The sequence below is a fragment of the Lepidochelys kempii genome, chromosome 10 (genome assembly GCF_965140265.1).
Source record: "Lepidochelys kempii isolate rLepKem1 chromosome 10, rLepKem1.hap2, whole genome shotgun sequence".
Lineage (NCBI taxonomy): Eukaryota > Metazoa > Chordata > Testudines > Cheloniidae > Lepidochelys > Lepidochelys kempii.
The window spans coordinates 23370266-23442354 of record NC_133265.1 but is presented as its reverse complement, the minus strand read 5'-3'; the positions used below and the strand labels follow the sequence as shown (position 1 = coordinate 23442354).

The following is a 72089-nucleotide window of genomic DNA, read 5'->3' as shown; positions in this document are numbered from 1 at the left end:
AAAGCCACCCCCTTTGTTGATTTTAATTCCCTGTAAGCCAACCCTGTAAGCCATGTCGTCAGTCACCCCTCCCTCCGTCAGAGTAATGGCAGACAATCATTCCGCGCCTTTTTTCTGTGCGGACGCCATACCAAGGCAAGCATGGAGGCCGCTCAGCTCACTTTGACAATTAGGAGCACATTAAACACCACACGCATTATCCAGCAGTATATGCAGCACCAGAACCTGGCAGAGCGATACCGGGCGAGGAGGCAATGTCAGCGCGGTCATGTGAGTGATCAGGGCATGGACACAGATTTCTCTCAAAGCATGGGCCCTGCCAGTGCATGCATCATGGTGCTAATGGGGCAGGTTCATGCTGTGGAATGCCAATTCTGGGCTTGGGAAACAAGCACAGACTGGTGGGACCACATAGTGTTGCAGGTCTGGGACGATTCCCAGTGGCTGCGAAACTTTCGCACGCGTAAGGGCACTTTCATGGAACTTTGTGACTTGATTTCCCCTGCCCTGAAGCGCATGAATACCAAGATGAGAGCAGCCCTCACAGTTGAGAAGCGAGTGGCGATAGCCCTGTGGAAGCTTGCAACGCCAGACAGCTACCGGTCAGTTGGGAATCAATTTGGAGTGGGCAAATCTACTGTGGGGGCTGCTGTGATGCAAGTAGCCCACGCAATCAAAGATCTGCTGATATCAAGGGTAGTTACTCTGGGAAATGTGCAGATCATAGTGGATGGCTTTGCTGCAATGGGATTCCCTAACTGTGGTGGGGCCATAGACGGAACCCATATCCCTATCTTGGCACCGGAGCACCAAGCCGCCGAGTACATAAACCACAAGGGGTACTTTCAATAGTGCTGCAAACTCTGGTGGATCACAAGGGACGTTTCACCATCATCAATGTGGGATGGCCGGGAAAGGTACATGACGCTCGTATCTTCAGGAACTCTGGTCTGTTTCAAAAGCTGCAGGAAGGGACTTTATTCCCAGACCAGAAAATAACTGTTGGGGATGTTGAAATGCCTATATGTATCCTTGGGGACCCAGCCTACCCCTTAATGCCATGGCTCATGAAGCCGTACAGAGGCAGCCTGGACAGTAGTCAGGAGCTGTTCAACTACAGGCTGAGCAAGTGCAGAATGGTGGTAGAATGTGCATTTGGACGTTTAAAGGCGCGCTGGCGCAGTTTACTGACTCCCTTAGACCTCAGCGAAACCAATATTCCCACTGTTATTACTGCTTGCTGTGTGCTCCACAATATCTGTGAGAGTAAGGGGGGAGACGTTTATGGTGGGGTGGGAGGTTGAGGCAAATCGCCTGGCTGCTAGTTACGCACAGCCAGACACCAGGGCGGTTAGAAGAGCACAGGAGGGTGCGGTACGCATCAGAGAAGCTTTGAAAACCAGTTTCATGACTGGCCAGGCTACGGTGTGAAAGTTCTGTTTGTTTCTCCTTGATGAAACCCCCCGCCCCTTGGTTCACTCTACTTCCCTGTAAGCTAACCACCCTCCCCTCCTCCCTTTGATCACTGCTTGCAGAGGCAATAAAGTCATTGTTGCTTCACATTCATGCATTCGTTATTCATTCATCACACAAATAGGGGGATGACTACCTGTGATCATTGAAACACATGCAGCTGGTGGAGAAAAAAAAAGGGACAGCGGTATTTAAAAAGACACATTTTATAAAACAGTGGCTACACTCTTTCAGGGTAAACCTTGCTGTTAACATTACATACATAGCACATGTGCTTTCATTACAAGGTCGCATTTTGACTCCCCCCACCGCGTGGCTACCCCCTCAATCTTCCCCCCTCCCCGTGGCTAACAGCAGGGAACATTTCTGTTCAGCCACAGGCAAACAGCCCAGCAGGAACGGACACCTCTGAGTGTCCCGTAAAGAAAAGCACCCTATTTCAACCAGGTGACCATGAATGATATCTCACTCTCCTGATGATAACACAGAGAGATAAAGAACGGATGTTGTTTGAACGCCAGCAAACATACACTGCAATGCTTTGTTGTACAATGATTCCTGAGTACTTGCTACTGGCCTGGAGTGGTAAAGTGTCCTACCATGGAGGACGCAATAAGGCTGCCCTCCCCAGAAACCTTTTGCAAAGGCTTTGGGAGTACATCCAGGAGAGCCGCGAATGCCAGGGCAAATTAATCCTTTCACATGCTTGCTTTTAAACCATGTATATTATTTTAAAAGGTACACTCTCCGGAGGTCCCTTCTCCGCCTGCTGGGTCCAGGAGGAAGCCTTGGGTGGGTTCGGGGGGTACTGGCTCCAGGTCCAGGGTGAGAAATAGTTCCTGGCTGTCGGGAAAACCAGTTTCTCCGCTTGCTTGCTGTGAGCTATCTACAACCTCATCATCATCATCATCTTCTTCGTCCCCAAAACCTACTTCCGTATTGCCTCCATCTCCATTGAAGGAGTCAAACAACACAGCTGGGGTAGTGGTGGCTGAACCCCCTAAAACAGCATGCAGCTCATCATAGAAGCGGCATGTTTGGGGCTCTGACCCGGAGCGGCCGTTCGCTTCTCTGGTTTTCTGATAGGCTTGCTTCAGCTCCTTAAGTTTCATGTGGCACTGCTTCGGGTCCCTGTTATGGCCTCTGTCCTCCATGCCCTGGGAGATTTTGACAAAGGTTTTGGTATTTTGAAAACTGGAAGGGAGTTCTGATAGCACGGATTCCTCTCCCCATACAGCGATCAGATCCCGTACCTCTCGTTCAGTCCATGCTGGAGCTCTTTTGCGATTCTGGGACTCCATCCTGGTCACCTCTGCTGATGAGCTCTGCATGGTCACCTGCAGCTTGCCACGCTGGCCAAACAGGAAATGTGATTCAAAAGTTCGCGGTTCTTTTCCTGTCTACCTGGCCAGTGCATCTGAGTTGAGAGTGCTGTCCAGAGCGGTCACAATGGAGCACTCTGGGTTAGCTCCCGGAGGCCAATACTGTCGAATTGTGTCCACAGTACCCCAAATTCGACCCGGCAAGGCCGATTTAAGAGCTAATCTACTTGTCAGGGGTGGAGTAAGGAAATCGATTTTAAGAGCCCTTTAAGTCGAAATAAAGGGCTTCATCGTGTGGACAGGTGCAGGTTTACATCGATTTAACGCTGCTAAATTCGACCTAAAGTCCTAGCGTAGACCAGGTTTTAGAGACTAATAAATTTATTTGAGCATAAGCTTTCGTGAGCTACAGCTCACTTCATTGGATGCATGCAGTGGGAAATACAGTGGGGAGATTTTACATACACAGAGAACATGAAACAACAGGTGTTACCATACACACTGTAATGAGAGTGATCAGGTAAGGTGAGCTATTACCAGCAGGAGATAAAAAAAAACCTTTTGTAGTGATAATCAAGGTGGGCCATTTCCAGCAGTTGACAAGAACGTGTGAGGAACAGTGTGTGTGTGGGGGGGAATAAACATGGGGAAATAGTTTTACTTTGTGTAATGACTTATTCAAGCCTAAGTTAATAGTGTCCAGTTTGCAAATTAAGTCCAATTCAGCAGTCTCTTGTTGGAGTCTGTTTTTGAAGTTTTTTTTGTTGAAGAATTGCCACTTTTAGGTCTGTAATCGAGTGACCAGAGAGATTGAAGTGTTCTCCAACTGGTTTTTGAATGTTATAATTCCTGATGTCTGATTTGTGTCCATTTATTCTTTTACGTAGAGACTGTCCAGTTTGGCCAATGTACATGGCAGAGGGGCACTGCTGGCACATGATGGCATATATCACATTGGTAGATGTGCAGGTGAACGAGCCTCTGATAGTGTGGCTGATGTGATCAGGCCCTATGATGGTGTCTCCTGAACAGATATGTGGACAGATTTGGTAAAGGGCTTTGTTGCAAGGATAGGTTCCTGGGTTAGTGTTTTTGTTCTGTGGTGTGTGGTTGCTGGTGAGTATTTGCTTCAGGTGGGGGGCTGTCTGTAAGCAAGGACTGGCCTGTCTCCCAAGATCTGTGAGAGTGATGGGTCGTCCTTCAGTATAGGTTGTAGATCCTTGATGATGCGTTGGAGAGGTTTTAGTTGGGGGGCTGAAGATGATGGCTAGTGGCGTTCTGTTATTTTCTCTGTTGGGCCTGTCCTGTAGTAGGTAACTTCTGGGTACTCTTCTGGCTCTGTCAATCTGTTTCTTCACTTCAGCAGGTGGGTACTGTAGTTGTAAGAATGCTTGATAGAGATCTTGTAGGTATTTGTCTCTGTCTGAGGGGTTGGAGCAAATGCGGTTGTATCGTAGAGATTGACTGTAGACAGTGTATCGTGTGGTGTGGTCTGGATGAAAGCTGGAGGCATGTTGGTAAGTACAGCGGTGAAAGTTATTACTTTTTAAGGCCTATCAGGTGGTGTTAGTCTTAAGCTGCACCTACTATGTAGCCACCATGCCAGAATTTATTTTACCTGTCATGGTAATCAGTACTTACACAAATACAGCTGTTCTTCTTGACAACTTTTATTTAACTGCCTAATTAGCTGCTTTGGCATTCTGAGAGACCAGTTTGTGGATTGGGCAGATTTGGCATGATGCAACATACCTTGAATAGTCAATATCTGAAAAGGCCACAAAGTTTTGATTATTAATGGATTCTCTTACTGGAGATCTTACCAGTGATCTCAAGCATGTATGGCAAATCACTGGAGGGGCTATAGTGTTTGATGGACTAAGAGCAATACTTGCCACTTACCATATTAAAGGCACACTATAAATAATAAGTAATTAGTGCTTTCAGCATCCCTGGGAGGTACAGTAGTGGTTAGCCCCATCTTATAAATAGAGAAACAGAGGCAGAGTATTTGTGATGGTCAAGACTGTAGGAGTCAGTAGCTGGACTAGAACTCAGAAGCCTTTGGCTATCACTCAGAGCACAGGAAAAGGTTTAACTCATGTTAGACTAATTTAAAGGAAGATTATTCAATGGGAGGGCTTGGATTAGACTCTTCAGAATATTCATCTAGCTCCTTTGTAAATGCTCCAAGTGAAAAACAGAACTGGGTCTTCAAATACAATATTAGATCAACATTCATAACTCATCCTCACTTCAGTGATTTCAAAAATTATTATTTGGGTGTTGCTTCCTCCTCCTCCCGACTTTAACATTTTCTGCAGCATCATATTTGAATAGGAAATGTCAAATAATTTAGCAATGTTAACATGAAGCAGTGTAGGTAAACTACAGTTGGTTCCAGTGAAATTGTTGTGTAATTATCTCATTGTCACAACATGTGTTATTATGAATGCTCTATGGAAGGGATCACTTTACTATTTAGATTTCTGAACTCTTCCTCATATATCATTCAAGTGAAATGTGCCATTCCACATGATTCATAGCAGACAGCAATACCACGGGCAGTTGTTTTCCAGATAAGATCATATTTATGCCAAGTTTAAAAGGAAAGTTAATTATTTTGTTAGTGCAGGCAGCAAAAGATTTACATTGTGCAACTCTTCCTAGGAACTGAACTGAAGAGCAGGAAATCCAGGGAAGCTAGATGGATTTCAGCTGAAAGGAGGGGTTTTGTTTTTCTTCTCCTGTTTTGATGCCTGTCTTCATTGAGAATGGGTGAAGTGTTGTATTATTCTGAGCTTGTATTAGGCAGTTCAGTATGAGAGAGCTGTGCAAAAAGCCAAGCTGATCAAAACCTAATCCAGCTCAAACCCCAAATGGAATACGCTTGTCAATGAGCAAGTGAAACTTGCAGAGTCAGTCCTGAGGAGTGTCATCTCAGGACCCGCTTTACAAGTATAATTGGGTGGAGCACTGCACAAATAGCATTTTCTGCTCAGGAAAGGCCCAGCACTGCACTAGTAAGAAGTACAGAAGTGCTTGTCTACGCTGACATTTTATAGCCCCCTAACTTGCTGGCTCAGGGGTGTGAAAAATCACCCCCCTGAGTGCAGCAAGTCTGAGCACTTTAAAGTGCTCGTGTGGACAGGCTCCGAGCGCTGGGAGCCGTGCTCCCAGCACTTGGAGCTAATCCCCTCATGGAGTGTGGATTACCACACACGCACTTCAAAGCGCTGCCGTGGGAGCGCTCCCGTGGCAGCGCTTTGACATTTCCAGTGTAGCCGTGCCCTGGGAATTCAAGGAAGGAGTAAGCAGTTACATGTCAGGAAAAACATACTAACACTAAAATGTGGTAATTTTCCCACAGATCAGTCAGAGGAATGTGAAGGAATCAGCTGAGTTTATCCTGCAAAGGTTTCAGATACTCTGGGCCAGATTTTGCTGTTATACACCACTGTAAACCTCTGGTCAGCACCTCAATCTGGATTAACTCAATGACATTTATGAAGATTTACACCAGCAGAACCAAGAGCAGAATCTGGGGGCATGGCTACACTTGCAGATGTAGAGCGCTTTGACTTAAACCAGCCTTTGTAGAGCGCAGTAGGGAAAGCGCTTCGATTTGTCCTCACTGACCACTACAAACGCACTGGCGTGGCCACATTAGCAGCTCTCACAATGGCCACACAGAGCAGTGCATTGTGGTAGCTATCCCAGCATGCAAGTGGCTGCAACTTGCTTTTCAAATGGTGGGGGGTGGAGTGTGACAGGGAGTGTGTTGTGTGTATGTGGGGTGAGAGAGAGAGTGGGTTTCGGGGGGAGGGGCTAAGAGCATGTCAGCATGCTGTCTTGTAAATTCAGACAGCAGCAGACCCCTCCTCCCTCCACCTCTCTCTCTCTCACACACACACCATTCTACAGTAATGGTTCTTTGTCTCGGGGCAGATAGGCAGACGGCTGTCAGAAACGGAGCTTTCAAAGGGCATTTTCGCATTCCTGCAGCGAGTTCAAAACAATGACAAGAGGGGCCACTTGACTTAAGGGGATTATGGGACATTTCCAGAGGCTGATCACAGGGCAGTAATGCAACAGCTTGTTCACACTGATGCCCGGGCGTTTCAGCCACGGCGCAACAAGCGTTAATCTTCTCGCCGAGGTGGAGTACCAGGAGCGCTCTAGCCATGGAGTCAGAGCGCTCTATGTGCCTTGCCAGTGTGGATGGGGAGTGAGCTAGGGCACCCGGGGCTGCTTTAATGTGCTCTAACTCGGAAGTGTAGCCAAGCCCTGGCTCTGTAATTCAGGAGTGGGAGAAGGCAAATGTGATAATGAATTATACTGGCACATCCACACTGTGCTGCTAGCTAAGAGCTAGAGGTCTGCACCCAATTTTCTCAACATTAAGTAGCTTGCAGGTGCCTTGATTTTTAATTCAACTTCCTCTTTCCTGAGGAAAAGACCATAGTCTTCACCCGGTCATACCTCCATATTGCAGATGCAGTTGGCCATATGCCACCGTGGAGGACTCCCTGAATTGCACTTTGGCCACAGATTCCTAACATAAAGGTACAAATTAACATCTAACTCAATAGAAAATGTTTAAACTCTCATCCACCATTATAAATTATAGCTGGAGAGGCCAAGCATCCTTTGTAGTTAGCTAGTGCATAAAGGCTTTATGACTTGGTCAGGGAAGGTACATAAATACTTTAATCTTGACTATTTAAAAACCCACTACCTTAGGAGTGTTCTTAATAGAGGTCTCTTTTTTCCTCCATATTCAGCACATTAGCCTAATTGCCAAACTGTGCACTTAATATGGATTAACTTTAAAACCAGACAATGCATTCATTTCAGTGCTAGTATTTATGGCAGTTAAATTAGACCTGTAATAAGTTCAAAGAGGAAAAATTAGACCACCGCTAACATAATCTATGTGGCAATTAACTAACTAACTGGCCTTTCTAGCATTCACTAAGGTAAGGACGCAGTCCTGCATTGTAGTAAATGGTAGCTAAGAACCTTGCTGGCTCATGTTGTAAACTGGCTGAATCTAGGATTAGACATTTTCGGCCCAGTCCTGCAACTGCTCTGCAGCTGGGACCTCCTCCAAAAATACAAGAGACTATTGTTAGTCAGATGGTTTGCACAAGCCTACCTGATGCCCACTAGCTATCTGGGGGTTCTTCAAAGCCCTGCCAGCATTTTTTCTAGCCTTCTTGATTGTATTACCCCTTTCCAGTCCCCTCTGGCATGTCACATCCTTTCCAAAGCTCACACCACGTTTTCCTTTCTAGAGCACATTTGCTTTCCATGATATTTCTGAGCACAGCTCTGTTTCCACTGACTTCACTGGGTACTGACTCGGGCCTTAAGGGAAGCACTGTACATATTTTACCATAAGCCAGTCTCGGCATTTCTTTGAAGCTATTCATATGGTGATTTTATTGTATCTGTTGGGCTGCATTCAGACCAATGAATTCACATCTGCAATCACAAATCAACATAATGGAATAGTATCCACTTACACCAGCTTTGAATATGACCATGTATCAGATTTAACATTGGAATGCAGTAATCCACATGGTGTATTAATGACTAACTGAAGTAGGTCTTTGTGCTGAAGAGTCAACATCTTATTTTGCTTACATCAGGAGTTCAAGTTTTGCTGGTAAACTGTGGTGTTATAGCGGCTTATATGTGCTTAAGAAGTTATTTCCCTTCTTAAAGTATCTCTTCTTTAACCTGTTTGAGGTTCCACTACATTACATCTCTTGACCTTCACTAGAGGGTATGTGGATTTGTAACCCACTGGAGGGTTGTGGTTTGTAATGTACAATGAGATTAATTTACACTTAGCTTGGATTCAAATCTTCATGCTAATTGTAACTCGAGTGAAATAAAAACCATGAAGAAAATTATAATCTGAATGAATTTAGTGGCTGAGACGGATAGTCCTGGACAATGGAGTCCTCTGCTTATCCTCACTACAGATACAAGCTTCCCCACACTGTGTGTTTCAACAGTGTTCACCAGTGTGCTTCAACACAGACCTGAAAATACCAAACCATCAAGTATCTACTTACAATTTAAGATATGGCTGTTTGTCTACAGTATAAATTATAGCCAGGGGTGGTAGCACCACCTATTATTAAGGTTACCCAATATTTTCCTTTGTAAGATCGTATTTTCAGTTACTTGTAACTTTGCCAAACTTTAACCATTTGGGGCTGAAATTTTCCATGTTGAGTGTCTGCCTGAGGCTGAATGTGCCTGGAAAATTTCATTCAAAATAGTCCAGCCATTCCAAAGAACAAGGCTACTGGAAAATATGTTGTTTCAAACTTTAAGAAAATTCCTTTTCTTTGGAAAGCTTTAGCACACCCAGGCTTGGGAGCAGGTATCTGAAATTTGGCAGAAAGGGGCCTTTATGTCAGGGATGTGCCTTTGGTCATACCTCTAAAAATCCCCCTAAATTTGGCCAAATCTTTGTTGGGTGGGGGGAAGGAACCACAACACAATTTGCACATGCTTAGTAGAGACTTGCTTGCATTTAACAGGTAAACATCTCCAAATAGTCCATCCTCTCTGAGTGCGTTCAAGTCTCTCACAGCTGTTAGTGCTGATCAGACTGCACCTGTTCCAATGCCACAGGGCTACTGAGCATGCTCCTGCCCAGGGCTGCAGGAGAAAAGCCAGACTTTCCTTATTATGCGGCTCAGAGCTTGAAACTAGGCTATTGTGGGGGAGGGCTGGGGGAGTAGATTGGGACAAGGAGCCTGGGAAGCAAAGATTGGGAGCTGAAGGGCAGAGACTAGATCTGGACCCAGTGGGGCAGAAGTAATTACATGGGGAGGGGGAAGAGACCTCTGACAAGGATCTAGGGTGAGAACTGGTCAAAGAGACTGGAACAAGGAGGCAGGGGCATTGACTGGATGAGAAGCTTGGGGAGGGAGATGGGGACTGAAAGCCACTGAGGATGGGGAACCTGGAGTAGAGAATGATTTGAGACTGGGGAAGATAAAAAGAGATTGGGGAGGCTGGTTAAAGAAACTGGGAACAAGGAGCAGGGGGTTGGGGGGAGTGGGAGTGGGATGAGAAGCCGGTGGGGACTGAGATAGGTTGGACGGAATATGGTGTAAGCTTGGTGAGGGTAATAGGCTTGTTCTCACTTGAACACTCCCTTCCAGAGCTTGGAATGGAACCCAACATCCCTGAGTCTCACCATTCCTGTGCAACCTTAATTTAGCCCCCTTGTTCATATGCATGATGCGGTCCTAAATTACACTCTCTCTCTCTGTCTCAGTTCCATGTGGATCATAGGATCCACTTCACCACTGCCTTCCATCTTTACATCTCTCCTGCTGCAGTCTTAGCTTTCAATTCTGCTTCCATTGTGTGTTTTCATGTTGTCCTCTGTTTGCCTCATCACTTCTTGTCCTGGAGGTTAGAGTCCAACCCCTGCCTTGTTATGTTGTTTGGGTCTTTCCTCTATGGAGATGGTTAGAATGTAAGCTTTTATTCTGTAATTTTCTGTCCTACTGGTTTCTCTTTTGTCTTCCTCCAGAATTCTTTGTTTGTTTTTTTTTCCTGGCCATCTGATATTGAGAATTTCTCTAAGGCAGCTGTTAATGAAAATGTGGAGTTTAGATGATAAGGTCTTAATTAGGCTCCAAGTGTCAGTGCCATATAATAAGACCAACTCTACAATGGTGTTAAATATTCAAAATTTAGTTTAGAGGGCAAGATTTTTCTTTCTCCAGATCAGCTTTAGAGTTACAAAGCTTTCTCTAGTCTGGCTTTACTATTTTTGTCTGTTCCACCTGTTGTACTTAGAATTCTCTCAAGATATGGGAAATATCAAACCTCTTCTATTTCAGTCCCAGAAAGTGTTGCTGGTGTTTCTTGTTGCGTGTTGACTCTTATGGTTTTAGTTTTCTCGGTGTTGATTTTCAATCCTAGTAATTGTGCATAGACCTGGAGATCATTCGTTTTGGCTTGCATGTCTGTATGGGTGTGAAATAGCAAGCAGACGTCATCTGCAAAGTCAAGGCCCTCTAACTTTCTGTGTGAAAGTCCATTGGCTGTTCCTATGGTCTCATTATTGGTAGTGGATTGGGTAAGAGGATAATAGGTGACATAGACATCCTTTTGTCCCACACCCATAATAACCTCAAATGGCTTCGTCAGTTTGCCATTAAGTGTTACTTGGCATGACATATTTTCATAGAAGCTTGGAATGATGCACACAAATTTCTGATAGATTACATAGTGGCATAGCTATTTAAATTACACTCCCACAGATGGTGCTCACTTAATGAGAAGATACTTTACATTTTGTTTTCTCCTCAATGTTCAATGTGTGGGCCCACGCCTTATTTACTATAAACTATTCAAATCCTGCTCTGAAGACAGAGCCATTAATTTCCTCAGACTTTTCTATGGTGCTCATTACCACAGCATCTGGCTGCTTCACAAAGATTAATTCATTTATTTTCACAACACCCATTTGAGATTGCGAAATGTTGCCATCCTCATTTTATAGATGGCAAATGGAGGGCCAGAGAGATTAAGATCAAAAGTATCCACTAATTTGGGGGGCCCAATTTGAGATACGTAAGACTTGATTTTTCAGAGTACTTAGCATACATAGCACTTTATATATTCAAGCACAGCTCCCATTATGTTCAGCTGTGAGTCCTCAACACTTCTGCAAATCAGACCCCAGAATCTCAAGTTGGGCACACAAAAAATAAGGAACACACAATTAGTAACTAGCTGGGAAAAGTTTTGTTTAAATGACTTGCCCAGAAATACATAGGAACACTGTCAGAGGCAGGAACAGAATCCCATTCTCCAGGGAAGTATTTAACAGCCTTAAACATGAGATGAGCCTCTCTCTTGCTGTAGCCTTCTGCATCATTCACTACACACCTCCCAACTTCTACAACAAAAGAGGCAGTGGTCCTACAGATAGCAGCCTCCTTCAATATACAGCCCTGATTCATCCCCAGAGCAGAATGGAAAAAATAGTATATGATCATGGTATATATGATAGTATATGATCATACACGATATGAACAAGGGGTCAAATTAAGTTTGCACGGGCAACATTCATTCTGGCATTTCCTAACTCTTGAGTGCTTGCTTTGCAACCTTAATAATGTTCTTTTAACACTTTTTGCATGTTATATTACACATTGGCAAAGAACTCACATGATTTTGGCCAACAGTGAAAGTCAGCGTATAGTACACAGCATTATTTTTCTTCGACTCCTGTCCATCAGCTCAGTGACAATGGGACTGAATGAAGTCTGTCTACCACTTTCTATCTTGTATCAGGGCTTCATTCATCTTAAAACCTTTTTGTTCTACATCATTTGTCACCATGTCTATCTAGTGCATCATCAGTCTTCCTCTATTTGGAGTTCCTTGCTCTCTCTGCTATGTATCACCATCTGTGATATCCTTTCTGGGTCCATGCTTGACATGTGTCCCATCAGTCGTCTCTCTTGAATCTTCTGTGATAGCATTATTTCTTGCCCTAGCCATTTTCTTATCACTTCATCTTTTATTTTCTGCAGCCTTGAAACTCTCAGTATTCTCCTCTGCCAGTTCATTTCTGAGCCAAATATTTTCATTCTTTCCTCACACTCTGGCCTTCTGACACACACAGCAGTACTGGTACAACAGTCGTTTCATATATGCTGTCAAGGTTCCTCCCCCACTCTGAACTCTAGGGTACAGGTGTGGGGACCTGCATGGAAAACCCCCTAAGCTTATTCTTACCAGCTTAGGTTAAAAACTTCCTCAAGGTACAAACTTTGCCTTGTCCTTGAACCCGATGCTGCCACCACCCAGCGTGTTAAACAAAGAATAGGGAAAGAGCCCACTTGGAGACGTCTTCCCCCAAAATATCCCCCCAAGCCCTACACCCCCTTTCCTGGGGAAGGCTAAAAATCCTCACCAATTTGCACAGGTGAACACAGACCCAAACCCTTGGATCTTAAGAACAATGAAAAAACAATCAGGTTCTTAAAAGAAGAATTTTAATTAAAGAAAAAGTAAAAGAATCACCTCTGTAAAATCAGGATGGTAAATACCTTACAGGGTATCAGATTCAAAACATAAGGTTTTGCCTAGAGGGATTCTCTAAGTTACAAAAAGACACAAAAACAGGAATATTCATTCCATTCAGCACAGCTATTTTACCAGCCATTAAACAAAAGGAAATCTAATGCATTTCTAGCTAGATTACATACTAACTTAAGGAGTTATGAAGAGCATTCCTGATCTGTTCCCAGCAAAAGCATCACACAGACAGACAGATCCTTTGTTTCCCCCCGCCCCTCCTCCAGCTTTGAAAGTATCTTGTCTCTTCATTGGTCATTTTGGTCAGGTGACAGTGAGGTTATCTTAGCTTCTTAATCCTTTACAGGTGAAAGGGTTTTGCCTCTGGCCAGGAGGGATTTTAGAGTTCTGTGTACAGTTGGCGGCTCCTTCACGGAGTTGTGAGCACGGGCATGTTTTTGACGCGGTTCACCCCCATCCCAGATACTTGCCTTTTTTGCAACGTGAGGGAAACCCTGGCACACATGTATCTGCAGTGTGCCAGGCTGTAGCCCCTTTTCCGGCTCCTCACAATTATTCTATTACACTTTTGGCTGCACTTTTCCCCTCACCTTTTTATTTACACACTCCCCACAAAGTCGTGGGATCTCCTGGTTAACCTCCTCCTAGCCCTAGCTAAAACAGCCATCTATAAAACCAGAGAGAGGAAGTTGGCCAATGAAGCGTCCTGCGACTGTAGGGCCGTTTTTCGATCCTCAGTACTTTCACATATCCGGGCGGAGTTCCTCTGGGCGGCGTCCACCGACTCACTTGACACCTTTGAGGAGCGGTGGGCACTGTTTGAGGTTCTCTGCTTGGTGACCCTGTCTGGTTCCCTCTGTCTGACCCTTTGATTGAGGGGAAGAGCGAGAGACCCCAGCCCCAGCCATTGACACTGTGGATACCATCATCACTGTCACCTAGGAGGGGTCCTATCACACGTGGGTGTACGTCCCCCCAACCCCGTGCCCATCTTGTCGGGCTCTCTCAGGAGAGGAATAATCGGTGACACTGGGTGTGGCACTAGGTAACTCGAGGGGGTGGAAGACCACGAGTGTTGAGGAAGCCCCCCTGCTCTAGGCCACCAGGTAACTCAGGAGGGTGGAAGACCATGAGTGTCAAGGAAGCCCCCCCCGCTCTGGGCCCAGGCTAGCCTGAACACTTCTCCCTCCTGAAGGCTGCTGTGTTATACCTTGTGTTTGCTTTTGTTTTGTTGCATAGTTTTGTTTTTTCCTTTTTGGTGATTTTTTGTAAGTGTTATGCAAATAAAATTCTATTCAGCTTCAAAAAAAAAAAAAAGATCTTGCAGAGTTCTTCAAATGCAGACGCAGCTAGTTAAATTCTTCTTTTTATGCCACGTCCACAATTCCCATTCCTTGATACTAGGCCTCCAGGATACACAGATTTTCCCACTTATTCTAATTCTTTGTCTCCAAGTTTGATCTTTTCTGGTCTTCTCTTTGCTGATCTTCAATCTGAATTTTCTGCTTTCCCGGCCTACCTTCTCAATTATTCTCTGTAAATCCTCCTTGGTCCGTGCTGGAAGGTCAATATGATCTTCCAATCTAAGGTTATGCCCTGTGCTACCACATAACAAAACCCCTCCATTTCATCTCTCTGTGCTACAGCCACCACTGCTCCCAGTACCGAGCTGAACAAATCTGGTGTGCATTATGCAAAGTGAACTGTACTCACTTATCAGGAAGAAAGATTAAACCCGTTTTTATTAGTTCCAAAGTATAATAAAGAGCCACACCACTTATCAGCTGCTATGAAGTCACAGAATTGACATGAATAGCCTTCACCTGATTCAACTCCATTCATAGGGAAAGTCCTGCTTCATCCAATCCTCTGAGATAAAAGCACAGTCAGAAAGTATGTTCCAGTACTTCACTCTCTGCACTTCTGTAGTACCTTTCTCTCAAGGATCTCCAGGTGTTTTCTGAACAATTTTGGATTAAAGTAGTGTTTCCTGAACTGTGGAGCACCACTTCCAGTGCCAGGTTGGGGGGTGCAAAAGGGTACTGGAGGGGCTGCGAGACGTGCGTGCCCTGCCGCTGCTGCCTTGTTGTGCCATGTGTGCAGTGAGAGATAGTTGCATGCCCTGTCCCTGCCAGCCACTGCCCCCCTCGCTGTAGTTTGTGCTGCACAGTGAGAAGTGCAGCAAAGTGGCAGCAGGGACTCACAGCTGCCACGCTGACCCCATGGGCAGGAGGAGGGGAGTTGGCCTGACCCAAACCTGAGGAGGTTGGGTTGTTTTCTGACCCCCAAGTCCCACAGGGTTGAACCCAAAGGGGATCACAGCATGACAAAGTCTGGGAACTTCTGTGCTAAAGCACCACTAGGAACTGAGTAAAGCAGGATACCCCATTAAACCCATGGAGGAAATGAAAGCACAGGGTTTGGAAGTTCAAAACTTTACAAGCTGATTTCAGTAAGTCAGAGGCTATCCCAACACTCCAGGTTTCTCTGAGTGCATTTTGGGCAGTTCCTGTGGCTTCAGCAATGAGGCCATTGGGCAAGTAGAAAGGGGGGGAATCAGTGTCACCACAACAAAAAACCCTCACAACTGAACATGTTTATCACTGCTTGCATTCTCATCAAAAGAAATGTCATCTGCCTGCATGTGTACAATATTATTTGTGTTACAGTACTGCCAAGAGCAGCAGTTCTCAAACTGTGAGTCAGGACCCCAAAGTGAATCACGACCTCATTTTAATGGGGTCACTGGGGCTTAGACTTACTGGGGCTCAGGGCCGAAGCCTGAGCCCCACCACCAGGCAGCAAAGCCAAAGTCTGAGGGCTTCTGCCCTGGGCAGCAGGGCTGAAGTTATAGGCCCCCCTGCCTGAGCCAGTGGGACTCAGGCTTTGGCTTTGACCCCCCGCACCTGGGGCAGCAGAGCTTGGGTGGGCTCAGTCTTCAGTCCCACCTCCTGTGGTCGTGTAGTAACTTTTGTTGTCAGAAGGGAGTCACAGAGCAATGACGTTTGAGACCCCCTGGCCTAGAGCACTCCAAGATTGTGCCAGGTCCTATATAAACATGCAGCCTAAATAGGCTAGACAGGCAAAGGGTAGGAAGAGAAGTGACTTGTTTCACACACCAGTTCTGGGGCAGAGTCAGAACAGAACTGAGGTCTCTCCCAGGCCACTGCCCTATGAACAGAACTACACAGCCTCTCTCTGCCATGCTGTTTGAGTGGTTATTTTGGATATACATGTAATACACAACACATGCTGGCAGCCTACTTAGCCTCAACATGCAAAACATCATTAGTAGCATCACAAGTGACTTCAACATTTTGTGCAGTTCATCGCTGTAATCCCCTGTGGAAGCCCAGCCTGCGAGAAAGATCTTGAGATCCTTAAAGTTCTATCCTTCGCTGGGGAATGCATGTGAGTCACAGGGTAACCGTCATTAAAGCCCACAGAACACTCACTTGTGGGAGTGGAGGCTGGGGAAAGTGTATTGAATGAAGACAGAAATAATCCCATGCCATCATCATCCATACTAGAATCTAGTGAGATACATCCAGAGTATTTAAAAGATTTGAAAGGAGTCTTCAGCTTAACAACTAGTAGGGTGGAATACATGCAGTGCTCACTATGTTTGTGGCTATGAACATCCTGAGAACTCAGGTATGAGGCCTACGGTGTTTCAGTCAACCATGCCCATAGCTATATTAACAAGTCCAATTTAAGGCATAAACTTTCTTGTCTTGTCACCTGTAGACTTTTTATAATGGGATAGAAATTCAGAGCTAGAAGTCATTTAGCATAATTCCAAGAAGCACAAGGACAATATTGATTGGCATTTACAATGTTCAGCCCTTCTGAAATTAATTACCATATCAAAACTGTACCGTGCAGGGCAAATTGATTGTATGCATTTGCATTACTCAGTCACTCCCTTTCTGTGTCATAACATTGGTGACATAGTAAAATATAAGATAAAGAGAATCTCTCACAAGGAGACGTGAAATGAATTCAGCTATACCAAAAGTTTTTATACTGAAGATACTAAAAATGAAGATCTTGTCGTGTACTCTGTATGCAATTATAAAAATATTATACACACCACCAAATAGAGGCAATATCCACATAATAAATTGCAGAGCCAAGTAGTAAATGAATGTAGCAGGTACTATTGACCACCTCACCTACACTCTGCCCATTAATTCAGCTCTTCTGAGATTTATTATAATGTGTCTCAGAATCTCTCAAACTCATCCAGATCAGAACTTTAAACCACATCATCACATGTATATTCTCCAGAGAGATAGCAATATACTGTGTGCAGTATATATACACATGATATCCTGTACATTTACGTGCACACCCACACACACGCATACACACAGCTAGATAGATGAGCTTTAGACATATCTGGGTCATTTGCTTATTTTTTTTAGGTTAACTTTGTTTTCAAACTGGGAAAGAGCACTGGGAAAATAATTCTTTCCAATCAGGAAGAAGCTTACCTGAAAGCTCAGTCTGACTCAATTTCCAGTAACAATCATATTCTCCTAGAGGGAAGTTGACTTTAGGGCAGTTTGGTCAAGGTGAAAGTGTATTATAGTGAAGATCAGTTTCAATCTGAAGGGCAGAATAAATGACTTGGGAACACTTGCCCATATCCATGCTAATCATAGTAGGGTGTACAATATCTAAATTAAACAGCATAATTTGGTAAGGAAATGGTTGTTATGTCATTCTCAAGCTGTGAGTTAGCAAGGCATCAGTTAAGGTAATAAACCCTCGTTACAACTACAGTCCATAGATTTAACTCCAAAATGCTAGTTGTAAAATCCTGGCCCCATTCAAATCTATGGGAGGCTTGCACTCACCTCAATGGAGTCAGGATATCACCCCAAACATATGTTCTGGAATAATACAGGAAGGTCTAGGGAGCAATAAGCTTGCTGTTGAGTGTGATTAATATTTTAGTTATACATAAAATGTTGGAAAAGACTATCCTTGGACAGTGCTACCTCAAGTGCACCTGCCACACCAAGAAAAGGGAATAGTTCTAGTTTGCAGTAAAAACACTACAGAAGGTGGAACAGTTTTTATAGATTCCTGTGAGAGCTTTGAACTATTAAAAGCTGCACGCAAATTCAGCTGGTGCTTCTACGGCAAAGACTCGCATCTACCTATCCACGGCTCACCTTTCATTCTGTTCTGAATCCACATGGATAAATTGCACTCAAATTAAAGGTCTGGCTTCACTTCTTGTACCAACTCTTGACTTTTATGAGAGCTGATCCCACATCTGTCAGGCATGAATTTGGCTTACTGTATCTAAAACTGAAATCTTGATCTTTTCTTTTAAAGTACCTCTTCCTCCCCTGCACTCTGGTCCCCCTGACTGCACCACCATCACTCAAGCTGATCACATTAGTGCCATCTCTGATTCCCCCCTTTCTCTTCTCAGATCCAGGCCCTTGCAAAATCCTGCTGCTGTTTTCTCCGCATCCTCAGCGAAGTTCATTCATTCCTCTCTATTCCTACTACCAATATGCTAGCGAATGCACTTAGCTATGTGTCCTCACTGCTGCATTCTTCTCCCTGACTTGCTGTGGAGGATCAAAATAACTCTGCTCATTGAACTAGTGGTGAGATAAAGGAAGACAGAAAGAGTCAGTTTTTCTTAAAACCAAAATGTTTAATTACACCATGAGACAAAAAATAAACTAACACAGAGATCCCTTTCCCAAAATGATAGAAATTCCAAGACATCCTACAGTAGCAGAAAAAAACAACTAACACAGCTACCTCTCTGAAACCTGTTACTGTATCAGACTAATTAAAGGCCAAAAGCTATCCAGAGGTGAGTGCCTCTGAGCTTCCTACTTATGTTCCCTACAGGTTTTGCTACCAGTAGACACTACCCTCTCACTTGATGCCATCTTAATTACAGCCATCTGAGAGTGAAAGGAGATTAATTTATAAAGGCTCCAGACCCCTCCCCTCTCTCATCATGCTTTGCTAAAGAGAGAACAATAGTCATGCCATGCCATGCCATGCCATGCCTTGCCTTGCCTTGCCTTGCCCATCTGTTACCAGAGTGACTCAGTCAGTCTTAAATGGCTTACTGCTCTAGCTTTACGCAGACCACGCCTGCTGTGCACCACACTCTGAATCCATCCTTTAGGTAAGGAGATAAAACTTACCACCATCTGCTTTCTGCTCTTATCCGCTCTTTGACCCACCCTTGCCTCCGATCTCCAGCCCACAGGTGTGGAGAACGAGTAAAATAGCACTAACGCTTTCCCCAGTTCCTGCGCATGGTCTCACCTGGGTATTCCTGCTCCAGCTCTGCCACATGTCTCCATCAACATCATATTTCTTTCCTAAATACTCTGACCACATGTACCACCTCTTTGAATTTCTGCACTGTTGCTTCCCCTTTTATTCAGCTAAGTTCAAACTTTTTCTATGCACTCTCAAAAACAAATGTTAATGCTTTCCCCCAGCTGTATCCCTTCCCTTAGCTCTCTGTTGCCAGAGCTATTGTGTCTATACCACAACCCTCCTGCTCCCTATGCTCCAGTCACCGTTTGTTTCATCCACCCTTTCCCAGCTTTATGCTTTCTTCCATAGCAGCATATGCATGTGAAATAGACTCCCTGTTACTATACAATCACCTTCTTCAAAAACCCAGCTTATTCCATTAAGCACTCCACTTATAATCACATAAACTGTGCTATGTTCTTTCTTACCTTTCTGACTGTAATTCCTGTTAGAAAAGGGCCTGTGGGCTGGCACGCATCACAGTTTGGAAATAAGACGTAACATTCAAACAGCGGGGTGTACTAATCATTGGGGAAGCTTTCCACGGGAACTGGCAAATTCTTCACTGCTTGGAGCCTTCATATCAAGATGTCTTCTAAAAGGTATGTTGTAATTCAACCCCAAAGTATTGGGCTTGATAGTGTTCACTAATTTAGCAGGGAAGTATAATTTCTTCCACAGCAGAAATTACTGGGTGAAGTTCTATGGGCTGTTTTATATAGAAATTCAGACTAAATGGTCCCTCCTGGCTTTGAAAATCTATGGACAGTGCCTTAAAGTGAAAATAAAGGGCCTTAGTGGAACAGCGAATCAGACCTGAAGGATCTATGGATCCCACTAAGAACTATACAGAACTATATAAATATTATTAGTACTAATGCACAGATATTCTGGGTCTGCCCTTGCTCTCGGTTACGCTGGTGTCCATCGCAGGTAACTCCACTGAAGGCAGTGGACTCAGAATTTACACTAATGGAAGTTGCAAGCACAGTCTGGCCCTTTGTGTTCAACACAGGCAACTATAACAGGCTGTATAAATTGGAATCATCTGTAACCAAAGATACTAAGATGTTTACCAAATGACCCTTTCTCCTAACAAATTCTAAAACAGGCTTAAAAAGAATGAGTGTTGTGCTGGAGCATAAAGGCATGAAGTTGACGTAAGCAGAATCAGGATGAGCTCCACCCTGACATCTGGTGGTGAGGTGTGGCAAGTTGTGGAAAAGAACTTCAGGGGCTGATCTCATTTGCATAGGCATACCCACCCCGCCTAGAATGAGGCCATAACTGCCCAAATGGTCACTTTGGCTGTTGTGGGATCCCCAGTGTCTCTGTTATTGGGGCAGAAAGAATAAATTGTTATTACCCTGATTATGGGAACTGTGCTTGGAACTGTACTGGGCCTTTTGTTATGATGGAGGGACTCACCATCAACTAAGTAGCACTCTCTAGGCAAGGGACATGGGTTCCAAAACTCTGGGAATTGAGAGAGGCTTGAGACAGGTATTTGTACCTGGTAGTGTGGGCCCCTTTGTAAGGGCCTGAAACACCCATTGCACCTCTGTCTCTCTCTACTGTGGAGTGTCAGAGCTAATTTTGGGTCTCTTAAGAGTCTTGCTACAGGTACTGTGCTGAATTCACTTTGGCCTTATGGTGTACCAGCACTAAGGCTCCCACTACTATGAGCTGGAATCACTGAGCACTGTGTCAAGTAGTGGGGAGCCGGAAGAACTAGAGTGCAGTGGTGCTGTTTGTAGATAGGCTCGCGGAGTGTTTGTGAGACAGTGAGGCGAGCTGCGCAGAGTGGAGCCCGTTCATGAGACACTGAGCGGAGCCGGTCATGGTGGAGTGGAGCCCTGTGGGGCAGTCAGCTTCAGGACATGTAAGGTGCCCCTTACCTCTTCCCCCCCCCCCCCCCACAGGCACATTTTAGCCAAACTGGGGAGCAACATTCTGCAGATGAACTTTTGAACTCTGGGGCTGGACTTTTTGAACTTTGGGTGATTTGTGGATTGCTGGACTCAAGAGACGTTTGGGTTCTGGGACTCAAGAACCAGAGGGAAAGGATGTGACCCAATTTGCTGGGGTGGGTCTTTGCTCATGGTTTGGTTAACGAACACTAGTTGTGGTGTTTCCCCAATTTAATGCTGATGTCGTTTACCTCATGTTATTAAAGATTCTCTGCTACAGGGAGACTCTGTGCTTGGGAGAGGGGAAGTATTGCCTCTTTGAGGCGCCCAGGGGGTGTGTAAGATTTTCCCAGTTCACTGGGTGGGGGCTCGAGCCAGTTTTGTATTTGCTTTGATGAGAGGGAACCCCTGTGTACTGAACCTGGCCCTTGCTGCTATCAGCCTGGCCTGGCAGAAGGGTTACATTAATATTCCTGTAAAAGGAAACTATAAAGGCTTGGCAATAGGTGAGGGTATAAGGCGCCTCTGCTTGGAAGCGCACAGAATAATGCTATTAACAACAATAATGACGTGAAGAACGTTCCTTTGTTTTTGAAACTACTCATTCAGAACTTTACATCCACAAACGTATCTGGGGGGAATCTGGACATCTCCTAGAATAGCTCATTAGCCAGGGGATTTTATTCAGCACAAAATTAGCACATTTTAGTAATCACATCAATTCAGTTAGTAGCAGGGAACAAAAGAAATTCATTTGTATGCTTTTTAATGCAAGCCTTTCCCATCAGGAGAAATAAATGTGGAGAAGGCAATAGCGATTCCCTGATATTCAGAGAGAATCACAGAATATCAGGGTTGGAAGGGACCTGAGGAGGTCATCTGGTCCAACCCCCTGCTAAAAGCAGGACCAATCCCCAACTTTTGCCCCAGATCCCTAAATGGCCCCCTCAAGGATTGAGCTCACAACCCTGGGTTTAGCAGGCTAATGCTCAAACCACTGAGCTATCCCTCCCCCCCAGAGTATTCTTTCTGCTTTTTTGTGATAGACTGATGATGACTGGAGCCACCTATGTGACAGTGCAGTTATGGGATCTATGAAAAACATGCCTATAACTGATATTAAAATCATAGTAGAACGTTGATGGTGCTTAGTCCTGCTTACATTACTAACACAGGTGTAATCAAGGTCTACTGAGTAAACTGAGTAACATATGGCCTCTGCTATTTTTGATCTGTTCTATTCAGGTGCTTAAACCAGATCTATATCATATCTGAGCTCTAGAGATTGCAGGCTGCTTCCTTTACTATGCTCTGGGACAATTGAGCATATCATTCTTATCATTTGTAACATCAGTAGCTACAGATGGCACATTTTACCATCAGTGTCAGGGAAGAAGGGCAAACAGTTTGGGCATGTGAGTAACTCATTTACTTTGCAAATTAAGGTTCTACATTACAGTTGTTCCAGATTTCCTGCTTTGGCTTATTAACACCTATGCAACTGGTGCTTTGCTTTGCACATCCTATGGAGTCCCTAACCAGTGCTCTCTTTTGGTTTGTGTTTGGCCTATTTCCATTATCCCATGATGACAAGAAGAGTAAATGGAAGGAAGTGATATGGCTGCTGTGGTACATGCTGGTGTGCAGAAAGTCACACCTGTGAATATTTCTGGTGTGTGTTTGAGGAGTGTAACAGTCACAGGAAAGCCATGCTTTGGCCACTGTAGTGAAAAAGGTCTGAGGTCAGTGAGAGGAAACATCCTAGAAATGTTCAGCAGATGCCATATGCAGTAACTGGTTTGCATTTTAGCTGCATTTAAAGAAATTAAGATAAATCAGAACTAAACTGCTCTTAGGCAAACTTTACCTTAAAGATAACTGTACAGTGAATAAATAAATGAGTAGCTTGAAAAGGCTGATATCATAAAAGAGAGGACAGAAAACGATTTAGGGACTGAATGGATGCATGGCACTGATAAACATGGTACTGAGTCTAAAAGAGAATGTTCAGGAGGTGGATATATTGTTGACTGGAGGATTTAGTACAGGCTGGGTGAATAGTATTGATGACTACATATGGTCAGTAGATTGCCCTGGGGGACACTTTTTGCCTGGCTGTTGAATATAGCTTCACTGCTCATTGCAGCTGAGGCCTCACTTCTTGTAAATGACTTCAAACATAACAGGATTAGTGAGACCACAGCTTCATAGTCAGGTGAGGCTATGTTTGTCACTCAAGATTCTTCTATTGAGCCTCTGCAAACCCATCTAGCTGAGTTAACTAGGTTCTCTGGGCAGCTGTATGGTTAATGAATACAGATGATTAATGCAATATTTTTGCTGCAGCAGCAAGCTCTGGAAATTAGCTTATTGTGAAAGAAAACAGGGCTGCTTTTGTTGTGAAAAAGATGCAGAAACACTAGAATGAGGCTCTCTATTATATATAATCGGCTCAAATATTCAACTAGTATCATATGACTGAGCAGCATTAGACAATTCCAGGTACTTGGCTATCAACAATAGTAAAATGAACAATCCACCTCAAAGTCTTTGTTTCCTCTCTACTCTTAGGGTCACAGGGACCACAGACATCCCCATAAGCAGTATGCTGTTTTAAAATCACTTATTCCCTACTCATGATAAATATTACAACCCTCCCCAGATAATGCAGAACTGGGAGTGCTGTTCAAATTCTTTGCTAGCATTTTACAGATTAACTGTTGTCTTCATCCTACCTCCACAGCTGCAGTGTATAATCAGAGTGGGGAGAACAGAGCTAACCGACGCATGGAGGTAACTGTGCTTGTAATGTACTGAGTTGTATTTTGGTGTTTGTAAGATACTATTTGAAATGTTTCAGTATATACCTGTGGTGTTTCCATTGCTGGCTGTGGAAAATATTGGTATTAATTAAAAATATTACTTCTAAAACCCCATCAAAGTCATAACAGAAAACAAGGGATTTCACAGTTCAAGGGGCAACAAAAAACTTTGGGCTCGAAGCTCTTTCCACGGCTCCTGCATGCAGCTGACATGTAAACAGCCCTGTAGGCCCACTTATAACTGCCTGCTCAGAGAACATTCTGGGAGTTGGAGGTGCATCCTCATAGCACATAATCTCAGCTGCTGTGGAGTGACCCAAAGGAGCTCTAAGAGACGGGGTCCCCTGCTGTTCTACTTTATGCTGAGGGATACCGCAATCCCTGATGAAACCCAGAACTGTGAGGTGCCAAGTTACCTTTGCCCCCTCCCCTTGGATTGCATGCTCCGGACTGCACCTCTTAGAGGCACAGCACCATGTCTTTTAAACACAGCTTTGACTCTTTGCCTTGAGCCTTCAAACAGCCCCTTTCCATTTATGGACTAAATTCCTGCTAAATTAATTTTAAAATGAAGAAAACAGAGCTTTTTTTAGAAAGAGGCCAAAGAGAAAGATAAAGCCTAAATCCATATCATCCTCACTACAGGGCAGGTGATTTTAGACCCCCATTTATCTTCATCCCAGACCAGTCTATTATCATGCTCTCTTTTTACTTTCGCAAATTGACATCAGAGGAGCTTAATCAGGATAAAGAACCTCCCCCTAATGCCCCACCTACATAATTTCATGCTTCTTTGTTTTATGGGCCTTTGTCACATATTATTAGGCAAGCATCACACATTGAGGTCCTAAAGGGTTAAGAGACACTACAATATCTGTGGAGAAAATAATCCCAGCGGGCTGCCAACCTGTTTGGCAGCATTTGTCTTCCAAAGAATTTTTTTCAGCAAAGCCCTTAACCTCTGAAAGTACACTGTGTTCATGAGTTGCTTACCACCTCTGCTACATCACAAGCTAATCAGTACTTCTCCAATTTACATGTTCCTCACAGCTGCTGTGGGAAAATTCTGCTTTTGGTGACAACTTTAGAATTAAATAGAATTTGGGTGTGATAACCCAAGCTATGGGAACACTGCTGCAGGAGGGGAGACTAGATGCAGTGTAGGAGTACAAATTGAAAGAACAGCTTTAGCAAAGTAGCTGTGACAGTGTTAAGGGAATCTTGCTATACTGTTAAATATTTGTGTATTTGACATTTTTCTAAGCTTACACCTTTTCAGTACTTTCAGATCCTTAATTGCTTTTGGGTATTCTTAACCTTTAAGCTAAAATACTATTTGGTATTAAATATAAAGAACCCTATATTACAGTCCAAGTCCCCAAGCTGGCATTAACTTCTAAAAAGAAGGTGAATTACAGCACTGTAAGAGGTTTCTTAACCTCCAAACCCTAAAGTTACTTCATTAACAGTGTAAAGCCATAATGATATATCCCAGTGCTGTGGATAGCAATATGCTACCTTTTGAATTATCTGATTCACTCTGTTCTTTAAAACAGTTTCATAATTCTAATTTTCAAGGAAGTGTGTGAACATTTGGGGAAAGCACAAGATTAGGGGAAATCTCATGTGGATGACTTCTTAAAAGAGGGACCACTGCCCCACACCCCTCATAGTGACAAAGTGCTCATGTCCTTCTGAAGTACCTGTCATTTCTGCACTGTTTGATTTTCTTCACTGACATTCATGTGATTTGGTTGTGTAAGACAGCAGCTTCTTGTCTACAGCCTTGGAATTGCGTATGCAGCTTTTAAAAGAAATGAGACAAGCCCAGGTCTGATGATTACCCCAGACAAGGGGATGTCATAGAATCACTCCTTCACAAAACGTGCACAAAAATAGTACAGAGGCAGTTTCAACAAGGTTTTGGTTTTGGGGGTGGGGTTTGCAAAAAGTGTATATTTATTCAGCTCCCTTGCACTTTCCTTCTCAATATTAAATTTTCCCCTGGAAAACACCTAAACTTTGAACATAGAGGACTAGAAATGATTGGTCCTTAACTACTACATGGGGAAGGGTGACTACAGATATTCAAATCCTTCCATAAACCTCACTTTTTATTAAATAAGGCATCTCAGCACATACACTCCAGTACCCTGCTCCTATTGATTTATAGGGGAGCTGTAGAAGGATCCAACACAGACCCATCCTTAGTGTATTCAGTCTCATTTCTGTTTCTTTATATAGTACCTGGGACAGAGAGCATGTCTGTCTTTGTCTGCTGGCAGCACCAATGTTACTGGACCAGCTCCTCAGTTGAGGTAAAATCAGTGAAACTTCAACTTTGTGGATTACTATGATTTACCCTAGCTAAGGACCTGGCCCATTGTCACTCCTAACTGATACACAGCAATCAGAAAGTAGAACCCAGAAATCTAAAGACACCAGAGATGCTATTTTTTAAAAACTTTCACAATAAAGTTTATTACATTATTTTCATTAGAAATATTATAAAATAGAATATTCTGCCCAGCAGAAAAATAATGCCAGGGTTTAAAAACCCTGGGTTTGTGCAAACAGTTTGTGTAAACATAAGAAGTCAAGTGTTCAGGTTCCATCACAAAATACAGTAAATTGCTACAAAAATAAATTTGGTCACTCCCAAATAGATTAAAAAACCCAGATGTCTTCACACATCTCTCTCTCTCTCACACACACATGCACACAGTTAATGCTGCATTTATATCTGAAATGGGAAGGATTTCAGGTAGTCCTTTAAAACTGGATTGAGAGGGATGTGGTTTAAATTCTCTCTCCCGAATGTTGCCACAATGCTTTTCCGGCAGAGCTCCTGCAATGGCCGTAAACGGACTTTGCGTAGTGGGGTGACCAGCACCTTCCTTGGGGAGCTTATATAATGTTCCAGTAGCTTAAAGAGACAGTCGAAACTCTCCTTGCTGCCATCCAGGCTGAAACGCCCAGCCTGGAAGTTTATTCGGATGCTGGTGGGCCCAGTAACAGTCTTAACACTGATGGCAAAGAAGCAATTTTTTTGTCTGCTGTCCCTGATGAGGAAAGTGCCCTCAGGCTCAGATTTCAGCTTCTCGTGGGCCGCGCTGACAGTCAGTGGACCCCAGTAGAAGCCACATGCATCCAGCAGGGCGCTCGCTCGGGTGATGCTACTGAAATCTGCCTGCGAGCGGAAAGTTCGGAAGTGTGTGTCGCTCTGCGCCTGCCCATTGTTGGACCGAGCCGGGCCATGGTAACCTCTAGGCCGAGAATGATCCCTTGCTGGAGGCTCAAGTCGACATCTCGGGTCTGCTGCAACTGCATTATCTGCTGCCACCTTACTGTGCGCTACCATCCTATAGACTAGACCAGCGGATGCGGTCTTCCATAGCGTCAGTGGCCAGGGCAGTGCAGCTCTCCAGCGGCTATTCTGAAATTAAAAAAAAAAATAAAAAAAAATTAGATCCGCAGGGAAGGAAGAGGGAGAGAGGGGCCCTCAATCTGTGTAAATTAATGACAATCTTCCATTCACACCTCTCTGCTCCCTTATAAAATAAAGCCTTTACTCTGCAAATTTACACCCAGCAACAACTGATTAACAGCATCACTTTCTGGCTAGGTTAGCAATCCATTGCTCTTGAAACATCTGAAGGTCAGAAGTATTCAGCCAGGGAAACAGTTACAAATGATGTGGTTTTCCTATTATTAGTCATAGAAATGCATCAGATTCTGGATAGAGTTGACTGATGGGAATCTCTTTTTTCAAACATTACTTTCTGTGTATCCTTCTCCATCAATTCCTTAATCTTGCATAAAACCACTTAGAATAAAACTACTGATTTGCTCACTTCCCTCTCCCATTTCCCAGATGTAGATGTCTGGGCTCAGACTGTATTGTTCGTTGCATTATGTGGAAAAAAAAAATGGCTAAAGGAAAGGTAAACTCTGCAGCTGGGTACAAATCCCCAGAAACTGGATGGAACTGGCTGAAATGAATAGGTGGCATTGTGATATTCAAACATGATTGGCAGTGCAGTTTAACACTGCCAATTTACTCATAATTCTAAATCTACTCTCCATTCTTCAATAAACTGGAGAAGCAGCCATAGAAGTCCATTTCCCACCCCTTGCTCCCTCCCGGGGGATAGCAATGTTACCACCTCACTATGTCTACACAAAGCAACCTCTATGAACCCTTAAAGCATTATTCCTCTCTCTCTTTTTTGTATTGCATGCACTTTAAGTGGCCCTATCTAAATTGCTTCCTATTGATATATCTTTCAGCACCAAGGGCCAAATTCATCCCTCAAGTAAGTCTTTAGAAATAAGCATTGTTGTACCAGCAATTTGTGTGGCCTCAAATGTCTAACCCGACAGCATGGTTCAATACATCTCTGCTGGCTGCCTTGACCTTACTGGAAAGCATAGATTTTAGAATTTATCCCTCTAGTCAGTTATAGATCAGCACTGGCAGATTGCCTCAAGCTCTCTCAACATTCTCAGAAATGAATCCCCCCAGCTGTCTCACAAGTACACAGCAACATGCCAACGTAGATGAAGAGACAGCACTTAGCTGGATTCCTGTCTCTGTGAATGCAACAGTTGGACATTTTAGTTTAGTTTAGATCATTTTACTGACTGAAATAGCAATAATAAATTCCTGACATTAGCAGATCACTTAAAACAAGCGAAGTATGGGCAGGTTTTCCTTGTATGGCACATGAAAGAAACTGATGTCAGCTTTTCTAATCATTGGGTGAGGATCGTTATTTAGTATTCAAAGTTTAAAAAAAAAAAGCAAGGCACTCTGAAGCTTTTCGTTTAAAACAATAAGGTTCTCTAGAGTAAACCATTCACCTCCAGGAGAAAGAAAACATTCTCTCTTTTTGGGGGAAAGGGGGATGTACATAAAGAGTTCTATGCACTTCACTGCCAGTAAGCTTGAAAACACAGCGGCTTTCCTGTGCCTCACTGCAAGGTCCCAAGGCAGTTTTTCCTACGAGCAGAAGTTTCGCCCTTGTCTCCTTGGCCAAAGTTTTCCCCATCCCGGCCCAGCTAATGCTGGTCTGTCAGTTCGCCGCTGCGCTCCACCCCAGAGGTAACTACTTTTCAAGGATGCCGCAGGATAGACACTTCGCAAACGGCTCGGGAGTCCTTTTGGCAAGCAAGGCGTTAGCTAGAGACTCAACGATGGGCAGTATTATTATGATTCTGCTACCTTATATTCCACCGATCTTTAGCTCTTTAAAAACCCCAGCGTTGTGCAGGCTCGTGAGTTCTTGCGTAAGGACCAAAGATCATTCGCCGCGCTTGGAAACTCCTTGAACGCTTCTAAGGCTGGAAGCGGACTAGGGCTCGCTGCGCTCCAGGCTAAGGGACACCAAAGGCTGCGCGTGGAAGCCCGCTCGGGACGGCCCTGGTAATGGCTTACAAAGACAGCGCCCCTTACCTTCTCTGCCCTGAGCCGCGGGGATCAGCTCTGCTCCTTGCACGGGCTTAGGGCACCATAAACCCGAGCTGCGAGCACGGCCGCCTTGCAAGCCCGTAGCCCCCGCGCGGCAGTGGTGCACTCGTAGGCCTGGCCCTAGGAATAGCACAACCATAATCTGCCCGCGAGTCCTGCCTAGCGCCTGTAGCAATCCCAGCCTGCCAGAGGCTGCGCGGCGCGCTGGAGCCGGACTGCTCTGCCTGCGCTCATCGCCCCGCAGTTTTATGGCTCGGGCTCCGCTCCCCGGCCCCGGCGGCTCCACCCTCTCCGGCTAGATTCGCAGAAAACACGTGGCCTGGCCACGAGCCGCTCACTTTCACTTTCCATCTGCGTCAGGCGGCTGCGGCGCAGGAGCGCCGAGGCTCCGGCGGGCGGCCGGGCGCGGGAGGGGCGGGCGAGGGAGGGGCGGGCGGCCGGGCGCGGGAGGGGCGGGCGGCCGGGCGCGGGAGGGGCGGGCGGCCGGGCGGCCCCCATTGGTTTCGCTTCCCGGGCGCCGCGAGGGCCAGTTCCAAGGAATCCTGGCTGGCTGGCGCGAGCTCAAAGCGGGCCCCGAGCAGCCCGCCCCGCCCCTTCCCCGGAACAGCAGCGCCAGGCTGGCTGCGCTGGGGCGCGGCCGCTGGTAGCCCGGCTCCTGGCGCGCTCCAGGGGATACGGGGTGAGGGTGGGCGGCGCACGCGAGCGCCCCCCCTCCCCGGAGAGCCGCGGGGGGACCGGGGCTGTGGGGGCGCGGAGCGCTACCTAGCTCCCCTTCCCCGGTCAGCCTCCAGTCCGGAGCCCTGGTGGAAGCGGCCGCGGCCGGCCCCCGCTTGTGAGCGGCGCTGCGCAGGGAGGGCTCCTGGGTAGCTTGATTATGCATCCTAAGCCTCTAGCCGTCACTCAGCCTCTTGCTCGGTAATGGAGATTTGGGGGGCTCGCCTCTTCCGCCGCCCACCCGGTTGCCTCGTGGCTCTGGGCAAACAGGGCTACCAGTCGCCAGTGAGAGGTGGCTAAAATGTTGGGGAAACTGAGGAAGGGGGAAGGGTGGTGGGACGGTAATAGAGAGGTGTAGTGAGGTGAGGGCTAGGCAGCTGGTGCAGGCTATGAATTTACTGGGGCGAGCACAAGGAGCAGAAGCCAAGAAAACAAGAGCAACAAGCTGGGGTGGAACTTCTAGCGTAAGGGTAGAGGGCTACTCAAAGGTAGCTGGTCAACATGGATGCCTTGGTGATTAGCAGTGTCCATTGTTAGTTAATTAGTAAAAGTAATGTGTTAAATGGCATCCCAAAATGTGAAGCAATCAGGCAAATATGGGTATAATAAGGAATACAATGGCGAACCTGGGGTAGTTTTCTCTGACTCCAATAGGAGATTTGGAAATCCTCTTTGAAACCTTGCTTTGGCTATTTGCCCTAAACTATGCCAAAGTATGTCTGTTCCCTGAGCAGGCTCGGCTGAACTTGAGTTCACCCTGAGCAGGAGCTTTTTTAAGTTACTAAACAGCACCTGTTTAAATGGTAAGGATACTTTTGTTTATTTTAAACCTAACCATGTCAGAAATGCCAGCTCACCCACGGTCTCACAGAGAAACTGAGTCAGCCAATGGTTAGCTTTTATGAAAGCAAGGAAAACACAAGCATTTGACTGCCATTCCTTCAGGGTACAACTTGTTTCTCCCATATGTTTTGTGGCTTTGTACAATGAGAGGTAGAAATTATGGAGACACCAGTTCTCTATGCTGAAGATTTGGGTTGAGTTTTGCACTTAAAGCAGAGTTTTAACATCTTTGGTAGGTATGAAAACTAGAGCACATTCACCACAAAATAGAGCACTTACTCTATGAGCATAGAATGAATAAACAGTGATCTTTCATGCCTGCAAAGTGCACATGCTTTGGGATGTATGCAATGGATGAAAGAGGTGCCTGGTGTTCTGAGGTGGCTGTTACCTGTTGGGAGCAATTGCAGGAGTGAGATTTTTTTTTCCCCTTAATGGTAGCTGTGGTTTTCTGGGACCATACAAATGTATGGTTTCTATCTGACAGAAGGGTGCTGCTGTCACCCACAAATTCCTAGTCTGGGATCAATTTAAGGGAATGTGTTTTCCGCTTGTTCTGAGTGTAAATATTCCTTTCAAAGTCCATCCCCATCACAGGCAGGACTAATGTGATGGTGATGTCATGCCTAGCAAAGAATTCAGTGTTAAACTTGGAGATTCACGCTGTGGTATTTAGACCTTGATCTTGAAAGGCATTTAGGCACCTAACTCCACCTGAAATAATTATCTTTTAGGATCTGGGCCTTAGTTACCTAAAGAGGCTCCTGGTGGTTTTGTTCCCTATTTGGATGGCAGATATAACAAACCAACTCAGTATGAATTTTATGTATTGTAATTAAATATTCAAATCATCCTCTTCCAAAGAATTTCTGAGTAATTGAGCTTCATATTTGCTTTTAATGAATATTCATGTTAGTGAAGCGCAAGTGCGTTAATACTTGTGGAAAGTGAATGCAAAAGTATCAGGAACATGGTGAACTGAAATTTTCTTTTGAATTTGGATATATGTTAGTGGAAATTGGTTTGCATTGTTTTCTTAGCTGCAGTGAGCACAGTCATCACAACTAAGCTGATCTATTGGGTGACTGTCGCTGAGAATTATCTTTTATTTTTATTATGGTTGCATCTAGAGTCCCCAACCAGTATTGTGCTAGGTGCTGTATGAACCTATATAGTAAGACATGGTCCCTGTACCAAAGAGCTAACAGTCTAATTAGACCAGGCAGACAAAGGACATGAGGGCAAAGAGATGTGAAGTGACTTGCCCAGCCCCAGGGTCATACAATAGGTGAGTAGTAGAGCTCAGATCTCCTGAGTCCTAGCCAATGCCGTATCCACATAACCATGTACCTCTCTGGAGCATGGAGTTGGAGTGTTGCTTCTAATTTCCCCTCAGGTATGGGGAAGCTTTTGCATTGCAGCCATCGTGCAGCGTAAGAGGAAAATGTTACAAGCATCTTCCAATTGATATAAAAGCTACATGCAGCTAGCTATAGGCAAAAAAGATCAGGTGAGAGGGAGGGGACAGCTGCTTAGCTGCTGTGTGTTTTTTCTGTTGCAGACTGCAGGGGAAAAATCTCTGGTGTGTGTGTGTAGGTACATCATCAGGCACTGGTAGAACAGCAGGCAAAGGTCTCTCCAGGAGGGAAACAAGCAGGACTGCCCAAAAAGGTAATTCAGATCTCGTGGCTCAGCAGGAGGGAATGTGGAGGTCATAGTTGGTAGCTGTGGGTCAGAGCTGGGTGAAAGAAGCAACAGAACTGCTGGTCACTCAAGTGGGAGTAGGGTGACCAGATAGCAAATGTGAAAAATCGGGATGGGGTGGGTAATAGGTGCCTATATAAGAAAAAGCCCCAAATATCGGGACTGTGCCTATAAAATTGGGAAATCTGGTCACCCTAAGTGGGAGGAAGTGACATGAGTGAGTGTACAGGCTTGGACATTGTGAAAGCCACAGAGAGCTGCTTCCTGTGAAGGTTGGCAGCAGCCTTAGGTGATCACAGCTATACCCTGATAGCCTTGAGGGAAGGTAGTCAGAGACCCTGTGGTGCCCTCCAAATAGTTGATGATACTCTCCTATGTGACAGCCTGTGGTGGATGATATTCATTTTGTATAGTGAAGAGCTATTAAAACTGGATGGAGATTATTCCTTCCTGACAAAGTGTTGTAGGGGGACTATTCCACTCTGGATGGAGGAAACATTACAAAATGGGCAGGTGCCACAAGTACTCCTTTTCTTTTTGTGAATACAAACTAACACAGCTGCTACTCTTTAACCTGTCAAAATGGGCAGAGTGGCCATGGAAATGGTCATGCCACCTCACCCTCCATGCTCTTTAGAATTCCTGGGGATCCTCATTCCTTTAATCACCCCTGCCCCCCAGGATCCCTCCATCATTCCTCATTCCTTTGTTCCATCACCTCTTCCCCCACTCACTCTTTCCCTCCCACAGAAGGTGACCAGATATTTAAAATGAAAAACAGACTACCGGAATCTTGTCGTTGGAGAGAGGAGTAGAGGGGATGCTCATGAGAGGGTTTGGCCTGCTGGAGTGGACAAAGTCATATTTCACCCACTAGAGCCGGGGTTCTCGCAACAAATTTTTTGGTGGCTTCAGAGTATGCCATCAACTCTTGCTGGTGGCCGCACTGTCACTTTTCCCTAAAATAATTAATTTTAGGAAAAACAAATGAATATGCATGTATACACATCCAGTTCATTGCAATTTATTTATGTAGGGATTTCTATTGCAGACTCAATAATTAAAATAATGCTGTGAAAAGTGATATTTGTACGTTTGTTAATATCACTTTTCACAGCAATTCCTGGCAAGTTAAGACTTGGATGGAGGGGTGAGGCAGTGCAGGCCAGGAAGGCTGGATGCGGGGCCCTGCCACCACCACTGCCACCTCATGGTCAGAGGTATGGGTTGGCGCCTGGGTTTGGGGCTCTGTGCCCTAGGCCAGCACCCACTGGAGCTCAGGGTTGGTGCCTGCAGTTACTTGGCCAGGGCCAGGGGTCAGCACCCACTGCCATGCAGTTGGGAGTTGGTACCTGGAACCAGCATCTGCTGCTGTCTGACTGGGGCTGGGGGTCGGGACTTGGGGTGTGCGCCCACTGCTGCTCAGCCAGAGCTAGGAGTCTGTGTCCTGGGCCAGCACCCACCGGAGCCTGGGGTTGATGCCCACTGCTGCATAACCAGGGCTGGGGATCTGCACCCAGAGCTGGTGCCTGGGCATCATTACATATGGCCAGCACCTGCCGGAACCCAGGGTCAACCTCCAGGAACAGTGCCTGGGGTCAGGGGCCAAGGCTGGGGGTTAGAGCATGCGGCTGGGGTTTGACTGCCACCGCACTTTGGGGCTGGCGCTTGGGGTCTGCGCCACTGCATGGGCTAGGGTTTGGCATCCAGAGCCAGCACCTGCCGGAGCCCAAGGCTAGCATCAGGGATCTGCACCCAGGACCGGCAGCTGCTGCCGCTCATAGTTGCTAGCCAGCAGATGGGGCTGGGGGTTGGAGCGCATGGACTGGGGTCAGCACTTGGGGTCTGCGGCCGCAGGCGAGATTTGGAGTTGGTACTACGTGGTCAGAGACGGGGATCGGAGCCCACTGCCACCACGCAGCCAGGGGTTGGTATCTGTAGCCCCGTGGCTGGAGCCATAGTATGAATGCATCCGGTGAAGTGAGCTGTAGCTCACGAAAGCTTATGCTCAAGTAAATTTTAGTCTCTAAGGTGCCACAAGTACTCCTTTTTGCGGATACAGACTAACACGGCTGCTACTCTGAAACCAGTCTGCAGCCAGGCTCCCTAAATCCCCGCCACTCCAAGCCCCACTAAGCCCCTCATCCCTGCCCCACCCTAGTAGAGAACTCACTTTGATCCTTCAGCGGTATGCCTCACCTGTCTCCAGAGACATGCAGAGTGGCGCATCCAGAAGCAACAGGGAAGGAGTGGGAAGGGCCAATGCTTTGCTGCCCCTGCCCCTTCCCCGCTCCCCCCCACCAAATCACTGCCTAGGAAGCTGTCATGGCTGCAGAGAAACCCCCTGGTGGCCGCATGTGGCCATGGTGGCCACATTTGAGAAACAGCCACTAGAGGGCAGTAGTATACATAAACAGCTGATACAGATTTACAGACCTGCACTGAAATGAACAAACCAGGCTTCATATTACTGCAGCAGGATCCCCTAGAACTTGAAGTGTGCCTGGCAATTTGTATGTTTCTGATCTGTGTTTTATTACGTTTCTCATGGGGTATTTCTCTGTCATATTCTGAGATGCACTAGGCTCTCCTTAGAATCCATCCTGTCTGGTGAACAGCTGCTTCCTTATCAGCCTGTTCAAAACTCCTCTCTTCCTTATTCAAACTAGTGTTGCCAGCTCTGATGGTTTTGTCATGAGTCTCGTGATAATTATTGTTTTCCTTAAAGCCCCAACTCCTGGAGTCAAGTGATGATTTCAGCCTTCATTCTTAAAGAAAAAGTACATTTCTAGCACTTGCATCTATGGAAAAAGCTTCAAAATGTGACCCCAGTGCGCTGTAAAGGCTCAAAAAGCAGACAGCAAATAAAAAGAACACCAAATCTATTATGTAATCTAATGATTTTAAAGACAGTCTCGTGATTTTTGGTGAGCCTGACTCATGGTTTTTGAACATTTGGGGTTGGGAATACAGCAAGTGTCATTTCTACTGCATAACGCTGGAGGGACAAATCCTGCTCACCTTATTCAGTGTTAATAGTCTCATTAATGTCAGTGGGCAGGTGGTGGAAAGAGGAGTGGGAGGATTTATACAGTGACCCCTTCTTCCCTGTCCCTAGGTATCTAGCACTGATGCATTGGACCCATGCTGGAGCCCTTGTTTAACCAAGTCCCTTTGGTCCCTGCAAAGGACAAATTCAGCTTTCATTTTAAATCAAGGTCCCCAGCCCTGTTTCTTGCAAAGACAAACTTGGAATCATAAACCAATTGCTTAAGAGTCTGCAGCTGGGCTCCCCTGCTGCAGCAGATTGGTGGGTGGGCAGGACTCCCCCAAGCTGGGGCTGAGGGAGGATTTCCTGGGATGCTGGTGTGAGGAGGGTGGTTGGGGGAGCAGATCTGCCCAGGATGCTGGTATGGGAAGGTTCAGGGGGGATAAATTCCTCCTTGTGCACGCCATCCCCGATGGACCAACAGGTACTGATCCCCACAGAGAGGACAATTTGGCTAATTGAAAATAATTCAGCACCTTATTCTAGTTCAGTCACCTATTTTGGGGAGCTCAACCAGACCCTGACTGAAATATTGTGAGGCTTAATGAATTATTGGGGCAAGGTGTGTGTGAAGTATTGTTCTCCTGTGGACCTGGTGGTACCAAATAGGCAACCAGCACTGAAAATTATGTTAAAGGGAAATCAGCGTAAGAGTGTTATTTCTGCAGGCAGTATCAGAAGACACTAGACTGATTAATTAAAATGTTCTTTCCTGCACTCTGATCATTGCAATTTCCAGAAAAGAGCAATCCAAATAAATAGGGTCACTTATTATTATGAGACATGTTAGTGTTAAGGTAGTCCTTAGAAATCTCAGTTGAGATTGGGACACCATTGTGCTAAACTCTGTACAGAGAGTCACTGTCCCAATGAGTTCATCATCAAAATTGACAAGACAGTATTATTGTTCCCATTTTACAGATGAGGAACCAAAACACACAGACTAAAGTCCCACTTGGGGGATCTGTAAAATAGCTGGGACTTGAACCCAAGGGAAGTCAGGTTACAGAGCCACTAGCTAGCCCCTTAACCGCAAGACCAGCCTTCCTTTCTTTTAATTTATTCTTTTCTTCTCTCAAATCTACAGTTTCATTTAAAATGAAACGCCTGAAATCTGAGCTCTTTTGATTGTGTATGTAAATCAAACACCACACTATTTTTGGAGTCTGCCTCCACATGCACGGAAACCAGTAGCTCCAAGAAAGGTGCGAACCTTCCTCATCCTCCTTAACTAACTATTACCATCAAAGTGTGAAGCATTTATATGCTGCACTGGAGAAAGATGGCAACTTTCATGTGGCTAGCCATTCCCATATTTATCCTCATATTCCAGTCATTTGACTACATCTGACCACAGCAACCCAAGCAAAAAGCAGCCTGATGAGTCCAGCTTTAATTTTGACTCGCAAGGCCAGATTGTCCACTGTCTGCCTCAGATCTTTGCCCAGATGAAAATGATTGTAAAAATTAATCACTTTCCACATACATAAGTGACCACGCCAGATGTGAGAGAGTGGAGAATCAAGCCTTTGTTAGTGTCCTAATGGCAGAGATGTTGCTGAATGGGTAAGTCTTCTTACTCAAAGAACAGAAACACAGTTTGTAGTGGTTTCAGAGTAGCAGCCATGTCAGTCTGTATCCGCAAAAAGAAAAGGAGTACTTGTGGCACCTTAGAGATTAACAAATTTATTTGAGCATAAGCTTTCGTGAGCTACTGTATGCATCCGATGAAGTGAGCTGTAGCTCACGAAAGCTTATGCTCAAATAAATTTGTTTGTCGCTAAGGTGCCACAAGTACTCCTTTTCTAGTTTGTAGTGGTGTGAATCTTTATCAAGGCCCTGGGGGGATAGCACTTATAGCCAGATAAGGGCTAGCCAGTCTATATGGAAAGAGTAACTTATGCCTAAAGTTAGAATTTGTGGTGTTCTGCAGATAAAGCTTCCTGTAGATTTCCCCACCTCCACCCCCTCAGTCTTCACCACATAAATCTGTATTGCTCTTGCCCGTTGAAGCCAAGGCTTTAGGAAGATTAAAAAAAAATTAGACGTATCTATGGATAATGAGGCTAGCCACAGTGGCATTTGACAGAATGAAAGGCTGTTCTCTTCAGGGGAGCCTGTGTTATGTGAACTAGCCCCTGGGATTTGAAGAGACTTGGGCATCTCCCTCCCTTAGACACTGAAAAAAACAGCCAAAATGTTTCAAAGCTATACACTGTCATGCTTCAGGGCCTAAGGCGACGACTAACTGGTGTTAGCAGGGGCTAGGTCCTCAGAGATATTCAGCTTCCTAACTGCTACTGAAATCAATGGCAGGAACCTAAATACTTTTGAGGGTCTGGGCCAGAATGCTGCCTTTGGGCAGGTTATTCCATAATTGTTCATTAGAAGGGGGTTTGCTGCTTCCTAGGGAGCAGCTGGGTGCTGGCCAGTGACAGAGACAGGATACTGGACTGGCTGGAGAATGGGTCTGAGCCAGTCTGGCAAGTCCTGTCTTCCTATAAACTCAGCCAAATCTACATAAACTTGAGCCTTCAGGATTCAAATGCTCACAGTTACGAGCAAGAAATGTGGTTTTGGTTTTCCACCTTTTGGTAGTGTGGACAGCTTTTTTGGTAATTAGGTAAGTTAAAAAAAGGAAAGCCTCAGTTTATTGGTGAGATCATTGTGTAAGGCCAGCTTGCTCTCTGGTGGTTTGTTCATGCAGATGAGATGCTAGTGTTTTGGTTTGGTTTTTATGGGGTGTGCCAGACGTCAAAACCCCTCTGAATTCCTTATTTCCCTGTTGGTGCCAATTTGCATAGCTAGCAGACTGGTCCTGTGCAATAGAAATCTTAGCTCAGGCATATTTTTAAGCACAACCCTCTTTTTGTAAAGGTAGGTTGGCTTAAGACACTTACTTTCAGTGGCTACGTTTACCATCAAAGTTGGTTCTATTTCCTGAAATTGGTTTCTGATCCCCCTGAAAGACTGAAACTGTGGTTTTGCTTTTTTTTAAAGGTTGATTTCGGGGAAACTGAACTGCATGCATGAAACTGTAAAATATCAACTGTACAGATAAACTGCGGTAGCAAGATTGTTACTCATATAACCAGCCTCCAGTTCCCTGAATTCCAATTAATTCCCTGCTTCTAGTAACTGGTGACAAACAGCTCACACTTTGGCTCTTTTCTGTTGAACTTTGCCAATGTGTGGTTGAGCAGAGGGATGAGGGTGGGTGGGAAGCATTACACTCTTTCTTTAGAACTGGGAGGTGAACTCATTTATTTTATAACTATGGGCTCAGTTGATTTGGGTCAGATCCATCCTTGGTTGCATCATGCATGTACCATCTTCATGTGCACACGGTCTATACTTTTGGTGCAGCCTGCACAATGCATAGGCAAGGGATCAGACTTGCTTGTAATTCACTCAGCATCCTATCTCCTGCCTGCAAGTCTGATCTCTTGCCTATGCATTGAAAGGAGGTGTCGGGGATCAATCATCTAAAAAGCGGAAGAGGCAAATGTACTTTGTGCTGCATAAAAAGCAGCTCTAATCCTACAAGGTGCTGAATGCCTCAAACTCTCATTGACTTCTGTGGGATTTGAGAGCACTCAGTACCTTGTGGTAGGTGCTCACACATTGCAGGATTGGGCCTTATGCTTTTACTGGTCATTTAAAAAAAAACTTTAAGTGATTCTAGTCTCTAAATATCCGGGGTGCCCAATGTTTGTGACAGTGAGTGTATAACTGTCAACTTCCCAGAAGCCTGAGGGCTGAACCTAATTTGTATATACAAGTGCATACTTAAAAACTCATCAAGAAACAGCTGCATTTATATGATTTGCTTGTATTTGTATCTTCCTCCCTGGGTTAATTCCCATCCTTTTTCCAGTAGTAGGGGTGCCTGACAACACTGGAGGGGGGAGGGGGACATATTTGGGGCATCCTGTGCAGGGGAGTCACACCCCTCATGTGCTGTGGAGTTGTGCTCATGAGGGGTTACCTACACCCCAGAGCATAGGAATTATTTAGGGGGTGGGCAAAGAAGAGGATGAGTGGGGATCTTCAACTAATCACTCCTCCCAGGGAGCAAAAAGGGTTAGTTCAACTCTCAGGCTGTGGAGCGGCTCCATTGTTGTTGTTTGGCCTTGGGGAAATGATTCGTTCCTCTCCAGCTTTAGTCAGTTCCCATGCCAGTTCCTGCTGGGTTCCCTTGAACAGATGTCTATGCTCTAATCTATTTCAATACAATATAAAAAATATGTTACAAGAACGTTATTTAGGTTGCAAAATCAAGCACTCAAAAGTTGAGAAATGCTAGATTTATAGTTGCCCGTTTAACTTTCATTCTGCCCCCATGTGCATCCAAGCTGTGCTCTGAATGAGCCAGGGTCCTATGGAAAAAACAGTATGTGATCCTGTACTTAAATATCACAATTCATAAACACAATAGGGCAAGTTATGGTTGCATGGACCATTAGAAGGGCCACAACTGCAAATCTGGCATTTTCTAACCTTCATATGCTTGGCTTTGCAACCTAAATAACATTCTTTTAATATAATTTTTGTGTGCTATTTCATAGGTTTTTAAGAACAAATTCTATTATGTACAACTAGAACAATTCCATCCCTCCATTATGCATCATCAGCAGAGTTTGAACCCTGAGCCTTCAGCACTGACTTCTACCACTTGAACAACAGGACCAGTTACATTAGCCAGATGCAGTAGGCTGTTATCCCAGATTCTGGGAGATGGGCATCTGGCACCATGTGCTAAGTTTCAGGAGGCAATCCACCTGTGCCCTCACTCGCTCATCACAGGGCCAGGAATTGAGGGAGCTCTTGCTTTATGTAGTGGTCCAAGTGGGGCCGATGAGAAACTGAGGCCATGTGCTTATTTTAGATGTAAGCACTTTTGTACTAGTAAAACTGTGTCCGTGCTGGAGGTGTCACCAATTGTAACTATACCAGTTAGACACAGCTAAAGCAATGCAACAATGGAGTGTTGGCTCTGTGCAGCTCAGCCAAATCGGAATCGAAATTCCCAGGAAAAAGGGCATGGCTATCGGGCCACTTAGTGCCCAGAAGGCTGGGGTGTAAATCTAAGAGCACTAGCCAACCCCACGCTAACTGGCTGTGTGGACCCTGCTGCCGCTGCTCACTAACAATTCGGTAGCACACTTTGCATACTGCTGTTTGAAATGGGAGTAGCTCAAAGCACACTACGGAAAGTTCATGCTTGGCAGCAGGGTGCACATGGGCCAGTTAGTGTGCTGCAGATTTACCCCTCAGCTTGCTGGGCACTAACTCTCCATATAGCTGAGCCCAAAGATAAGGCACTTCTGTAGCCTGATGGGTTTCCCCTTGCTGAATGTCAAAGGCTTGCAGCAATGGAGGTGTTAATGTGTCTCCAAGAAAATGTCACAAGAATCTTTTATAACCGAAAGTGTGAGACAACCTAAATATAGCTACCAGCTACCCTTAAAATGTAGAACTGTCTTTATTCCTGTGAATTTTTAACCATACAACACCAAACATATGTTGTTTCTAAGATAATACATCAGAATAACAAATAACATGAACACTTGTCTTTTCCATAGTAACAAAGACACTTATGTTTCACAGAACCCTTTAAAGAATAAAGGCATTAAAGCAGAACTGTAACCTTCCCCTAGCATTCCAATTTCAATCAACATTTGCACTCAGTTTATTTTCTTGCTCATTCAGCTGTCAGTTTGTATTAGACAACAAAGTTTTAGCACCATTTCCCAGCCATCCTGTTTTAAATAATAATAATCATAATGAATACAAATGAAGAAAAAGGAAACAGACTGACAAGACTGACAAAAGCTTATGCTCAGATAAATTTGTTAGTCTCTAAGGTGCCACAAGTACTCCTTTTCTTTTTGCGGATACAGACTAACACGGCTGCTACTCTGAAAGACTGACAAGTGTCATTCATGGAAGCAGTGTCAATTTGTAGTTAGAACAGGACAATGCTTGGTCCAGGGATGATTCAGTCTAGTGGATGGGTCACTGGATTTGGAGTCAAGGCCTGGATTCAAGTCCCAGCATAAGTTCAGGATTCCAGTGTGATCTTGGACAAGTCGTTTAATGACCACTGTGCCTTATTTAGTTCCCCATCTGTGAAATAGGGATAATACGTCTCTGCCTGACAGGGATGTTGTGAGGAGGGAATCCATTAATAACTGGGAGGTACTCAGATACTACAGTGATGAAGATCTAGAAAATTGACTTTGGTTTGTGATACCAAGCAAATGACTTAACCTCATAATGTGACTTACTCTACTCACCTGTAAAATGGGTACAATAATACTGATCTACTTCATGGGTTATCAAAATTCATTCATGTTTCCAAAGTGCTTTACCCAGCTTGGTTATATCTGTGTATCACAGCTGGCCAGAAAATTTCCCTCTAAACATTTTTTCAGTGTGAAAATGTTTCCCATTTTTTGGCAAGATCCAACACATATATGGCCATGTGTAAACTTAAGTCTGTGAGGAATTAATCAGTGGGACTGCTCGCATGCTCTAAGGTATAAATGAGTTTAAGTACCTTGCTGAATCAGAACCTATATATCTATGAGAAAGCCTTTGCTCATTAACACTCTCCCATATTAGCAATACATAGAAACAAATGAAATCCCACTGTGAAGATACAGAGATACTTGGAAACTGTCTGCAATGGATGTATCCACATCATCGATGATGATAAAATGATGATAAAATCGTCTACTGAGCTGAGTTGGGTGGTATAGCTGGAATGTAGCTCTGATCAAAGGGGTAGGTGGTTTCCTGCTAAAACAATCCTCCTCATTCCTAAGAATTCACTGTGACTCAACTGTTGTAGTCACTGAGACCTCAGGTAGCATTTCAGTGAAGAATTTTTGCTCCTTGTTGCACCTATTCAGGATGGGCCTCATTTATTTCCTCACTTGACCTCAGGGAGGAATTTAACCCATTATTTGTTGCCATTTAAACAGTGATCTTAAGTTAGACAAACAAGATGGTTTGTTTGGATCTCTTACTAGTTAGCTTGATGGCAAATGCTCCACTCTTGCAAAGGGATCTACATGGGGTAGGGCTTGGCTGGTGTGGATCCCTGTGTATGACACTACATCTGTAAATCCTATTCGATTTGAAAACACTTTGGGTCTGTCACTTTCATCAGTTTCACACCAATGTAATATTATGGACTAGAAATAGAATTGCCCCTGATTTCCTCAAGTGTAAGTGAGAGACAGATCTGGGCCATATTAGATTTATGTCAGGTTTCAGAGTAGCAGCCGTGTTAGTCTGTATTCGAAAAAAGAAAAGGAGTACTTGTGGTACCTTAGGTGCCACAAGTACTCCTTTTCTTATTAGCAAAAAGAAAAGGAGTACTTGTGGCACCTTAGAGACTAACCAATTTATTTGAGCATGAGCTTTCGTGAGCTACAGCTCACTTCATCAGATGTTTACCGTGGAAACTGCAGCAGACTTTATATACACACAGAAATCATGAAACAATACCTCCTCCCACCCCACTGTCCTGCTGGTAATAGCTTATCTAAAGTGATCAACAGGTGGGCCATTTCCAGCACAAATCCAGGTTTTCTCACCCTCCACCCCCCCACACAAATTCACTCTCCTGCTGGTGCTAGCCCATCCAAAGTGACAACTCTTAACATAATCAAGTCGGGCTATTTCCTGCATAGATCAAGGTTTTCTCACATCCCCCCCGCCCCCATACACACACAAACTCACTCTCCTGCTGGTAATAGCTCATCTAAACTGACCATTCTCCAGGTTTAAATCCAAGTTAAACCAGAGCATCGGGGGGGGGGGGGGGGGTAGGAAAAAACAAGAGGAAACAGGCTACCTTGCATAATGACTTAGCCACTCCCAGTCTCTATTTAAGCCTAAATTAATAGTATCCAATTTGCAAATGAATTCCAATTCAGCAGTTTCTCGCTGGAGTCTGGATTTGAAGTTTTTTTGTTTTAAGATAGCGACCTTCATGTCTGTGATTGCGTGACCAGAGAGATTGAAGTGTTCTCCGACTGGTTTATGAATGTTATAATTCTTGACATCTGATTTGTGTCCATTTATTCTTTTACGTAGAGACTGTCCAGTTTGACCAATGTACATGGCAGAGGGGCATTGCTGGCACATGATGGCATAGATCACATTGTGATGGCATAGATCCACCAATGTGATCTATGCCATCATGTGCCAGCAATGCCCCTCTGCCATGTACATTGGTCAAACTGGACAGTCTCTACGTAAAAGAATAAATGGACACAAATCAGATGTCAAGAATTATAACATTCATAAACCAGTCGGAGAACACTTCAATCTCTCTGGTCACGCAATCACAGACATGAAGGTCGCTATCTTAAAACAAAAAAACTTCAAATCCAGACTCCAGCGAGAAACTGCTGAATTGGAATTCATTTGCAAATTGGATACTATTAATTTAGGCTTAAATAGAGACTGGGAGTGGCTAAGTCATTATGCAAGGTAGCCTGTTTCCTCTTGTTTTTTCCTACCCCCTCCCCCCCGATGCTCTGGTTTAACTTGGATTTAAACCTGGAGAATGGTCAGTTTAGATGAGCTATTACCAGCAGGAGAGTGAGTTTGTGTGTGTATGGGGGCGGGGGGGATGTGAGAAAACCTTGATCTATGCAGGAAATAGCCCGACTTGATTATGTTAAGAGTTGTCACTTTGGATGGGCTAGCACCAGCAGGAGAGTGAATTTGTGTGGGGGGGTGGAGGGTGAGAAAACCTGGATTTGTGCTGGAAATGGCCCACCTGTTGATCACTTTAGATAAGCTATTACCAGCAGGACAGTGGGGTGGGAGGAGGTATTGTTTCATGATTTCTGTGTGTATATAAAGTCTGCTGCAGTTTCCACGGTAAACATCTGATGAAGTGAGCTGTAGCTCACGAAAGCTCATGCTCAAATAAATTGGTTAGTCTCTAAGGTGCCACAAGTACTCCTTTTCTTTTTGCGAATACAGACTAACACGGCTGTTCCTCTGAAACTTTTCTTATTAGGTTTATGATTACTTTAAAGAGTATATGTTGATGGACTTGTTGCGTGGAAGGAAATTAGCTAATTGGTTCCCACATGTTTTCTGATGTTACTACCATTCCTTCAAAATCTGAATCTAGAAAGACATGGTGGAACTCAAGCAGTTGTGCCCTTCGCATTATGACAGCAATAGATAGTCTGATCAGATTTGAAGGTCAGCAGCATTATAGAATGTCACTTTTCTTAAAATACCTATGTTTCAGCAGTCAAGTGTCATCTCCCTATTTTTCTGGGCTCATCATTTTGGTTTCGCTTCTCTCATTAAGTTTGTCACTTTCATTAGTTCATCTTAACTGATAGTTCCCTCTTTGTGCAAACAGTTCTCTGTCTGCAAGGCTTTGAACTACTGGACTGTGGCAGGTAATAAACGTGTATTGCAGATAGTTGCATGCAGAGCTGCTGGGAGATTTGCAGGGCCTTATGAGCTAAGTTAAAACCAGCCCTTATTTGATGTTCTCGTGTTCTCCTCCTGTCCTTGCCCTGCCCTGCCCTGTACTGTAGCTTGTTGCTTCTTTTCTTTCACATTCACTTCTTACCCAGCTGATCTCCTCTACTGCGTTTGCCCTTTCCCATTCTTTTTCTTCGCGCTTCCCTCCTTATCATCTCACCTCGGCTTGGCCCCTGACTCCCTAGCACCGCACCACTGCTGGACACATGCTGCTTTGGTGTTCTGTTTTACACCAGCTGACCTTTCTCTGTGTGAACTAGAACATGGACATTCAAGTCCAAGTGTACCACGAGGTTTGGAATAGTGCCCAGGAAAATTCAGGAGCGTGAGGGATGAACGCAGGTTTGTACAGTACTTCCAGATTCTCAGGTGAAAGGCGCTGTTGAGTATCAACGCAAAATAGTAGGCTCATTAATTCTGAATGAGTGGGAGGTCACTGGCAGCTTTTCCGTCTTGTGGGTTTTTGTGTAGTTTTTTCTATTACTCATTTTTCACACAAGGGAAAATCTTGTCTCCTCTGGCCCTGAACACAGCAGAATCACTATGATGCTGCTGTGCAGAAGGAAGAGGAGGAGGAATATTGAATCCCACCCTCCTCCATCACCACGGCTCTGCGGGGGCCACTTCTGCTGTCAAACCACAGAGTTATGCAGATCGGGAAGGGGAGTGCTAGAGGCAGGGCTTGTGGATCCGTGACCCCACTAGCCCCACAGCAGCTGTGGCTACTCCTGTATTGCAGCTTTGAGGTTGCTGTAGCAGATATGGAACAGCTTTTCTCTCGTTTCAGCTCTCCACTGGCCCTCATGGAGCTCCCAGCCTGTCTACTGGGGCTGTGCACAATGTCCAAAACATGACCTGAGGGAGAGGGAGATCCTGGTCACACTGGGCTGCATGGCTAAGGCAAGTGACTGTTTACATTGCTGTATGCCAAACACTGAAAAACATGTCCCAGAATGGCCAGTGCCCTCTAATGAAATCTGGAGCCTGAGTCTCTTATACCACAAACGCATGACCCCTCCACCCCCAAGCATAATACCCCACAGGGCCATGGCAGGTTTCCATAGTAACCTACAAAGCCTAGAAGGAGCAAAATACACACGATCCAGTCAAGGCTCTGTGTATGTCCAGGCTCTGCTATAGCAGCGGGCTTTAAGGAAAGGCTGTTGGTACCTGGCTCCTCTCTCTATCCGAACACAGCAAGATCAGGGTGAAGCAACTGAAAGGCTCTTCAGACAGCAGGATCCTGCTGGGGAAAGCAAGCTGCTGACTCATTCCATTCCCACATATACACAGGTCCCTCCAGTATATCACCCCATAATGCTCCTCCTTCGTAGATATACCTGCTTCCTTATTAGATCCCTGACCTTCCCTGTGTGCTTCCCCAAATTCACAGGAGTGAGACACTTGGCCAGCTGGGGTGTATGCCTCGTGACCTCCATCCTTTGCTCTCCTTCAGCTTTTAGCCTGACTCTTTCATCACAGTCTGTAATTTTTCTTTACCATTTCATGTAGTCTGAGGAATATTCCCTAATCTCTTGCTTTCTCTGCAGGATATTGACTGAATATTCTTCAGTCATTCTTTGCCTTCTAGAATTTAGTCTGCGTTCTCCCCCTGAGTCCTGAGTTTGCTTATAATCTGACAATTCGTCTGTGACTCCCTGCTAGTGAACTTCCTTTATGAAAAGTTCAATCTTGTATTTTGACTCAGGTTAGCAAGCTGTCAGTAAAATCAAACCAGCTTTGTCGTTCATGCAAATTCTCATGACGACAACACAACTCCCACCACCTTCTTTCTCCTCTCTTCTCCCTCCCTGGCTCTCTCTGGTGCTCACAAGCATACACTGCATTGCCTCACCATGCTCTGTGCAGTAAGAATTATACAGGAGAAGCTCAGAATTATGAACACCTTGGGAATGGAGGTTGTTCGGAACTTTGAAATGTTTGTAACTCCGATCAAAACTTTCAAACGTTTACAGCTGAACACTGACTTAATATAACTTTGAAGCTTTACTATGCAGAAGAAATAATACTGCTTTCCCTTTATTTTTTAGTAGTTTACTTTTAACACCGTACTGTCCTATATTTGCTTTTTTTTCCTCTCTCTCTCTCTCTCTCTGCTGCTGCCTGACTGCATTCTTCCAGTTCCAAATGAGGTGTATGTTTCACTGGTCAATTCATAACTTTGAGGCTCTACTGTACACCACCCATCTTCTCTTTAATTAAAAAAGAAGAAGAAGAATGAATATGCAACAAATTAATTTCCAAGCATTCTATACTTAAAGGATCACTTTAGTTTTTCTTAACAGATACCCAGAACTGTCACCCTCCTACTTGATATGTACACTTTCATTTTAATCTTGAACTTGAAAAAAGTAGCTAGGCTACCTGGAGGAAGGTGGGAGATTCCCTTACCCTTCAGCATCTGCCTGGGAGTGGGGGGAGGGGGCAGGAGAGGGAGCAGTGAATAGGCAGAGCCATGGCTTGCTGGCTGCCAGGCCTGGAGCATGCTGATCCCCCTCCCCCAAAGGTTGTTGCAAATGACTCTGATGGGGAGCTGTGGTAGGCACTGTGCCTCTCTGAGGGGCACTGCAGCTCCACCCCACCCATTGCTACAGGTGGTGGGTTAGTCATTTACATCCTATGGGCACCATCTGACATGTGACCTGCCTTATAACGTGCGCTGAATCATGGGTTTCAACGTACATCAGCATTCCTAGCCACAGTGACAGCAGCACAAGAGGGTGTCATTAATTAAATCATAGCCACCAATGGATCTTCATCCTCACGCTGGACTCATTGTTGCACGTGCACTCCCGCATCTGTTTATAAAATCTGTTGTCTCTTTTCTTATACTGAGATTGTAAGCGTCTTAGGGCTGGGACCAGCTTTTTATTCTGAGTTTGTACAGCACCTACGACAATGGGCCCTGGTCCATGACTTGGGCTCCTAGGAGATACAAATAAGTAAATATAGCTGGCAGCTCAGTCTCACCTGTTTAGAGATATTCTAAGATAAGGGCCTTGATTCCACCTGCCTAACTCATGTTGAGATCGGTATCCTAATCTGCAAGCCATCAGGTGTGCCGGAACGAGGGGGTGGGGATCCAGTGCCCTCCCACTTTTTACTGGCAGTAAGGGCAGGCGATGGGTGTGGGGGAGGAGAGGAGCGAGCAGGGGGCGGGGTTTAGGGAAGAAGGGGCAGCATGGGAGCGGGACCTTGGGGGAATGGGCGGTGCGAGGGCAGGGTCTCAGGGAGAAAGGGCGGTACAGGGGCATGGGGCCACAGTTCGGGCTCTGTTGCCCCCCCCAAATACACACACTTACAGGGACCTTCTGCTGCTTCTGTGAGCCATCCCACAAAAGGACTTTCTCACAGAGTAAGGCACTACTCAACATGAGTAAGGGGGCAGAACTCTTCATTCAGTTATGAAAATGCACCTACCTGTGGTCTGCTATTGAGTGAATGGAAATGCAGCAGAAACACAATTCTCTTGGTACATCGACCTCGAATGACCCTGAACAATGTGCCAAGCCAAGCCAGCCTTCTTGGGTTCAACTCAGCTTCTATTTCTCAAGCTTCGGCAATTTAGTTTTATTTTGTGTGCCCTGATTCTGAGTTGTGGCTCCTGTGCAGTCTTAAGGGTGGGTGGCAAAGGTGTCTTTTTGCCCCTCCTGGATTGCCCATCTCCTGTGTAACTTCGAGCAGCCCAAGTGGTTGCCCTAATTTATGGCAACTATCCAGAGCTACCTGGGGGCCACTGTATAGCCCAGAATAGCCAGAGTTTGGTGTGCGCCAGCCACACTTTCTACAGCCATCAATATGCCCCTTCCTACCTCAAGCCAGGCATAGGGGACAGACATACACCTTTATGCTAGCTCTATGCTGGCTTGGGAGATCCTGTACTGGGGGTTTTCCTAGGGGCTATCTCCATCAGCTTTCTGACCCCTTCATGCTACTGGAGCAGTTGACAGGGGACAGATTACAAAAAAGAGGAGGTTCAGAGTTTCAAAGACATTAGGTCCACAATTGTAGACCTACTTATGCACAGTTATTCTGATTATATAAATCACTATAACAGGTAATTTGCACTCAAGAATCATAATAATTGTACATGCAAATTAGGAATGTGACTGCTCTTTCATTTGGATGCACACCTGGGTACCTAATTAGCTAAAAAAACCTGAATTGCAAATTAGCTGTGCCACAACACTATATTTCTTGCAGTAGGCTAAAGCAGTCCATTGCACACAGTTATTTTAGCACTAATGCACATATGCATGTTGTATATAGTTGAAAGGGCCTTCTGCTGAAGTAGACAGGCCATATTGAGGAGAAAAAGGAAACAGAGATAGCCAGAAAACCACTTAATTTGATTTGTGTGTATTTTATATTTGCATGCATCTGTCATATTCACAGGAAGTTCTCTTTTTACATACCGTGCTTTGCAAGTTCCTATAAAAGTCAACAGTATTACTCATTTTCCAAAGAAAACATTTAGTTTTTTATTTAGATCGTTTACTGCAAAGCACCCTCTGCTGGAAATCATTAGCTGGAACAATTACATTTTCATTGTAAATCTCTCCTTCCCCGATTCATACATTTTTTTGTACATAGAGATGCTGAGTTTGGACCACCATGACACACAGGAGCAGTTTGTTAGTTGTTCACATTATGAATATTTGGCCAGTTGCTGTGAATGTTTGAAAGTCGCCAAATTTTCATGACCATTTAGTCATCTGACAATTTAGCCAGGAAATTAATTATTACCTTGTTTAAGACATCCATCCAGTTAGATGAAACCATATAATATGTCCTGTATTTTCCTCCCCACAGCCTTTTTGTACATATTATCGATTGCTCTAATCGATGAGCAAGTTAATATAATTAATGTAATTAATGTATATTTTTCATGCGCTTTCTTTTTCACAGAATAATAAAAAACTTTAATCCAAAAAATAAAAATGTAAAACAATCCTTTTAACTAGCAGTCAGGAAATTCAAACTTTTTTGATCACCAGAAGTGAAGTCAGGTCCTCACTGGATGTCACAATGGGATTTTCGGATATATGCAAGGAAGGTTCACACAAGATGGAAAGGAGAAGATATTGGGATATCATAAAGAGGAATAATAATAATAATAGACACTACTTACACAATGCTTTTCATCTGTAGATCTTAAAGCACTTTGCAGCGATAGGTAAGCATTTTACATGGAGAAACTGAGGCACAGATAATACGTTATTTGAGAGGAAGGATGATCCTGTGGTTAGGTTACTAATCTAGGACTTTGGAGACCTGGATTTAAATCCCTACTCTGCCACAGACTTTCTGTGTCAACTTGAGCAAGTCACTTAGCCTATCTGTGCCTCAGTTTCCCCTCTGTAAAATGGAGATAATAACTCTTCCTAAACTCACAGGGGTGTTGCCAGAATAAATACATTAGAGAGTGTGAGGCATTCAGGTACTACACTATAGTAATGGGGGTGTGTAACTGTGCCTTAGTGGGTCACAACTGAGGATACAAAATTCAGGACAAACTGCTGAGAAATAGGGCAAACACAACGCCAAACTGGTGGATATTGTTTTATAAGATATACCAAACGAGCCACAAAAGTAAACTCCTGTTTCATCACACTGGCTAACAAGAAAACATAAAGGCAGTTTCCTCAGGCATTCCAGTTCTTATATCACCACCACCAAAAACACTGGAGTCAGAGATGAGTGGTTCTTTACAACCAGTCTCATCAAATAATAGGTTCTTCTGATCCCAAAGGACCAGCCACACACCCAGGTCAATATATAACTTAGATCTTACCCAAAAATCACGCTGATGCCAATCCTTTAGTATCTAAAACCTAAAGGTTTATTTATAAAAAGAAAGAAAGAAAGGTGAGAGGTAAAATTGGTTAAAGGAATCAATTACATATAGTAATGGCAAAGTTCTTGGTTCAGGCTTGTAGCACTGGTGGAATAAACTACTGGCTTAAGTCAAGTCTCTGGAGTACATCCACAGCTTGGATGGGTCATTCAGTTCTTTGTTCAGAGCTTCAGTTTGTAGCAAAGTTCCTTCGGAGGTAAGAAGCAGGACTGAAGACAAAATGGAGAAGATGCAACTGCCTTTTATAGTCTTTTGCCATGCAGCCTGTGCTTCCTTTGTTTCAAACATAAGCTGCATAGCACATGGCTTGGAAGCCTAGAGTTCTGTCCATAGACATGTTCCTACATGTCTTGCTGAGTCATAAGGTGTACCTGCCTTCTCTCAATGGCTGATGGTCCTTAATGGGCCATCAAGCAGGCTAGGCAGTGCTGATGTCAAACTGTCTGGGGGGGTGTCACCCAGAAACATAGCACAGGTTTGAAATATAGACATACATACATATCTATAACTCATAATACAAAGGTGATACAAACATACAATCAAGATTATTATATCTGGCAAATTATAACATTTTTGCAGCTATATTACATGGCATATCTGGCTTTGACAGGTGTCCCCATGCAGGATAGCTATGGTCACTCAATTAGGGTGAACTGCAAAGAATGGGGCAGACAATCCCCATAAAGCTGGTGGATATTCCACTACTTATAACTTCACATACAAAAATGATACATGCATACAGACAGCATAATCATACCAGCAAAATATAGTCTTTTAATAGACACCTCACTCGACAACCTTTGTACAATATTTGCTGCAAATATATAACAGTGGTTGCAACAATGATCTATATGGTTATATTTTAATTAGATAACGTCACAGGGTCATAGAAGTACCTCAGATATGTTTGGGATGGAGCTGTGAGGTCTTCTGTAGGTTGTGAGGAGAGAGAGTCTGGAGCCATCTTATCCAAACAAAACTGAACCTTAAAGTTCATGTTGAGATTGTAGGAAGGATTGCATTTTAGGCCTGTCCTTTTGTTCATCCATGGAACCAACTTGAACTAATATGAGTAAGATGGGCTATGTGTGATTCCTGAGGTACATGGAATGATATATAACCCAGATTCAGAGAGAACCCATTTCAGACCCCTCAGAATGGTGTATATGTGTCTTTTACATTTTGTGAGGGTGAATGTAGAAGTTGAAGGCTTTTCCAATCAGATATTTGCTGATTTATTAGTTTCACTCACATAAACTCTCTGACCTTAAGGTTTGGGGAGGAAAGCGAGAGCTGTGTGCTGCTAAGTGCAACAATAAATCAGTTTGTCCCTTTCCCGTCCCTTGCAGGTCAGCTGCCTGTTGCAGGAGGAATCAGTGACACAGGATATTCTCAGGGTACGTCTATTCTGCGATTGAACGTGTGACTGTAGCACTGGTAGCATACACCACGCTAGCTTTAATCTAGCCAGGATGGCTAAAAACAGTAGTGAAGACACACTGGTGCTGGCTTCAGTGCAGACTATACAAGCCTGCCTTGTACCTTGAATACGTACTCACATTGCTAGCCCACATCAGTGTCTGTGCTATCATGTCTTCATTGCTATTTTTAGCTGTGCTATCCAGATTAAACCTAGCATGGATATGCTTCGTGAACTGCAATCACACCTTTGATTGCAATGTAGACATATCCTAAGTAGAACTTGTTGCGCTCACGCTATAAACGCCTGTCCTTGGACAAAGGTGGTCATAAAGGACATGCAGCCATCCTGACCAAAACACCAATGTTCGGTTCCCAGGCAACAGCTGTGCCTCAAGAATTGATTCTTAGCAAGATTAAGGCAGAGAATAAACTCCTTAGCTGCTTGCTACAGTTCCCCCACAATGAAACCGCTTTTCTAAATTCACAACACAAGCATTTCTTCAAAGACTGAACTGTGGTCACATACTCAGAAAAAGAACAGCGCCACCCAGGAACACCTGCTGTAACAATAATATCTGACCCTTCTGTAAACACCCTTTTTGTCTATGAACCTCAAAGGACCATTAGACCTCACAGAACCTCTTTGAAGTTCCTATTTTCAGTCCCTTTTACAGACAGGAAAACTGATGCATAGGAAGGTTAAACAGTTTATCCAAAGTCACACAGCAAATCTGTGGCAAAATGAGGAAAAGAACCTGGTGACTTCCATTCCTGTGATTTAACCACTAGACAAAAGCAAAACCTGGCATATTTCTGAGCACACGTGGCCTCCTATCAAAAACATGCAGAACTTTGCCCTTTTCCCATTTTCAGTGTAAAATTAATCATTTTGCTGAAATTTGGAATGAAGTAAAATTTGTGTGTGTGTATGTATGAAATGCAACACACCTCAGGGACGTGGGGTGGAAATCCATGATATTCTGTGAAATGAAAATCATCAACTTTGCACAGCTCTATAGTTCGTTTAGTTTGAAAAATTGTGACAAGTGTGCCATAAAATCAAACTCTGGGCAAATGGTAGGGGGAGAAATGCATTGAATTGATGTTACATGCTAATAAATCCATTTTTAAGTGGTTTAATGTAATTATATTTCCAGTGACAATGTGAACTAATTAAAAGTTTCCTATAATATACTGTAAGTACAGCATATGTCCTACTGAGGTTAAATGAGTATTTAATCTTAGGGATAACATCCAATAAATGCTAAAATTAGTGATGGGCCTGAATTGGAAACAAATCCAAATATCCCCCCAAATTTTGGAGAGATTAGGAAACCAAAACCAAAACCAGATCTGGATTTGGGGGTTACAGTTCATCTCTGTATGGGATGAGCCATAAACCTGAATGTAAGCAAACCCAAACTTCATGTGGCTCTGTGTACACTAACCATTAAATGTAACCACAGCTACATTGCATCTCCGCTCAAATCCTCTGCTATTCAAGATTAATAGCAAAGCCGACCCAGCCCCCATCTGTGTGAGTGAGGAGGCTCACTGAGCAGCAGAATGGGCATGCTCTGGCAAGAGAAGGAAATACCCTAAGGTAGAGGTGGTGGCTGTTGCACTCGCTGGTCTCCAATTGGAGAGAGAGAGTTCTTTCACACTTGGCTGCATCGCTGCTCCCTCATGAATGAGATGGAGCTAAGGCTGGCCCAGTCAGAGTCCAACCAAGCCCGCTTTTGCTTCTAAGCCATCAGTTCAATCTGGGCCAGGACACTAGTGACAGAAAGTCATTGGTCAGGACATGAAGCAATGAAAGACAGGCACAGGGATGGATTTAAGCAGGAGGCCACAGCTTTAACAAAGGGGTGGGGGCTATATGTCCACCCCCTCACACAGCAGGCATTTAACTGGGTCCAATGCAGGGTTACAGGGTTACATGTAACCAATAACTTGGCTCGGGAAGACCCTCTTCAGCTTACCCCTAGGACTCAGCTCACATATGAATTCTCTTGCCTCCTGCCCTGCTCCCATGAGGAGGACCACAGGGTACCAAGGGAGACCTCAGTCTATGAAGACTTCAGGTCTCCCTTTCTTACAGGCACATGATCCACCAGCAAAATCCCAGGTTTCGTTTATCTCTGGAAGCTGTTTCTCTTCAGGCTTTATGTTCTAATATTACTTCCCAGTCCTGTTCCTTACCCAACTGTGCCTCCACAGTACTGTGAGGGAGACAAAAACCCTACCAGACCTTTACCAATTGGACCCAGCAGAGAAAAAGTCCATTCTGAGCCAGACAGGCATAAAGTGGATAAAGTGGATTGTGGAAATTATCATGGTATCTCCATCCTAGCTATTGCAGGCAAAGTTCTGGCGCGGATCCTTGCAACCTGCCTTCTGCCCCGTCAGAAGAAATTTTACCAGAGTCACAGAGTGGTTTCCGACCATGTCGTAGAACTGTGGGATATGATCTTCACAACACGGCAGCTGCAAGAAAAGTGTTGGGAGCAAAACCGACCACAGTACATGGCTTTTATTGATCTAAATAAAGCCTTTGATTCAGTGAATCGCCGTGTCTTCTGGACTGTACTTTCTAAACTTGGATGTCCTGATAAATACTTCAATGTCCTAAAATTTCTTCATGTTAACATGAAAGTGACTGTTCTGAGCAGCACTGGCTCCCAGAGTGAACATTTCACAGTACAAACAGGAGTCAAACAGGGCTGTATTATCGCTCCAACCATGGCATTCAGATACTAATTACAGAGATAGGGGCCATATAAGTACCTAAGATAGATCAACTGAATTACACTGGAGGAATATTACCATGTTGCTGTCCATGCTTCATCAGCAGATACGTGAATATTACCCTCCAGGGCTCTCAGTCTAACCTGTCCTTCGGGAACAACTAATTCACTTCTGAAGAAGGTCAGTCTTAGGATATACCTGCACTAATGTAACAATGTGCTGTATCGCTCACTATACACATGCCTTTGGGATTAAATAATAGGGCATATAACTTGCAAGATCGGTGCAGGCTCTTTTAAGTTCAAGAACAGAAACCAAACCTTCTGCCACCATTCTAGACAGTCACAGCATGCCAATGACTCTTGTTCTGAGCTGGCGCAGTTTAAAGCGCGTCTTCCTAACTGTTATCAGTTTACAGCACTTGGCAACTGCAGGAGAGATTTGCAGAAGCACAAAGGCAGCTTCAGTGATTGGTAGCAGGGAAACTCCCTTTATGAGAAAAGGGCACAACAATAAGTGAGTGAGTTCACCTTAAAAATCATAAGATGAGTGGACAGGGTCCTGCATCTGCTTTTACTTTTGTTCCCTTTGGATGGGATTTTTTTTCCCTGAGATGATCATGCCTCCAACCAAAATTCATGGCAGTAAATCATGACATTTATAGGAAAGAGAAGAGAAAGTAACTGCAACTGACAGAAGACATGGTAATGGTTCACTTAAGAGCTATATGTCTGTTAGGCTAACATATATTATCTTAATGCAGCTAGTGAAGGCAGCTAGTGGCAAGCATACATCTGAGGCATAATGCTATGACCTCTCCTAAATAAAGACTGTCCTACCCACAAGTGACAGCAAAATCAAGCCCACTGTGACAGAGGTGTCGATTTTTCACACTCCTGAGAGGCATAGCTATGGCAATGTATGTTTTCAGTCTAGACTGGCCCTTAGGCTTTTCCTGGTATAGAAGTGTTGTTAAAATACCACACACCCCAAGTGACCCCACTATACCAGCAAAAGTTTTAAGTGTAAATCTGTGCCTAAATTCCCCATCTCTAGCCCAGGGATCCATCCCTAGATGTTGTTATAAGGATAATTACATTAAAGACAGTGAGATGTTAGTGATCATGATGGGCGATCACTCGTTACCAAGTATGATCATCTTCCATGGCAGTTATGGGTCCTCAGGTGGCTAATAAGGCCAATCGTTGAACCATAAGTTCTATTACAATGTTTTCAGGCTCAGCAGGAGGCTGTTGACCATGACTGGAAGCCAGTCTCTCCTTCCTCCTGCACCTCTTGTCCTCTTCAGCTTGTTGTCGAGCAAGTTCAAAATCCAGGGGACCATCATGTAGGACTTCACTCTGTTTTAAGCAATCCTGGGCAAGTGTCTTCCAAGTGTCAATGTCAATATTACTCTTTTTTAGGTTGTCCTTCAGCAAGTCCTTATAACACTTCTGTTGTCCACCCACGTTACGGTACCCTTCTTTCAGCTGAGAGAACAGGTACCTGTTTTGGGAGGCGATGGTCTGGCATCCAGACAACATGACCAGTCCAGCGGAATTGCAGATAGATGATCATTGCCTCGATATTGGTGGTCTTTGCCTCTTCCAGAACACTAATACTGGTGTGCCTGTCTTCCCATTTGATCTTCAGAATCTTACGAAGGCAGCGTTGATGGTGCCTCTCAAGGACTTTCAAGTGCTGTCTATAGGTTGTCCAAGTTTCGGACCCATACAACAGTGTTGGAAGAATAACAGCTTGATAAACAAGAAGCTTGGTGTCTGTTGGAATGTCGTGACCTTCAGAAACCCTGTGCCATAAACAAGAAAAAGCTACACTGGCACAGCTCAGGCGAAGTTGAATTTCTGCATCAATATCTGCCTTGGATGAAAGATGACTTCCAAGGTAGAGGAAATGATCGACATTCTCCACTGCCACTCCATTGACTTTGATAGATAGGGCATGTAATACCTCATTTGGAGTGGGCTGATAGAGCAGTTTAGTCTTCTTGATATTAAGAGTGAAACCAAGACATGCGTAAGCATCAGCAAACACATACAAGACTGTTTGAAGATCTTTCTCAGAGTGGGCAAAGATTGTGTTGTCCTCAGCATACTGAAGTTCCACAACAGATGTTGTGGAGATCTTGCTCTTGGCTTTCAGCCTGCTAAGCCTGAACAGCTTTCCGTCCATTCTGTAAATGGTTCCAATGCCAGCTGTAAACTTCCCAGCAATTAGGTAAAGAATGACGGCAATAAAAACGATTTTTTCGTATTTTCCATCTTATCTATCACTTTCCTAATGATTCCTAACATTGGTAGCTTTTTTAACTGCCACCGCTCATTGAGCAGATGTTTTCAGAATGTACCCAAAATGACTCCAAGATCTCTTTCTTGAATGGTAACAGCTCATTTAGACCCCATCATTTTGTATATATTGTTAGGATTTTGTTTTCCTATGTGCATCACTTTGCATTTATAAATATTGAATTTCATCTGCCATTTTGTTGCCCCATCACCCTGTTTAGTGAGATCTCTTTGTAACTCTTTGTAGTTTTCTTGGACTTCGCTATCTTGAATAATTTTGTATCATCTGCAATTTTTGCCATCTCACTGTTCACCTGCCTTGTGCAGATCATTTATGAATATGTTGAACAGCATTGGTCCCAGTACAAATCTCTGAGGGACACTGCTATCTACCTTTCTGTACTGTGAAAAATGACCATTTATTCCTACCCTTTGTTTCCTATCTTTTAAACGGTTACTGATCCATGAAAGGATCTTCCCTCTTTTCCCATGACTGCTTATTTTGCCTAAGAGCCTTTGGTGAGGGATACTATGATACTGGATCATCCTTGTCCATATGTTTGTTTAATCCCCTCAAACAATTCTGATAGATTGGTGAGCATGATTTCCCTTTACAAAAGTCATGTTAACTATTCCCCAACATATCGTGTTCATATATCCATCTGATAATTCTGTTCTTTACTACAGTTTCAGCCAGTTTGCCTTGGTCCTGAAGTTAGGCTTACTGGCTGTAATGGTCAGAATTGCCTCTGGAATCGCCATTTTTTAGAAATCAGTATTGTACTAGCTATCGGACAGTCATCTGGTACAGAGGCTGATTTAAGTGATAAGTGACATATCACAGTTAGTAGTTCTGTAATTTCATATTTGAGTTCCTTCAGAACTCTTGGATGAATAACCTTGAGTCTTGGTCACCTAGGTGATAGTAGCTAATCTCAAAAAGAAAAGGAGTACTTGTGGCACCTTAGAGACTAACCAATTTATTTGAGCATGAGCTGTAGCTCACGAAAGCTCATGCTCAAATAAATTGGTTAGTCTCTAAAGTGCCACAAGTACTCCTTTTCTTTTTGCGAATACAGACTAACACGGCTGTTACTCAGTAGCTAATCTGAATCTAATCATATCTACCTATGAATTACTTTGTCTACCACTGTTCAGTCACTTCTTTGGTAAAGGTTGGGCAGTATTTAACAACAACTGCAAGACTGTACAGTAGATTAGGACAGAAAGTGAAACTCACTGAATCCAGCTGGGATCACAGAGGGAATTTTAATAGTTAGAATGAAATCATGTGAGTTATAGCTTCTCCAAGACACCAGTAGTAACAACCCTGATCTTCTAAAGAGTGACATCAGTTTTTACTGGCCTGATTTTCAGATAGTTAGATGCACAATTTAAGTAATTGCACATAGATGTGACCAGTTGTGATTTGAAATGGCAATTTGCAGACACAGTTATGAATGAGTGAGGAGTTGCAATATTTATGTGCAAACTTCTATACTTGTCTGCATGCTTAAAGTTCTGACAATCGGGCCTCTTAATGATCAGGACCTTGATTTTATATCCAAAAGATGGCAGGTCACTTTTTTTGGCTCTGTTCTTTCTCCTTTGTACTGCTTTGGGGGCTCAATGGAGACTTAAAGATGCCCTAATGAGCCTTGAGGACGATGTACAGCTGGAGTAATTGGCTCTACTCCATCCCTCCCAGTCCCCATGGTGTAGAAAGGGTGTGTGACTGGAGTGTGCTTGGCTCCAGTGATCTCCACTGGTGGGTTAGTCTTTAGGGAGCCATTAGAAGCTAATACAGTTTTAAGGACCGGAGGCGTGGGTAGGGATAGGGAAAGTGGTAGGCAGCTATTTTCTCCCTCTCCCTCAAATGAGCTGAGTGTTGCTCCACTTACATATATCTCTGATTTAGCGCTTCCAATATGGCAGCACCTCCAACAACAGGCTGGGGTGCTGGGTCACTGAAAAAGAAAACCAACCCACTTTGAATGACTAGAATGCAAAGAAGTTGCAATGGCCTTTATCAAGCAGGAGGTCAGATTAGGTGATCATAATGGTCCCTTCTGGCCTTAAAAGCTATGAAAGAAATGAAAGTGATAATTTAGGACATAAACTACTACAGATTAATTTCTGGCATCTGCAAAAATAATTATCTGTAACCACAGTGTTATCTGTGCTTGCAAAGATAACATGGTAAAAACAATATCGCTAGAGTGTACAAAGCTGTATTAGTAGGAAAAAGAAACAACGTTAGTTTCTCTTTCACCTGGATGGTTTCCCGTAAATGAGGCTGTGTGATCAGCAGCTGAGCTTCTGGACTCCAAGTAGGTTTGGTTTACAAATTCAGGTTCTTGTTTCATTCTCAATGGTTAGAAAGTATCTCTTATCTGAAATTGATATGCGCGTAAGTTGTATCAGAACTATTTGAATTTAAGGACTTGATTTTTGTGTCTTCAAAAGCACAGGACAGAGTGCAAAAATGTGTGTGCAATGTCATGCATAATTTGCACAACATTTGCTGTGATTGTGCATGCAAATTAAGTATGTGCATTTGTGAATAGCCCAGGAGGCATGTTCTGCCCATTTGCCCTTGTGAATAAACAATGATTGCAAGTATACATAGAGCAAACAATTGTGGGCACATTTTGATACATGGACCTGCACTTCTGAAGTTTTTCAGATCATGTCCATTGGCTTCGCTCTTGTGATTTATGACTAGGCCTTTATCATCCAGCTTTTCCTTATTATGTCATTCTCTCTTTCCCCTTCCCCCCCACCCCTCCACCTCCTGCTTGGTTAAAAAACCTGGAGTCAGATCGTCAGCTGGTATGAACTGGTGAAGCTCCCTTGGTTTCAGTGGAGCTAAGCTACTTCACACCAGCTAAGAATCGGCCCCTTTGTACTCCTGTATAGCTTGTAAGATGGGACATTCAAGATTCAATTATCAGCCTCAGCTGTTCTAGATTTACTGTGTTAGCAATAAATGGTCTGAAACCCATCCCATCAAATTCTTATTTGACTCTGCCTGTTCTAGACATAGTGGACACAGATGTTTCTTAATTGGGCTGGAAAGCCTTAGTGAAATGTTTAATAACAAATGGTGTCCAGAATACAAACCAGTATCTTTGCTTAAAATCAAGATATGGAGGAGGTTTGTGGCATTTTATATCAAAGTACATTTCTGAATTTGACATTTCCACTTGAATCTGGGAGATTGTATCAGTAAATGGGCTAGACATTTCCAACTTGTGTCTTAAATGACTGATTTGTTTTCAAAAAATACCAGAAGCCCAACCCCCTGTGCAAAAATGCACAAGCAATTGTGTACTAAATTTGTGCATTCAGAGTGAATGTGTTTCTGTGACAAGGGCCTGCACGAGACCTGTCCACCATTTAGATCTTACTTAAGACCTGTTCTGAGGGATGAAATGCCAGTTAAGTGGTTGATAGGCCTTGTGCAGCCCTCTGCACTAGGGTGAATTTCATCCAGAATTGCCATTACTGTACATAGCAATATGCAATATGCATGACAGTAGCCACACTTTAGATATTCTGTTACAAATTTGCATGTGTAAATGCATATAATATAAATAGTAATTGCATTCTAAGGTTGGGCTTGCAACCTCACTCTCATTTTGCACATAGCTGTATCCCATAGATAGTTTGAAAACTGGGCCTTAAAAGAGTAAGAAGGAGGAAAATTGAGTTCACTGAGACACCAGGGGTACACAGAGGTTTCCAGGGGGGTACTCATCTAGATCAGTGTTTTGCAATCTGGGGGTTGCGACCCCCAGGGGGATCCGGGGATGTGTTTAGGGGGGTTGCAAGTGCAGGGCCAGCATTGTGGGGGGGCAAGCAGGGCAATTGCATGGGGTCCCATGCCACAGGGTCCCCCGCAAAGCTAAGTTACATGCGTCAGTCCTGGGCAGCGGGGCTCGGCTTCTGACAAGATTCACAAGTGAAAAACAGGCTTAAGTATCACACTGACATCTAAGTACAATATTTATATTTCAATCAATGTATTTAATTATATGATAAAATGAGGAAGTAAGCAATTTTTCAGTAATATTGTGCTGTGACATTTTTTGTATTTTTATGTCTGATTTGTAAACAAGTAGTTTTAAAATGAGGTGAAACTTGGGGGTATGCAAGACAAATCAGACTCCTGAAAGCGGTATAGTTGTTTGGAAAGGTTGAGAACCACTGTTTGACCTTATTTCCTCTTTTCATTCATTTGTACTTTTGCACAGTTACTCAGCTGTCCCTTCTACATTTATGCTCTGCTTCCTCCTCACATAGAATCTACAGAACCACCTCATTTCCTTGGCTGTGATTTCTGCTCTTACCTTTTGCACCTGCAAGTAACAACTTATCCCTGATAAATACTGAGTAGTCCTCAGGGCTGGCCTTATGGGTGGGCGACACGGGCAACCACAAGAGGCAAGGAGCAGGGTGGGCCTGGAGTGCGAGGCCATGGAAGGGAGCTCAGAGCAATGGGGGGGGGGGGGCGGAGAGGAGGCAGTGGGGCCAGGAGGTAATGGAGGGGTGGGGACCCCAGGGAAGTAGTAGGGGCCAGGGGTGATGGGTAGGGAGCCCAGGGACACAGCAGGGGTCAGATGCTATGTGAGGGGAACCTGGGGAGGAAGTGGGGCTGGGGGGGATGGATGGGGAGGCAGTGGGGTCCAGGGGTGCCAAAATACAAATTCACCCAGGGTGTCATTTTCCCTAAGGTTGGCCCTGGTAGTCCTTTTAATCTTTAAGGACATTTCTGTTTCTTCCTCCAGCCCTGTCACTCAGTGAATAGTGAAAGAAATTATTCACAAGCAAATGAATTTTACTCTGGCCGTTTTCAGTCTTTTTCATTTGCCTTTCCTAAGCATTCAGGCAGGCAAAGTTTTGGTCATGCAGCTGTTCACAGAAATTAAGTTCAGGCCTTTATGCAAGGTTTGTCTGATCACAAGACAAAATGTGTTCAGTTAATAAACAAAGTTAATTTCCCGCAGAAGCAGCTTATAAAGTTTAGATCATTCAGTCAAGGACCAAAAACAATACCGTGCAACTTAGGTGACCAATCACACATCTAAAATATTAACTCATGAATATCAGATTCTCAAAGAAATACTCACAATACTCACACCGAACAGTTGATAATGGGATCATGAGAGGAAATTTGCTTGAAAGACCATTTGTTGAACAATTTATTCCAGTTCTAAAGGCCCAATGTACTTTCTGTAAAGGTAGGAGTCTGCTAAGCTTGGTGTTCCTGCCAAATTCCTGGGAAAGTACATTTAACTCCCCCCAGAAGATTTAGTTGTATGTAATTATTTGTTTAACTAATTTTAACCTAAAGTTTATGCATCTTAGAATGGTCCTAAAACTGTTCTGTAGCACAGGGCTGCTGTGCGCTGCTGGAGAGATGCAACTTTTCACTACAGATTGTGATGTACTTCAGTAGTAGGTGAAAGAAGCTCTCTGAGTCTCTTACCTACCTCACAGGGAAACTCTAGGAGTTTATCCATCCATATTTATCTAGTGCTTCAACATCTTGGACTTCAGCTTGTTGAAAATAAATGGCCACTCTTCCTTTGTAGCTCCTTTTCTTTTGGAGCATGATTCTGTACTCACACTGGGGTAAATCAGAAGTTACTCCACTGAAATCAATGGAATTACACTAGTATTACAGTGGACTAATGGACCAATGGACTAGTAGACCCAGCTCTCCATGTTCCTCTTGACAGGAAATATTGTATGTCAAGCTTCTTTTAAGAGCCTGGTGTTTTTTTATAAAGTTAAATGAAGTGGGAAGAATTGATCCAACTGAAATAATTTCTGGCTTCATTTTAGTGGATATTAAGGAGCAAACACATTTGATGTCATCCACATGCTTGAGTAATTGTGTTTGCAAAGGGCTCCTTAGGCGTGTTTGCAGGATTTTGAAGAAGTTAATTTGGAGGGCAGTTTTACCCTGTGCCTAGGAACCGGACATGCCGGCCGCTTCTGAGAGCCACACGGAGCTGGGACAGGCAGGGAGCCTGCCTGAGGTAAGCGCCACCTAGATGGAGCCCCCTCCTACACCCCCAACTCCCTGCCCCAGGTTGGAACCCCCTCCTGCACCTTAATTCTCTCCCAGAGCCCACATCCCCTCCCGCACCCCAACCCCATCCCTGAGCTCCCTTCCACACCCAAACTCACTCCTGCAGCTCATACCCAACCTTCTGCCCCAGCCCTGAGCCCCCTCCTGCACCCCAAACCCCTCATCCCCAGCTCCATCCTAGAGCCCGCACCCCCTCCTGTACCCCAAATGCTTGCCCCAGCTCAGAGCCCCTCCTGCACCCTAAACTCCTCATTTCTGGCCCCACCCCAGAGCCCACAGCGCAACCACCTGCCTCAGCCCAATGAAAATGAGTGAGGGTAGGGGAGAGCCAACAATGGAGGGAGGGGGGATGGAGTGAGTGGGGGGCAGGGCTTCAGAGAAGGGGTTGGGCAGGGGGCATGGCAAAGGTGTTTGGTTTTGTGCAATTAGAAAGTTGGCAACCCTCCCCACCCTTCCCCCAGCTGTTTACATCTTCCTGTTAATTTCCTTTTGAAGAAGTCTCCACAAGCTCTTCATTAGCATTTGACTCAGTATGCTAATAGACTTCTATAAGAAACATAGTACATAATGGGCCACAAGGGAAATATGTCTCCTACCTTCTGTCTGGAGAAGTCTGTCTGGAGAAGCATGTTACTTTTGAGAGACCTGGCTTTCACTCCATATTATTTATGAAAATATGCTTATGATATGAATATGACATAACTGAGAGGTACTTAATGCAAGATGGATCTTGTAAGATATCATTGGAAAGATTATAATTTACTGAATGTGATTATCCAATTTGTATGCCTGTATCATTTCTGTATCTGAAGTTAAGATATTGACTATGTATCTGTATTTCAGCTATGCTACTTTGGGTGACGCCCACTGCTAACACTTCAGGTACAACAATGGAAAAGTCAGACAGGGTGGATGGCCCATCAGCGAGGACAATGGACTGTGAAGAGGCTTGGCCAGAGCCGCTGACTCATGGATGATGTGATACTACAGTCAGGTGGTCTTGTCACCTGATACTAAACATTACCTGGGACTTCTTGTAACTTTCCACTGGAAGGGCTGGGGGGTTAAGTTTGGGAAACAAAGAATTCTTACCCTATGTAAATCCTATTTAAGGGTGAGAAGGAAAGCAAATGTGACTCATCCTCTCCATGGCCTGTCTGCCCAAGAAGAAAGACTGCTAAAAACACCTGAAGGGAAGGCAGCGGGGAAGTCCAGTCTTAAAAGAAATATAACCGGAACTCGAAACACAGAAACTTTTCAACCTGCCTAAAATAACATTTAGGATGAGAATTTACATTTTATAACCTATTTCTTCGGTATTTTGATCTTAGCTTGCATTTTTGATTTATTTCTTCAGCAATCTGCTTTGTTCTGTCTGTTGTCTCTTATATTCACTTAAAATTCACCTTTTGTAGTTAATAAACTTATTTCTTGTTTATACTATAACCCAGTTTATGTAATTTTTAACGGGGGGGGGGAAGAAGCTGTGCATATCTCCCTCTACATTGAGGGAGGGGGCGAATTTCATAAAACCTTGGGGTTTGTACCCCTTAAAGGGAGTGGGAACGAGAGTTTTGGGGCAAGCCCCTAAGGCTGAATTTTTCCAGAGCGGATCTCTGTCTCTCTGTGCAGCTGGGTGTGGCCCTGCCTGTGTGCTTGGGTGGAAGAGGCTTGTGAGCCTAACCCAGCAAGGCCAGGTAAAGGGGACCCAGGCTGGCAGAATAGGCTGACTCAGTGGCATCCCAGCACATCAGGTGACACCTCCAAAGGGCCCAAACCCATCACACTGCCTTTAACTATAAGGCCTAGAGAACATAATTTTCAGTATAGCGACACAACTCCTCACATATTTTCTGTACATACATCTTGCAATGAGTATGGAGATCGATGTGACACAGGCTTTCATTAGAGACTGCACATGAAATTCTTTTGGTGAACCCAGGGGATTGCTGTACCCCTATGTACTCCTGTGTCCTCTGCCAGATGGCATCAAGGGGTTCTTGGGTCACAGGAACAGGTTAAGTTTGGGTCATGGTGGGGACAGCAATGAAATTGCCAAGTATGGTAAGGTTGGCTGTGCCTGCTGAAATTTCAGCCCTCTCTGAGTTTGGAACTGAGCCAGCTCCTGCACACTCATCTGCAGCACTGTGGAGGCACCTGTCATTGTGTTGACAGCCGTTATAAGCAGACTCCCTGCATGTGTCCCCCACGGGCACCACATGTAGCATGCACTAATTTTTTTCCTGCAGCTAGCTGCTTCAGCAAGCATATGGGGAGGTGGTGGTGTTTTGCACCTGATGTATTGTATGGGAGTCCTGCAGCTGTTGGCCCTTACCTTTCTCCCCATTGGTTCCTGTCTGCTTTACATTAGGAAATATAATATGTAGTGCCAACTAAGATTGACAATTTTTGAGGGAATCCCATCATTAAATTTTTGGGCAGCACTTCACTGTGCAATAATTGGCTTCTGATGCAAGGCCGGTTTTATGTCTCCTCCAAATTGTTGCTAAAATCTCATCTATCAGCTAAAACTTTGGCAGATCCCTTAGAGAGTTTTCATGTCTCATCATACTATTTGCTTGTCTCCTAGATTAGCATTCTAGATGAATCGGTTCAAAAGTTTAAAGGAGAGGTAGCAGAATCTCATATTAGGGAGGTGGGATGTGTCTGATTGTTAACCTATTAGCTTGTCACTAATTAAAAGCCAGTGGTGATGAAAATGCCATAAAAAGCTGGAGGCTGAAAATATCTTCCCAAATCTGGGTCTAATATTCTGTCAGTAGATCACTACAGCATCTTCTGCGCAGTGCAAAAGCAAAGACCAGCAAAGTATTACATTTTAAAGTTGTGGGACTGATTTATATTGCACCAGTCACACACAACTACATAACACACTACTTTCACAAAATGAAAACGCGTGACCTGGTCCTCTCCCGCAACCTGTCTGCCAAGCTGCTGTCATCTGAATACAAAGGAAAGGAAGATAATTTAGCTTGGATCCCTTTTTCACTTACAGAAAGTAACGTATTTGCATGAAGTACTATTGTCAGGCTTGTTCCTATTGTACTTCATTTCTATAGACCACTTCCTTTTACTGAGAAAGGATCTGAAAGAAACAATCCTGTGACTTGACTCTACTGTTTACTATGGTTTGGGACAGTCAGTCCCAGATCTACAAAGGTACTCAGATGCCTAAAACCCCTCCCACCCTCCACCCCAGTCTGGCTCAATGATTGTTCCACTGTGGCTACTTAAATAGTATTTGAGCGAGCGAGAAAGGAAATGACTTTGTACGGGAGGGATAGCTCAGTGGTTTGAGCATTGGCCTGCTAAACCCAGGGTTGTGAGTTCAATCCTTGAGGGGGCCATTTGGGATCTGGGGCAAAAATTGGGGATTGGTCCTGCTTTGAGCAGGGGGATGGACTAGATGACCATCTGAGGGCCCTTCCAACCCTGATATTCTATGATTAGGGCATCTATGTGAAGTTGGGAGACATAGGACCAGTCCCCCCGATACAATCACTCTTTGGGAGCCATGCATCAGAATACGCCACAACTCAGTGGTTAGCACACTCTCCTAAGCGGTAGGATTTGAACAGGGATCTCCCTTCTAGGGGGAGAATTGCAACTGGATCCCACACATCACAGGTGAGTACTCTAACCAGTGGAATAAAAGTTATAAGGTGGGCAATTCTGGCAATTTTGTGTGGAGCGAGGCAGGTGCTGAACTCATTTCTGCAAGAAACTTCTTAAGTGCCTAAGCTGCCTGACTCCAGGCAGTGGGTTCCCATTCGTGGATTGCTAAGTAGAGCTAGACACCTATCTCCAAGAAAGGGGCAGGGCTTAGCACACAACCTTGTCCATGGCATCCCACAGGCTAGCTCAGGCAGCTTCTTGCTTAGCATTCTGGCTTTTGTGGGCAGTGTTCTTAGGTGTCTATCTCTTTCTATTCATTGTATAGGGAGCCTAGGTGCCTAACTCAGCCCTGGTCTACACTAGGACTTTAGGCCGAATTTAGCAGCGTTAAAGCGATTTAAACCTGCACCCGTCCACACAATGAAGCCCTTTATTTCGACTTAAAGGGCTCTTAAAATCGATTTCCTTACTCCACCACTGACAAGTGGATTAGCGCTTAAATCGACGTTGCCGGCTCGAATTTGGGGTACTGTGGACACAATTCGATGGTATTGGCCTCCGGGAGCTATCCCAGAGTGCTCCATTCTGACCGCTCTGGACAGCACTCTCAACTCAGATGCACTGGCCAGGTAGACAGGAAAAGAACCGCGAACTTTTGAATCTCATTTCCTGTTTGGCCAGCGTGGCAAGCTGCAGGTGACCATGCAGAGCTCATCAGCACAGGTGACCATGATGGAGTCCCAGAATCGCAAAAGAGCTCCAGCATGGACCGAACGGGAGGTACGGGATCTGATCACTGTTTGGGGAGAGGAATCCGCGCTATCAGAACTCCGTTCCAGTTTTCAAAATGCCAAAACCTTTGTGAAAATCTCCCAGGGCATGAAGGACAGAGGCCATAACAGGGACCCGAAGCAGTGCCGCGTGAAACTGAAGGAGCTGAGGCAAGCCTACCAGAAAACCAGACAGGCGACCAGCCGCTCTGGGTCAGAGCCCCAAACATGCCGCTTCTATGATGAGCTGCATGCCATTTTAGGGGGTTCAGCCACCACTACCCCAGCTGTGTTGTTTGACTCCTTCAATGGAGATGGAGGCAATACGGAAGTAGGTTTTGGGGACGAAGAAGATGATGATGAGGAGGAGGTTGTAGATAGCTCACAGCAAGCAAGCGGAGAAACCGGTTTTCCCGACAGCCAGGAACTGTTTCTCACCCTAGACCTGGAGCCAGTACCCCCCGAACCCACCCAAGGCTGCCTCCTGGACCCAGCAGGCGGAGAAGGAACCTCTGGTGAGTGTACCTTTTAAAATGCTATATATGGTTTAAAAGCAAGCATGTGAAAGGATTACTTTGCCCTGGCATTTGCGGTTCTCCTAGATGTAGTCCTAAAGCCTTTGCAAAAGGTTTCTGGGGAGGGCAGCCTTATTTCGTCCTTCATGGTAGGACACTTTACCACTCCAGGCCAGTAACACGTACTCGAGAATCACTGTAGAACAAAGCATTGCAGTGTATGTTTGCTGGCATTCAACCAAAATCCGTTCTTTATCTCTCTGTGTTATCCTCAGGAGAGTGAGATATAATTCATGGTCACCTGGTTGAAATAGAGTGCTTTTCTTCAGGGGACACTCAGAGGAGCCCATTCCTGCTGGGCTGTTTGCCTGTGGCTAAACAGAAATGTTCCCCGCTGTTAGCCACAGGGAGGGGGGAAGATTGAGGGGGCAGTCACGCGGTGGGAGGAGGCAAAATGCGACCTTGTAACGAAAGCACATGTGCTATGTATGTAATGTTAACAGCAAGGTTTACCCTGAAAGAGTGTAGCGACTGTTTTATAAAATGTGTCTTTTTAAATACCGCTGTCCCTTTTTTTTTCTCCACCAGCTGCATGTGTTTCAATGATCACAGGATCTTCCCAGAGGCTAGTGAAGCTTAGAAAGAAAAAAAAACGCACTCGCGATGAAATGTTCTCCGAGCTCATGCTGTCCTCCCACACTGACAGAGCACAGACGAATGCGTGGAGGCAAATAATGTCAGAGTGCAGGAAAGCACAAAATGACCGGGAGGAGAGGTGGAGGGCTGAAGAGAGTAAGTGGCGGACTGAAGACAGGGCTGAAGCTCAAATGTGGCAGCAGCGTGATGAGAGGAGGCAGGATTCAATGCTGAGGCTGCTGCAGGACCAAACCAGTATGCTCCAGTGTATGGTTGAGCTGCAGCAAAGGCAGCTGGAGCACAGACTGTCACTGCTGCCCCTCTGTAACCAACCGCCCTCCTCCCCAAGTTCCATAGCCTCCACACCCAGACGCCCAAGAACGCGGTGGGGGGGCCTCCGGCCAACCAGACACTCCACCACAGAGGATTGCCCAAAAAAAAGAAGGCTGTCATTCAATAAATTTTAAAGTTGTCAACTTTTAAAGTGCTGTGCTTAAAGTGCGTGTGGCATTTTCCTTCCCTCCTCCACCACCCCTCCTGGGATACCTTGGTAGTCATCTCCCTATTTGTGTGATGAATGAATAACGAATGCATGACTGTGAAGCAGCAATGACTTCATTGCCTCTGCAAGCAATGATTAAAGGGAGGAGGGGAGGGTGGTTAGCTTACAGGGAAGTAGAGTGAACCAAGGAGCGGGGGGTTTCATCAAGGAGAAACAAACAGAACTTTCACACCGTAGCCTGGCCAGTCATGAAACTGGTTTTCAAAGCTTCTCTGATGCGTACCGCGCCCTCCTGTGCTCTTCTAACCGCCCTGGTGTCTGGCTGCGCGTAACCAGCAGCTAGGCGATTTGCCTCAACCTCCCACCCCGCCATAAACGTCTCCCCCTTACTCTCACAGATATTGTGGAGCACACAGCAAGCAGTAATAACAGTGGGAATATTGGTTTCGCTGAGGTCTAAGCGAGTCAGTAAACTGCGCCAGCGCGCCTTTAAACGTCCAAATGCACATTCTACCACCATTCTGCACTTGCTCAGCCTGTAGTTGAACAGCTCCTGACTACTGTCCAGGCTGCCTGTGTACGGCTTCATGAGCCATGGCATTAAGGGGTAGGCTGGGTCCCCAAGGATACATATAGGCATTTCAACATCCCCAACAGTTATTTTCTGGTCTGGGAATAAAGTCCCTTCCTGCAGCTTTTGAAACAGACCAGAGTTCCTGAAGTTGTCAAATGAGCATCATGCACCTTTCCCGGCCATCCCACGTTGATGTTGGTGAAACGTCCCTTGTGATCCACCACAGCTTGCAACACTATCGAAAAGTACCCCTTGCAGTTTATGTACTCGGCGGCTTGGTGCTCCGGTGCCAAGATAGGGATATGGGATATGAGAAGCTATCGCCACTCGCTTCTCAACTGTGAGGGCTGCTCTCATCTTGGTATTCATGCGCTTCAGGGCAGGGGAAAGCAAGTCACAAAGTTCCATGAAAGTGCCCCTACGCATGCGAAAGTTTCGCAGCCACTGGGAATCGTCCCAGACCTGCAACACTATGCGGTCCCACCAGTCTGTGCTTGTTTCCCGAGCCCAGAATCGGCGTTCCACAGCATGAACCTGCCCCATTAGCACCATGATGCATGCATTGTCAGGGCCCATGCTTTCAGAGAAATCTGTGTCCATGTCCTGATCACTCACGGGACCGCGCTGACGTCGCCTCCTCGCCCGGTATCGCGTTGCCATGTTCTGGTGCTGCATATACTGCTGGATAATGCGTGTGGTGGTTAATGTGCTCCTAATTGCCAAAGTGAGCTGAGCGGCCTCCATGCTTGCCTTGGTATGGTGTCCGCACAGAAAAAAGGCGCGGAATGATTGTCTGCCGTTGCTCTGACAGAGGGAGGGGCGACTGACGACACGGCTTACAGGGTTGGCTTCAGGGAGCTAAAATCAACAAAGGGTGTGCCTGTACATCAAAGAGTATTTCAGGCAGGACTGCACGGAGGGTTCCAATAAGAAATGGTGCACCTAAGTTATTGTCCTTATTGGAACAAGGAGGTTAGCCTGGCCTCTGATTGATACATGGCTAGATTTACCTCGCTGCACCTTCTCTGTAAGTGACTGCAGTGTGATCTAGAAGAATGAGTCCCCTAGAGAGGGGAGGGGGGGAAGCAAATGAGTACAAAACAAATCTGGTCTATTTCTTGTTTTGATCCACTCCATCTATCTTTTACATCTTTGGCTGGCAGCAGACGGTGCAGAAGGACTGCATGCCATCCACATCTCATGGCTGCTCGGCAGAAGATGGTACAGTACAACTGCTAGCAGTCCGTATCGCCTGTCCGCTCACCATAAGACGGTTCAATAGGACTGACTGCAGGACTAAAGAGAATGACCTGCTCAAGTCACTCCAAATTTAGTCCCTGCGCCCATGTCTGCCCAGGCGCTCCTGATCGACCTCACAGAGGCGACCAGGAGCACCTCAGACATGACGATGACGACTACCAGTCGTACTGTACCGTCTGCTGCCACAAGGCAAGGGGTTGCTGCTACTGTGTAGCAATGCCGTACCGCATCTGCCAGCACCCAGGAGACATAGGGTGACAGTTACCTGAGCGGGCTCCATGCTTGCCGTGGTATGGCGTCTGCACAGGTAACTCAGGAAAAAAGGAGCGAAATGATTGTCTGCCTTTGCTTTCACGGAGGGAGGGAGGGAACGGGGGCCTGACGATATGTACCCAGAACCACCCGCGACAATGTTTTAGCCCCATCAGGCATTGGGATCTCAACCCAGAATTCCAATGGGCAGCGGAGACTGCGGGAACTGTGGGATAGCTACCCACAGTGCA

At 44.8% G+C, this 72089-nt stretch overlaps 1 protein-coding gene and 1 long non-coding RNA gene across 4 annotated transcripts; one reads left to right on the top strand and one right to left on the bottom strand.

Moving 5' to 3' along the window:
* Window positions 1-26381: 26381 nt before the first annotated feature.
* On the bottom strand, window positions 26382-29679 carry SOCS1 (suppressor of cytokine signaling 1). Of its 2 annotated transcripts, none has more exons than XM_073362438.1 (2): window positions 29153-29679; window positions 26382-27364 (listed from the first exon to the last, which is right to left on the bottom strand). In XM_073362438.1, exon 2 carries the CDS (start codon window positions 27287-27289, stop codon window positions 26666-26668), a length of 624 nt encoding a protein of 207 aa, XP_073218539.1. In that variant the 5' UTR covers window positions 27290-27364; window positions 29153-29679; the 3' UTR covers window positions 26382-26665. The 2 variants fall into 2 exon arrangements, with proteins under 2 accessions (XP_073218539.1, XP_073218538.1); XM_073362437.1 differs by having other exon boundaries at window positions 29384-29679.
* LOC140918336 (uncharacterized) lies at window positions 29234-65091 on the top strand. 2 transcript variants are annotated; one of them, XR_012161149.1, is made up of 3 exons: window positions 29234-29353; window positions 46027-46139; window positions 64537-65091. It is a non-coding gene; the product is annotated as an uncharacterized lncRNA (long non-coding RNA). The 2 variants fall into 2 exon arrangements; XR_012161150.1 differs by lacking the exons at window positions 29234-29353; window positions 46027-46139 and adding exons at window positions 59857-59923; window positions 63444-63640.
* The last annotated feature ends 6998 nt before the right edge of the window (window positions 65092-72089 follow it).

Excerpts from the sequence above, each read along its gene's own strand:
- SOCS1 (XM_073362438.1), bottom strand. The coding sequence starts at position 27,289 with ATGGTAGCGCACAGTAAGGTGGCAGCAGATAATGCAGTTGCAGCAGAC.